Source organism: Gouania willdenowi, chromosome 16 (genome assembly GCF_900634775.1).
Source record: "Gouania willdenowi chromosome 16, fGouWil2.1, whole genome shotgun sequence".
In the NCBI taxonomy this organism is placed as follows: Eukaryota; Metazoa; Chordata; class Actinopteri; order Blenniiformes; family Gobiesocidae; genus Gouania; species Gouania willdenowi.
The window spans coordinates 33,228,358-33,289,305 of record NC_041059.1 but is presented as its reverse complement, the minus strand read 5'-3'; the positions used below and the strand labels follow the sequence as shown (position 1 = coordinate 33,289,305).

Below are 60,948 nucleotides of genomic sequence, written 5' to 3'. Positions count from 1 at the left end.
GATGCACCCCCAACAAAAGGGCATGAAATAGAGGTTAGGACAGAAGTTGGAATTTTCATTGAATGATTTTCAAAGTAAGAGACAGCCAAATGTTATCTTCACTTGGTATAATCTAATTGATGTATTTGCACTGGGCTGCAGCACACACTGAACCTCCTATGTCCTCATGTTTAAACACACATCAGTGTGTGTGTGTACCTTCATTAAAGTAACCACTATCATTGTGTCTCATCTGTGTCTTTTATTTATTTGCCGTCGTAGTTTTTGACATTTTTACATTACAGAACAAAAATTCAAAGTTTAAGGCAAGACATTAAAAATCAGTGACAGAGTGTTTTTACAGTGTTAATTCTGTTATTGTTTAGTTTGAATCAAAGGCTGGGTGGAACTAATTACAGGATATACAAATATACTGAATATAATGAGGAATAGATTTGATGCAATATATAATTACCTTTCGTGGTAACTGAAAGAAATACTGAATGATTATTATTATTATTAATAATAATAATAATAATAATAATAATAATAATGAATCATTTCTTTTTTTATTTTACTTTGTAGATATTATAATTTGGTATCATAGTTTTTCAACTTTACCTAAAAAAAGATTTTGCCTTATTTTGCTCTTAAATGATAATTCTTTAGCAATTTGTTTATTTAAGAAAAAAAAAAAAACATAAGACTGTTTGTGGAAATAAATGTCTTGTTACTGCTCTAATGTTCCGAGTTACTTTAATAATAATAATAATAATAATGATAATGATGAAAATAATAATAATAATAAAAATAATAATAGAATAAAGTATTTTAGAGGTTAACAGTTTGATGACACATTAACCACAGATTTGAAAATGAAGTGATATCGGTGATATTGGCCCTGTATTTACTTGGTATGCAGCAGACGAAAGAAAACGAACCCAGAGATCATCGATCACGGACTCGTGGATTGAGCGTTAGCCGTGTTAGCCTTAGCTGTGATGATCCATGTTTACTTGCGATATCCTCCAGCGACACAGAGATGACTGACTACACCGAGGAGCAGATAAATGAGCTGGAAGCGCTGGAGTCCATCTACCCAGACTCCTTCACAGGTCTGAACGCCGAGGGCGACGAGCACACGTTGTGTGTAGTTAGCTCACAGTTAGCATTTGATTCACCTGTAGACGTACAGGACTGTGTTAAAGTGATGTGAGAACAAACTGGACCCAAACGCTCTGTGCAGAAAAATTGTTATGTGACAAACATAATTTTAATTCTAATCTGTTCCCTCAGGCTTGTGGTGTTACATACGGGTTACTCCAAGACACAGTTTTACATTAAATCATTACAATGGCTGTCCGTACGTTCAATATACCGACATTCTATCCGTACGCAGCGCCCCTATTTGGCCAGTTTAGGTTACGTGACTAAGACTAACCCAAATGTTGCGATATTGGGTTATAACCTAGGCCGTGGCTACGGGTACGTCAAACATATCTGTAGACTCCCATTCTATGGATACGCAGCGCCCCTCATTGGCCAGTTTAGGTCACGTGATAGGTGCACCACGTGACTTAAAGTTCCGTCATTTGTATTTTAGCTCGTAATTTTTTTGAGCTACCCCGCTTACCCTTTTATCTTACCCCTAACCCTAACTGTAACTGTATCCCTAACCCTAACTCTAATTCTAACCCTAACTTTATTTCTAACTCTAACCCTATCTGTAACTGTATCCCTAACCCTAACTCTAGCCCTAAAATCTTTATTTTTGTTGGATATGTATTTTTAAAGGTGTAAGTTGTCGTGTTAAATATGTTAAAATGAAGAAGAAAAAAAAATAATTGTCAAACAAGAGATTCGAACCAACATTAACGAAACCCATGTTGGCGGTGACATACCTGCAGACACTTTCTATAACCTAACCCTAGGACGCTACGTGCTTGTACTTCGGTAACTGTACCAATTGCACCGGGGCTGTCCGTATGGACACTTTCTTAAATAATTTGCATTGGGATTTAAAAAGATTCATGTAATGAAATTACGTTGTAATTTTAACCAATGTATACATGTAGGAAACAAAAAGGTGTTTTTCATTGACTACACATTTCCCAAGTTATAGTAAATAAAAATAAATGTACCAATGTATAAGAAAATAGTAACATTTAAGCTGTAAACAAATATGAGGCAGAAATGTTCTCACCATTACTCACTCTGCCTTACATGAATCTGTACACATATGCATTACATTCAATTACTTAGAGTACAAGACAAGGCAAATGTATTTGTATAGCGCATTTCATACACAAGGCAATTCAGTGTGCTTTACATGATTAAACAGTGACACAGAAAACATCAGTTTAAAAATCAATTAGAACATTAAAATCAGCAGTAAAAAAAGTTGTCATTTGTGCCATGATGGAACATAGAATCCCATTGGTCAGCAGCTCGTTTAGAGGCTAAAACCATTCATGAGCTCCTTCGATCATTGATGGTAGAATGTAGGCGTTTTGAGGGTGGGATATGAAGTGAATTAACTTTTTTGCAAATGAGCGTGGCACAGGTTTAATGCTAAATGGCTCAGTAAAACGTGTCCAACTGGACTTACCCTGGGGTAACCGATTACTCAGCTTTATGCATCACCCTCTGATGAGTTGAACTCTGTGTGTGTGTGTGTGTGTGTGTGTGTGTGTGTGTGTGTGTGTGTGTGTGTGTGTGTGTGTGTGTGTGTGTGTGTGTGTGTGTGTGCGTGTGCGAGCGCAGTGCTCTCAAAGGACCCCACCAGCTTCACCATCAATGTAACATCTGATGTGGGAGAGGACGGAGAAAGTAAGTGCAATGAGCGGCGCTTCTCAAACTTGAGTCTGGGGGTCAGTGAGCCACAGTTTGGTTGTCCATGAAAATATATATGTATATTTTTTAAAACAACTGATTTGTGTTGAATTGTTACAAAATGTATAAATACATGTGGGGACCAATGCAGCAAAAACACAAACATCCTTTCCATGTAGAGTACGAGTGTAAGGTGTGATGGTCTACAATGAATGTAAAATTGTGCAGAAAAGTACTTTAAAAATGTTTTGATAAATGTTCACACATTGGCCCTCATTTTTCAACCGTTCGTACGTTCAGATCTGAGCTTACGAAGTGCGTTCAACGAAATTCACACAAACGTCAATATTAATCAATTCTGACGTGATCGTACGCTACGATCAGATTTCACATCTGGTCTGAGCTCGTGTACGCAAATCTGAGTATGTGGATTTGTGCTGAAGGACATGAAAATCTGAATGAGTCTGAAAATAAAGTATTAAACAAGCCTCAGCTGTCATTTAAGCATAAGCAAACAACATATTTCTGTTTGTCTCTCCACGATCTTTGCCCTGATATGAGGTTGGGTAGCTGTGCAACGTGCTCGCAGGGAGGGGAGGACGTGGGTGCATGGGCTCACGCTCGCCAGCTAACTCATCTAGATGTAAAGAATTGTCTTTATCAAATAGCTGGGATTTACGCTTTTTGTCTGTGGATGAGTAATATTTCATTTAAACCATAATTTGCAGTTAGAGATAATTTATTTCAGCCTGAGTTCGCTCCAATACGAAAACGCTGTTCACTGCCTGTTATTCTCTTCCACAGACTATTTAAAATGAGCACCTTAAATTCCAGTTTTCACACTACTGAAAAGAACATCTATGCTTTTCTTCACCTCAGCTGTGAGAATGCCGATTTTCATCTCGGAAATGTTTATTTCCTTGCAAATGTTTGTTTGACCTTAGTGGGCGAGGCCTCCGAACCAGAAATATTTGAGGGTGTAACATGTTAATGACGATCAAATTCAGCCGCAGCATTTATCAACACCCGAACATTAGTGCGCTGGCATTTGTCAGATATTAATGTTTCATAAGTCCCACGTTAATCCTGTCGTACGACACAATGTGCACTCAGATTTGCACCCGTTTTCACGCAAGGTTGAAAAATGAGGGTGTTTACTGGTAATACATTAAACACATGTTGTATGCAGACTAGAACAGGTACTCTTTAAGTTCATTTCTACTCCAAAGATCTGAAATATTTCAGTCGAAACTTTCAAAGAATAGATCATTCCTTATGAAAATATAATTCCTTGATTAATTGATGAGGGGATCCTTGAAAAAGTTTTTTCCCATAAGGAGTCCCTGGATCCAAAAAGTTTGAGAAGCTTTGCTTTTGAGGAGGGAATTATGTCATCACCGTATAGAACTGTTTGTTAATCAGGTCTTGGTGGCTCTTCTCTGCAGCTGTTGAGGCTACGTTAAAGTTCACCTATGTGGAGAAGTACCCAGATGAGGCCCCACTGTGGGAGATCCACTCACAGGAGAACTTGGAGGACTGTGACATGGAGGAGGTCCTAACGTTACTGGAAATGCAGGTAAAGGTGTAGGATAGAGTGACTGTAGATAGATACTAAGGATGTGATAGGTGCCGATTTCCCTTATTTTGGGGGATCTGCAATCGGCCGATCCTTGCATATGAAACCGATCTTTTCTACCTCCGCAAAGGTCTTAAAGTTGGTCATAAAGTCAGCCACTGTCTCCTTATGCTGTGAACTGACTGACAGACCCACCCACCAGCTCATGTGTGCTTGTGCGTACGCATGCCTCTGCTACATGGAATGATGACAACAACAACACTCGGAGCATGGTTAGTTTAGCATGTCGGCAGTTCGGCAGTATTACACAAAAAAAAAGAGAACAAAGGATCGGAATTTGTAATTCCTGTAATGCCACCTCATTCACCTTTTAAAAAACTGCCACACTGCTCAGGATGCAGCATTTGAAGCTAGTAATCAAGCTAATGCTAAAGCTAGCGAAGCACAGAGCCAGTGGTCTGCTGAGAGCGCTTATCAGTGAAAAGAGCAAAAATACGAGGAGGAAAACCTTCCACTAATGAACAAATGACTGCACTAAGTGTGAAAACAACTAACCTGTGCCATGTTCATTCTGTCATTACCCGTTGATTTATGAAAATGTTTTACATGATACATTTTATTATTTCTGTAGAATGTTTGACTTTTAGCTTTTATCCTGGCTGTTCTTTTTTAGATTGATATTTTAACATTTAAATATCCAAAAAGCTGCTGCATTTTGATATTTTTAGTTTTTGCTCTACAAGAAAACTTAACACTCAGGACAATTTATTGGTGCTTTAAAATGTTTTGTTAATTTGTCCTGTAGATTATTATTATATCACCTACCCAAAACCCTGTGATTTTCTTTATTTTTTAGTTTAGTGCACTTTATTTTTTGGCAAAGAGCTCTAAACAGGTCTGCAAAGGAAGTGATATAATTTAGTATTTTGGACAGCAATGTTCTAAACTTTTAATTCATATTTAAAATAACTACCTCATGTGCAGTTAAAACAACAAGTTTGTATTGCTTCACCGGTATTGTTCAATGTTTTACAATAAAATAAGATAGGAACATTCAAGGTGTATGTTGTCAGTTATACATATATATATATATATAAAAAAAGAATTTGGATCGTCCAAAATCGCTATCAGCAGGTCTGTGATCGGCCAGAAAATTTCAATTGGTGCACTCCTAAAAGATTCTAAACATCTGAATCTAAATGTATTCATTAATAGGCTTTGTGAGGTAATCGGGATGATGCAGGTGCTGTGATGTGTAGCAATGTTAAGGGCTAATAAATAGTAATACACTGAAATTCTGGCCACCAAAAACTTTCAGCCGAAAATGGCCCAAAAGTGCATTTTCGGTTTTTAGCCAAACACTTTCTCATCGAAAAAAGCCGACCAAAACAGGATGTTGTAAAGACGTGAGCAAACACCGGGCCAACTTGTTCACGGACTCACGAAGCGACTGCATTTCCATACATCAGAGCACTAAAGCGTTTTTTGAGCAGAGTTTGAGACAGAGCATGTTAGTGTGATTTATGTCTCTGTGTCACACTGACACTGTAGTTAAGTGTAGTCAGTTAACACAGACCACATAGCAGTCAGACACATGGCTGAGCATCAGCGACAAAAATCTAGTTTCATAGTTTGTCAGTGCGCGTTTCTCAGAGATCCTCTGATCATTATCATGACTGTACTTGGTGGCTATAAATATTATTACTTGGATGGGATTAAACCAGCAGAGATGCTGCTCTTCACCAAGATCTTAAATGCACTTTGTGTTTTAGTGAGAGAGCATGTTTAATTTTACTGTCTTCCACCAGACTACGGTTACTCCACTCCGAAATACCCAGTCATTTGCAGTGCCTGTATATAGACGATATTACAGTAATGCAGTGCCAGAACAGAATTCAAAATAAAAGCAGAGATTTATAAAGGCAGTCGGCAATTTCTCACAAATTCAATCAATCAGCCAGTCTGTTAATTGACTGATGAATTAATTAAGCAATTAGTTAATTAATGAATTAAGCATATAAGGAATTAATTAATTGATTATTTACTGAATTAATATTACCATCTTAATTCTGATCACACAGCCTTAGAAGATGGAGGCAATGGCATCTGTGTGTATAACTGGTCCAACATAAAAATAAACAAAATAGCTGAACACCTTCAATTCAATCACCTCTTCTCCTCTCAGCTATCTCGTGTTTCTAGGTTTAGACAGGCTGATCTTTGGCCTCCAGTGGACGGACGCTGACAAGACTAACACTTTTTGCTGGACCACACCAAGTCGAGAAGGAAAGGAAACAGCGCTTACCTTGCTCTGCTCGGTGAGTGCTGTTCTATTCACCTCCGTAAGGCTGACAGCTCCCAGTCTGCTCGGACTGCCTGGGCTTGGATAATGCCCGACTGACGGTCGAATCCCCTAGCTCATGTCGGCACTGAGCGGCCTTCAATGCACGGAGCCTCCACAGGAGGCTGGTGCGCCAGGGAGTCTTTCCGAGCTGGACACCTTCCTCCCTCCTCACAGTGCTCCCGCTGTAGCGAGTGTAAAAGAGGCGCTGCCCATGGACACTGTGGCTACTCAGGGTTCCAGCTGGGGCTCCCAGCTCAACCTGGCTGCCGTTTCCCCACATGAAGAGGACGTCCTCCTGAACTCTTCTGACCCTCTTGGTTTGGCTCTGGATGAGATGGATGAGGTCTTTATCACCCCGGCTTAGGGCGCGCTTTCCGCTGCCGTCGCAGCCTCTCGGGAGCAAGAGGTAGGCTCCATGCCTGTCTCCCATCTTCCAAGCCTGGACACGGTGGAGGTGTGCAAGCGCGCTGCGGCACGGCTGGCCATTCCGTGGCCTACCATTGTGACTGAAACCACCAGGTCCCATTATGAGGGGAAGAAGCTCCCCTTTTCCAAAGACAGAGACAGATACTCCCTGTCTTCCCTGAGCTGCTTGTGGAGGTGGCGCGTTCCTGGCAAGACCGCCCGTTCAGTGGAAAATTCACGGTGACTAGCGCCTCATTCCTCGATTGTGAGGCGATGGAGAGCCTTGGACTTCTCCAAATGCCGTCGGTAGAGCCTCTTGTTGCGGCGCACCTGCTTCCACCTATCCTCCCCTCTACCAGGGCAAGGCCCTCCGAGGATCGGGAGAGACAGACATGGTTAACGGGATGTTCAGCTGTTGCCCCTTCCTGCATGTCCACAAGGATGCACACATATCTGAGTGATGTGTTCATCACTCCAGCACCCCGGCCAAAGGCCAGGGGCGCAACATCTGAAATTAAATCCTGCTACAATAAGCAGGGTGGTGATGGTGCCCTCTGTTTACACTTGGCTGGGGACTTTAGCCCTCCCGGGTTGGATGCAGCGGGTCCCCCGTCATCACTCTGTCCCATGGCGCGAGCAGTGTGCGCTCGCCCCAGGGGTATGGCTTTGTGTGGCGAGAAAATAGGCTTTTTCTAAGAAAAAATCTGTCAGTGACTTTGAAGCAGTTTTCTTTTTTTGCTTTATTGAAAACTATAACATCTGAACATTGTTTCCTTCAAAATAACAACAACACTGAGACAAGGGTTTTGATGGTAAAATTATTATTATTTTGCTGTTTAACTCAAAGTTGGATGTTTTGCTTACTGTATTTTGTATCTGCTCCCCCCGTCAATCACACCGATATAACTTCCTCTTCCTCCCGACATGCAGAGATGACCTGTTTAGCCCGGTTAGTTGATGGTTTTATCTCAGGATTGCGACATTATTGATAATCCACTCAGGTCCACATATCTTCTGTGTTAGTATGTGGTGCTGTGAGCTGCTAGATACTTCACAATATCACTTCATAGCGCTATAATCTCACTCATTCCTGCTTCTCTCTCCTTAGCTAATGGTAGCATCAGTAGCTAATCTCACATCTAAAGGTGAGAGGGAAGGGAATTAGGATGAGGAAGTCAAGGTAAGAACTGGAATGGGTAGGGAAGAGTTGACGGTTTTGCACTGAGTATGCGAGTTTCTTTTAAGTGCTGTACAAAATAAATGTTTTTTATATTGAATGTTTGGGTTAGATTCCTATACGTCCTGAACCTGTCATTTTGAAGAGGTCTTGGAGATGAATGATTACGCTCTTTTCCTTTTTTTTTTTTTGTTTTGTTTTTTTTACTTGTCTGCACATGCTGTCAAAGGTCACAAAGGTCAACACTGCAAGAAGTGCAATCTTTTTTTAGACAGCAATGCATTGTATTTATTTATTTTTTGTTATTGCAATTAATTAAATTGCATTATTTTATTGCATAATTGCGACCATCAACAGCCCTCCCTGATGAAGGGTAAGAAACACTTTATTAAAGGGAGAATATATAAAGAGAGGGCAGTGTTACACCTGGGTGGGGGGGAGGTGGAGGGGGAAGAGAGAAGGGAGGAGCGATTCAAGGAAGAGAAATGGAAGAGTTGATTACTGTAAAGTGAGATGCAAAGTTGTAGGCATGAGGCTTAACTATAATGGTGGTGGCTGTGGGCAGAGGGAAGGAGTAAATGGTAATACCTGAAACAGATATTTGGGATCAATGTGTCTAAAGTTAAGCCCACTACAAGTTTTATCCCACAGTCCAAGTCATGCTTGTGCATCGTAGACCGATGTATGTGCAAGACCACCGCCACTGTAATCACAAGCGCTGCCCCGGACTCGAGGACGCAACCAGAATAGCAGAAAGAGCGGGGGCCAGCGAGCCCAGCCACCCCCCCCCCCGGCTGTGCAGCCCCCCCAGACGCCCCCAAGACACCAAGCCAAGAGGCAGCCACCGCCCCCCACATACACACCCGAGAAAGCACCTAGAAGCCGAGGAGCCAGCGCACTCCGCCACCGCCCCCAATCCCCCGAGGGGAGGGCCCAGAGAGCCCCCCACCCGAGATCCAAGCAGAGGGACCAAGGCCCACGCCCAGCAGACGGCCAGAGCCGCGACAAACGGGCAGCCGGCGGGCCAGTAGGCCCAGAGCCAGCAGGGACCGGAATAGAAGCAGCACCGGGAGCAGCACGAGGACAACGACCACACCCCCGGCCGCCATTGGCAATGAGGGGATACTGCACACCGCACTGACCCAGCCCCCCAGAGCGCCCCAGGTCACCCTTTTTTGACACCGCCAGCGCGATGCGCCTCAGTTATTGCTAAAGTCCCCCCGCCGCCCCACCCACCCCCAGGGGCCCAACCAGACCACCACACCGGCATGCGGCGGTACTTTGGGGACCACCCAAGCAGGGGCCACCCCACGCCGCACCCACTGGTATGCAAGAGCGCGGCCCGCACCACCCACCCCGGAAGACCCCCACCAGGACCGGCCAAGCCAGATAATGAGATAAAGACACAGTGTAGGCCTCATGGCTCAATACATCAAAGATCATTTACTTAGAAAATGTAAAAGGTTGAAAGTTTCTTTTGATCTCCACTGTAAACACTCATTTATTGTCAAAGTTTAATGCATTACATCATGGGATGTGGAGTTCTGTAGACGTATGTATAGAAGTGTGTTTACTTCATTCGTACTGGGATTTGTTGTGCTTGCCCCAAATAATCTCACAAAGTGACTTTTCAACGCATTTCTGTTGTTTTCACTGAAAGTTGCAGCAAAACAATGGAAGATGTAAAATGTAAAACATATCTTGTATTTATTTATCTGTGAAGCCTACACTCTTTATCTGATTAAAAAAAAAAAGATGGTCCCTATTGCTGCTCAGTGTTCCTGCTGCTTAACAGAAGGTTTTCCTTGCCGCCATGATGAATTCATGTTGGGTGTGGGATACATATGTATGTGTATATATGTATATATGCAAATGTGTGTATCCATAAAATGAAGAGTCCGTCCTTAAGACTGCTCTACTGTAAAGTGCCTTGAGATACCATTGGTTATGATTTGGCGCTATAAAAATAAAGATTGATTGATTGATTGAGTGTTGAATGGCTGTGTGATCTGTGCAGGCAGAAGAGAACTTGGGCATGGTGATGATTTTTACCCTGGTGACAGCTGTCCAGGAGAAGCTCAATGAAATTGTGGACATCATGAAAAACAGGAGAGAAGAAGAAAAGAGGCGGAAGGAGGAGGCGGCGGAGGAGGCGGAAAAAGTAGGATGTGAATTATTTAAAACTTTTTACAAACTACAGTAGGTGAGATATGTTTTAAATCTTAATGTATCGTTCATTGAACTCCTTCCTTGACTTAAATGCCCCCCAGCGCCCCAGTCCACAAACTTCTACTTCTTACCACTATTTGTTTTTATATAAGCAGACACCTTAAAGCAGTGTTTTTCAACCTTTTTTCAACTATGGTACATCTTTTCTTTGAAAAAAAAAAAAAAAACTTTGTAGGCTCTATTAACAATATACAGTCATTCCAATCAAAGTGTCTTGATTCATTTAATATTAATTTGTATTAATATTAAATAAATTTTTGTTCAGAGGTGCCACTTAAGATAGAGTTTAATAGTACATCCAGGGTTGTGAACTCTTGTCAAGACTATCTACTCTCCATAACAAACCATGTTATATTGTATTATTAATCACAGGCAAATTCTGAAAGTATAAGCATTTATATAAACGATTTTGGTGTGCGCGCGCGCGTCCGTGTGTGCGTGCGTGTGTGTGATAGCTATGATATGATCAGTGTGGAGGTGGAACCGTGTGGCTGTAGTTACATTAGACCCAGTTAGAATTTCGAGATCCAGATAGTATCTTGGTTCTGAAGTCTGTGGTTCTTCTCTTGAGGTAGTTCGGACTGGCAAGAGGAGTCTGAAGCAGCAAAGCGTAGTTCTGGACTGTTGGAGTGTGTCTGAAAGGTCCTTTTCTGGGCTTTCACCACGTCCATAAGCTAATTCCAAAGCTGGTTTTCACAGATCGTTCAGAGGCAGCAAGTTTTCCCTGGTTCTGGTTTATGATAGGCCTGGCTGGCCTTTCCTTGTTCTCCGCATGCAGGTTTGGTTCTTGGGGTCTTCACCACGTGTTGACGTGTTGAAAGCTGACTTGGCGTGGACTTATATCAGTTTCAGCTTGCTTTGCTCTCCTGTGTTCATTCTAAAAGGTACAAATAAGAATAAACATACATCGCGTTGGGCATCTTAGTTCCAGCACCAAAATGCAATGATTTGAATTTTATTGTGGTTTAAGTGTTTCTATTGGTCAACGTGTTTGTGGGAGCCATTTAGATTGTTTGGATGTTTCATGTGGGCTTCGGGTTATCATGTAAGTGTGAGTGGAAAAACTTTATGGTGAAGAAATTAGAGAATGACTCATAACCCAGTCATATTATAACCTTCAAAAGAAGATGAAAGCAGAGATAATATTTTTCCGGTTATTCTGACACGTCCTTCCGGAAGGAGACCCAGAGGAAGATCCAGGATCTATTAGAGACCATAGAGCAGGGGTTCCCAAACTTTTCAGCATGCAACACCCACTGGAGGAAGCGGGGGGTCAATTAAAGACGTTACACCCAATCACGCTGATAAGACGCTTGAGTTTTTTCAGCAAAAACATGCCAAATATTGCCAACTATCATCCTGCTTTGTGAATGCTACTTCAGTAAACCAGTGAGCACCGTTAGCATCATATGATATAAGGTAGCATACCAGAATGCTCAGTGTAAAATAACACACCATAGCAGAGGAGCTGATACTGCCTGCAGCATTAGACATGGTCTCTGTCATGCTGGATGAAGTGCTGCAAAAATACAATTTGATTAAGCAACTGACAGCAACACATACTGTTTGTATTTTGCTTATGTACGTTTTGACATGACAAACTATCTGTGTTAGGATCAAATTTTTTGTCGATCAGTACAAATTGTTTTGCTCATTTTTGTTTTGTAGGTTAAAGTGTTTTATACTGTGCTCCTGAGTTAATGTTGTTGGTTAATTTGAAATTATTATTACTAGGGATGTATCGATTAATCGTAAGGCAGTTAAAAATCGATTCATAGGTATCACGGTTCACATCGATATTATGAAAATTTAATCTCAGTACTTTTTTTAAAAGCAGAGGGCGCTATATATTTATCGTTCTCTTGTTTAAAAGTGTTGGCGGCGGGCGGAATCTGCTACTACTTTCTTTCTGGCTGCCTTAAACATGTTCATAAATGATTCCTTACCCCTTTAGCACCGAAAGAATATCTGTAAAAGTCACGTTTTTCTATGAGCTCTGTCTGTTAGTGTGTAGCATCTCTTCTTCACTGCATGAATGTTTGCATGCCAACAGACCCCTGGGTTACCAGCGCCCTCTGCTGGTCCAAACAAATACCTGACGTAAATACAATGCAATGACTGGTTTTTTTCCAATTGTTAAGGCACAAAAAACATTTTTAGTTGCACTTTTAAAAAGAAAAATAACTAAAATGCAATTTGCATTGTTTACTATAGAACCAGAATTTAAATTAATAGGCTTCTTCTTCATTTGTATTATTTCCTTTATTTATTTTATTCAAGATTTATTTTTAGTTAATTTCCATTGTTTTGAATAGTAAAATTGGAAAATAGTACAGTATTTTCTAAGGAATATTTTTCAGTCATCATTTGTTTACAGTTGCATTTTGTAAAATAAATCCTGAGAGAATCGTATCGTGAACCCAGTATCGTGAATCGAATCGTATAGGGAGTTGAGTGAATCGTTACATCCCTAATTATTACAATTATTATTATTTATTAAGTTTATTTCAATTTATTTTTCAGTACCAAATGGTTCAAGTCGGTCAAAATTACCTACAGCACTTGTATATATTTATATATCCATCATTTATATATGTATTGTTAGGGGGCCAAGCCCGCGCGGCCAGGGAACCGTTCCTAGGACCAGCTGTGCTAGGAACCCTATTGTAATCGTAAGGATTTTTATTATTATTATGTTTCCTTGGGTAAAAGTGGTGCAGCAGGCTAAACTGTGCAAGGTAGGGTGGTGCCCTTTGGTGGTTGGGTCCAAAAAAATTCACATATATCCGCCAACAGGTGGCGCTATAACAAAGGTCAACGCGTTTTGGCCAATAACTCCCACACCATTTGTTGCAAATTTAAAACCTTCATATCCAAAGATTCCTTGAATAGCACTGAATCACCTGGGCTAGGCCGTATCTCGAAGTTAATCGCAATTGGTCAAAGTGGGCGTGGCTTATTTCCAGTGTTGGGAACGTTACTTTAAAAAAGTAATTCGTTATAGTTACTCACTACTTGTTCCAAAAAGTAACTGCGTTAGTAACTGAATTACTCTATAATAAAAGTAACTCATTACCAAGGAAAGTAACTATTTGCGTTACTGTTAAAAAAAAAAAAAAAAGTTGCTATATGTCAAATAATTCAGGTTTTTTAGATGCGTGTGTCGTGAGGTGCTTCATTAAATTTGAGTTGCTTACTACGGATGTCGACAAAGTCTTCTTTCCTGGACATAATGTACACTTCACATGTACGTTCTTGCCTTTGACCACAATTATTTTAAATTAGTGTTTGTATTGTCACCTTAAAAATGACAACTTTTCATCAGACTGCTCCACGCTCGCCATCTCTGCTGCTTCATCCAATCTGCTGTGTGTGTGTGTGTGTGTGTGTGTGTGTGTGTGTGTGTGTGTGTGTGTGTGTGTGTGTGTGTGTGTGTGTGTGTGTGTGTGTGTGTGTGTGTGTGTGTGTGTGTGTGTGTGTGTGTGTGTGTGTGTGTGTGTGTGTCGCCTTAGCCAATCATAATCGCTCACCTTGTTTTTAACCCACCTCCTCACTACATTGAGTAAGAAGCCAGGGATGCTTTCGGATAACAGTTTATTTAATCAATGCATGTAACACACCGCATTTAACGTTCAGTAACGATAACGGCGTTGTAACGGCGTAAAAATTAATTAGTTAGATTACCCCGTTACTTAAAAACAAACGCCGTTACCTAACGCTGTTATTTTAAACGACGTTATTCCAAACACTGCTTATTACTACATAACATATAAATCAACAAACCTTTATTTCAGCTGAAGTATTATGTTGAGGGCTGTGAAATTTACAGGGTAACTATAGAAGAGCACACAGATCACCCATACCAAAAAGTGCACCACTAGGTGGCGGTATAATGGGTGCAAATGCATTTTGGCCTGTAACTTTCACACTTTAAATCACATCTTCCAAAACTTCATATCCACCTGTTCACAGCAAATGGCACGTTGGCCTGTGTCCTGACGCTCGCCCGGAGCCCGTCATCCTTTGTGACTTACTTCCACGGGCTCCGCGAAACCTGGGGGCCGACTCGCGCGGGAAGGCTTGGCCCCCTTTCATAACTGCTTGCAGTTCCAGTTATGATTATATTTATTATGTTTCCTTGGGTAGAAGTGGTGCTGCAGGCTAAACCGTGTTAGTTGGGCGGTGCCCTTTGGTGGTTGGGTCCAAAACCCCCAGGGGAGCTTGGACACAAAAATTTACAAATATCCGCCAGCAGGTGGCGCTATAACAAAGGCCAACGCATTTTGGCCAATAACTCCCACACCGTTTGTTGCAAATTTAAAATCTTCATATCCACAAATTCCTTGAATAGCCCTGAATTACCTGGGCTTGGCCACGCCCATTTCCGCCTACACTTTTCTCGGAGCAAAATCGCAAAAACTGGAATACCTACTTTTTCAAAATCCTCCTTGGGGTTTTGTCCAATCAGCATGAAACTTGGCACGTAGAGTCTTCAGTTGGACGTGATATACAGTTATCAAAATGAGTTTGTTCGGGTAAATTATGCACAAATTAATAACAAGTAAAATTTTCTAGCTAGCAATAAAAATACGAACTGGCGCATATCTCGGTCAAAATAAATGCTAGCAACACCAAATCTGAGATCCTTAGTTGTCATGTGACTGTGAAAAAATGCGCCAAATTTGAATGATCTAGGCCGCTAGGCGGTGCTACAAATAACGAATATTTATATCTCTTTAAATGGCACGACCAATTTTTACAAAATTTGGAGGGTATGGCCGAGTCGCGCGGGAAGGCTTGGCGGGAAGGCTTGGCCCCCTTTCAAAACTGCTTGCAGTTCTAGTTATATATATTTTTATATTTATTATGTTTCGCCCGGTAAAAGTGGTACTGCAGGCTAGACCGTAGAAGGTAGGGCGATGTCCTTTGGGGGTTGGGTCCAGATCACCCCGCGTACCTTGGACACAAAAATTCACATATGTCCGCCAGCAGGTGGCGCTATAACAAAGGTCAATGCATTTTGGCCAATAACTCCCACACCGTTTGTTGCAAATTTAAAACCTTCATATCCACAGATTCCTTGAATAGCCCTGAATTACCTGGGCTAGGCCACGCCCATTTCCGCCAAAACTTTTCTCGAAGCAAAATCGCAAAAACTGGAAAACCTACTTTTTCGATGTCCTCCTTGGGGTTTTGTCCAATCGGCATGAAACTTGGCACGTAGAGTCTTCAATTGGACCTGATCTAAAGTTGATAGAATAATTTTGTTAGCTCAAAATATGCGCGAATAATTACTGAGTAAATTTTTCTAGCTAGCTATAAAAATGCATAACTGTTGCATATCTCAGTCAAATAAAATGCTCACACCAAATCTGAGATCCTTGGTTGGCATGTGACTGTAAGGGTATAAGCAAGATTTTAATAAATTACACCACTAGGGGGCGCTGCAATAATGGAATATTTTTATCTCTTAAATGGCAAGACCGATTTTTACCAAATTTGGTGGGTATGATCTTGGGTGCCTCCTGAGGCCATATCTCAAATGTATTCACGATTGGTCAAAGTAGTCATGGCTTATTACATCATAACATATAAATAAACAAACCTTTATATCAGCTGAAGCATTATGGTAAGGGATGTGAAATTTACAGGGTACATATATAAGAGTACACAGATCACCCATACAAAAATGTGCGCCACTAGGTGGCACTATAATGGGTCCAAACGCATTTTGGCTTGTAAATTTCACATTTTAAATCACCTCCCAAAACTTCATATCCATCTGTTCACAGCAAATGGCACGTTGGCCTGACCCCTGACGCTTGTCCCAAGCCCGTCATCCTTTGTGATAAACTTCCATGGGCGAAACCTGTGGGCTGAGTCGCGAGGGAAGGCTTGGCCCCCTTTCATAACTGCTTGCAGTTCTAGTTATTATTATTATTATTATTATTATTATTATAGTGTTTCTGGTTGTCACGGCAAATTTGCGGTTGACCTCATTTGGAGACATGATTTATTGCTCTGGTTGAATGATGGAGTCCAGTCGAAGCATGATGATTTTATAAAAAAAGCATTTATTATAAACTAAATGAAAAAGAGTACAAAAGAAGAAGTGTCCCATCCTGTTGGGAGTAAAGGCGGCCAAGTACTAAGCAGGATGGTTCAAAAGGTCTTGTGTCCGGCTCAGGATATACATGACTGCCCAACAGTTTTCACAGTTTAAGCTTTATACAGATATGAGAAAAAGTCCCAACCCTGAAAGAAAGAAAAGGAGGGGGTCAGATGCTCCCAACAGTGAAAGTGGAGGAAAGGTTGGTGTCATTGTTATCTGTCTTTGATAGTGTGTGTGCGTGTATATCTGCATGTGAGTTTCAGTTTGGCCTTCAGACAGAGACTGTGAGTTGCACTGTGGATACAATACAATCTGTACTGTTTAATCTAACATGACTCAGCTGTTCAAAAGTGCAAAGACTAATGCAGTCATCATATATTAAAACATGACAAATTGTACACATGAACACACATTTGACGATATGATGATGAATATAATAATTGCCATAACATGGTTTTTTTTCTTCTTTGCACAATCCACCAAGATAAATTTCTTGTATTGTTTTTAAACTGTACTTGGCGAATAAAACTGATTCTCATTCTGAAAATTTTAGTAATTTAAATAAGGATTTTTTTTTTTTAATTTTAGGCAAATTGATGCACTTTAAATCTTATGCTATATTTCTATTATATTATTTATAGTCGTGGCGGAGTGGGGGCACGTGAAATATTTTCTTCTTCCTCAGTGGGGCGTAACAGAAAATAATGCACTGGACTAGTCTCAAATACAGTGGAATGTAAATGGCTACGACTGCATCTGTTCAGTCTTTTAAAACAATAAATGACTTTATAAAGCTACTTTTAAAGATGTTTTGATCTGCCACAATATTGTAATTAATTTAAATGAAACAAAATTTTCAGGTGAGAATAAAAAATAAATTAATGAGATTAATTACATGATTACAGAGCATAATTAATTAATTGTTTTTTTTTTTTAGATCTCTTGACAACACAAATATAATTAAATATTAAAAAAAACAATAAATACATTTAGGCAGTTGACTTAATAGCCGTTAAGTATAATTAATTATATAATTTTTGAATAAAGAATATAGGTCTTTAGGGATTTAATGAAAAGTTAAAAGCAGCAAAGTACACATGCAATGCTTAAAGCGAGAAAATATCATCTGTTTTTTTATTGTGTACTTTGCACGCTTCCTTTCGTGGCCCCTTTAACGAAAGAAGCGTGTGTGTCCGGGGCAGGTCTATGGAGAAGCTGTAAGCAATGAGAGTGACTGGCAAATAAATGCGACAGGTGTTATCCCAGGAATATAGTCCCATGTAGTGACTGACATGAAGTAAGCAGGAGCAGGAGTTACTCTCCCTTGTGTCTTCTGACCACAGTCTGGAAACTGGAGCTGGAAGGGGTCTCCTCACCTCTCTGACCTGCAGCTCACTCTCTGTCTGTGTGCTTGTGGGATGGGGAGGGGCTCATGGCAGCGCAATGGCATATTTGCAGACTATAATTAGTTTTCAAAAATGTTTTTTTATACCAAATGGGTGAAATTTAGTAATTTCCCATGACACACCTGACAATCTTTAAGGAATAAATATCAGATGTACTTAAACATCAGTCAATTATTAAAATATTGCACTTCTAACACACAGTTTCGAAAGACTGATGATGACGGACTTTTCTTAGCGGCCCTAAAATTCTCCACTGTGTTGAAAAACTGTCTCCATCACATTTGGATCTCCTACGAGGTTAACTCAGAGTTTAGATCGGACATTGCCACAGTTCTGCCTTTTTGAAGTCCCAACTGCATTTACTCTCTCAGTTTTTGATTTAGTGTGAGGTTTGCTGTCCAGCCGTTTGCTACACTTGCTAAAGCTAACATTAGACAACCTGTTTCACAGTGAAAAATTGTGGAAACGTGTGATAGTGTCCTAAAACATGTGGGGGAGGGTGTAGTTCATGTCATAGAGATACTGTATTTCCATTTCATTTTATTTTATTTATTTATTTATTTTTTTTTTACTTGTCTGCACATGCTGTCAAAGGTCAACACTACAAGAAGTGCAATCTTTTTTTTAGACAGCAATGCATTTTATTTTTTATTTTTTTGTTATTGCAATGAAATAAATTGCATTATTTTATTGCATTATTGTGACCATCACCAGCCCTCCCTAAGGAAGGGTAAGAAACACTTTATTAAAGGGAGAATATAAAAAGAGAGGGCAGTGTTACACCTAGGTGAGGGGATGGAGGGGAGGTGAAGGGGGAAGAGAGCAGGGAGGAGCGATTCAACGAAGAGAAATGGAAGGGTGGGGAAGAGTTGATTACTGTAAAGTGAGATGTGAAGTTGTAGGCGTGAGGCTTAACTATAATGGTGGTGGCTGTGGGCAGAGGGAAGGAGTGAGTGGTAATACCTGAAACAGGTATTTGGGATCAACGTGTCTAAAGTTAAGCCCACTACAAGTTTTATCCCACAGTCCAAGGCATGCTTGTGCATCGTTGACCGATGTATGTGCAAGAAACTCCCACTGTAAACCCAAGCGCTGCCCCGGATTCGAGGACGCAGCCAGAATAGCAGAAAGAGAGGGGCCAGCGAGCCCAGGCAACCCCCCCCCGGCCGAGCAGCCCCCAAGACACCAAGCCAAGAGGCAGCCACCGCCCCCACATACACACCCGAGAAAGCACCTAGAAGCCGAGGAGCCAGCGCACTCCGCCACCGCCCCCAACCCCCAACCCCAAGGCCCCCCACCGACATCCACCCCACCATAAGTGAAGTCCATCATATCGTCTCATATCACATCAGATTTTGCAGGACAATTGATATTTTTGTCTCTCTCACTAGTCATTTACCAAGACATATTGTGAGTAAGTGCAAAATGCAATTTTTGCTTGACTTGGTTTGAAAAGTAAAAAAAAAAGTACACAAATACTGTATTTCCATTTTTGTTTCAGGAAGGTATTGCGGCATTTTTTTGTCGATTTTCGATAATCACAGCAAATGAGAGGCCCTTTATTTTTAGCTGATGGACTAAAATGTCATGACTCTTGCTGTGTGTGTTTTGAAGGTTGCGTTCCAGGGCACGGTGGTGACCATCGAAAACTTCTTGGTGTGGAAAGCAAAGTTTGAGGTGGAGATGGCTGAGCTGAGGAGGAAGAAACAGAAAGAAGAGGAGCAGGCAGGGAAACTCAAACTCACGGGTAAACCTCAAAGGTCCAGACTGAGACTTTGGAATGTGGTACATCCTGTTCACTAAAGACTGACACTTTGTCTTGCAGGTAAACAGCTGTTTGAGACTGACCACAATCTGGACACATCAGACATTCAGTTCCTTGAAGACGGTGAGAAATCATTCCAAATATTTAAATTAGCTTTTTTTTTTTTGCCTGTTAAAAAAGATTTAAGTTATACAGTAAATAACCTTAGGCATGGCACTGGCTGATTTGCTCCAAGAGTTTCTTTTAAATGCTTTTTTGTGTCATTATATAAGCTACCACACAGTCATTTTCACACATGCATATCGATAATGTCTCAGCTAGAATCATTGCAGCTTGTCTAACTCCCAGTTTCAGAATCAGAATCAGAAATGTTTTTAATGGCCATGTACAGTACAAGGAATTTGTCTTGGTAGTTGGTGCACAAAAACAAACAACAAAAAAAAATAAAAAAATAAAGAACAACCCAGCAACAATAATAATAATAATAATGATAAATATAAAGGATGAGGGATAAATAAAGGATAGATAGAGAATAAAGGATAAATAGGATAAATATAAATATATATATATATATATATATATATATATATATATATATATATATACAGTGCAGCAGATAATGTCATCATGGAGGTGGTGATCGGGTGGGGGGGGTTCAGTGGGTGACTGGGGGTGTGTTCATGTGGATAGTGGCAGAGGGAAAGAAGCTGTTTTTGTGTCTGGAGGTTCTGGTCCTGATGGACCGAAACCTCCTTCCAGAAGGGAGAGATTGAAACAGTTTATGACGGGGGTGGGAGGGGTCGGCCACAATCTTTCCTGCACGCCTCAAAATCCTGGAGGCGTACAGGTCCTGAAGGGAGGGCAGATTGCAGCCGATGACCTTACCTGCAGAGTGGATGATACGCTGCAGTCTGGCCTTGTCCTTGGACGTAGCTGCAGCGTACCAGATGGTGATGGAGGAGCAGAGGATGGACTGGATGATGGAGCTGTAGAAGTTCACCATCATCTTTGTTGGCAGACTGAACTTCTTCAGCTGCCGCAGGAAGTACATCCTCTGCTGAGCTTTTTTGATAAGGGAGCTGATGTTCAGCTCCCACTTGAGGTCCTGAGTGATGATGGTCCCCAGGAAGCAGAAGTACTCCACAGAGCTCACTGTAGAGTCTCCCAGGGTGAGGGGGGTGAGGGGGGCTGGGTTCTTCCTGAAGTCTGCTATCATCTCCACTGTCTTTAAAGCGTTGAGCTCCAGGTTGTTCTGGCTGCACCAGGACACCAGCCGGTCTGTCTCCCACCTGTTGTCAGACTCGTCTCCATCAGAGATGAGACCGATGATGGTCGTGTCGTCTGCAAACTTCAGGAGTTTGACCGACTGGTGAGAGGAGGTGCAGCTGTTGGTGTACAGGGAGAAGAGCAGATGAGAAAGAACACAGCCCTGAGGAGATCCAGTGCTGATGGTCCGGGGAGCAGAGATGGTTTTTCCCAGCTTCACGTGCTGCTTCCTGTCAGACAGGAAGTCTGTGATCCACTTGCAGGTGGAGTCTGGCACGTTCAGCTGGGAAAGCTTGTCCTGAAGGAGAGCTGGGATTATAGTGTTGAAAGCAGAGCTGAAGTCCACAAACAGGATCCTGGCGTAGGAGCCTGGGGAGTCCAGGTGCTGGAGGATGAAGTGGAGAGCCAGGTTTACAGCATTGTCTACAGACCTGTTGGATCTATAGGCAAACTGCAGGGGGTCCAGGTGGGGGTCGGTGATGTCCTTGATGTGGGAGAGCATGAGGCGTTCAAAGGACTTCATGACCACAGATGTCAGAGCGACGGGTCTGTAGTTATTAAGTCCTTTGATCCTCAGCTTTTTGGGAACAGGAACGATGGTGGAGGCCTTAAAACAGGCTGGTACGGTGCATGTCTCCAGTGAGGTGTTAAAAATGTCTGTGAACACTGGAGACAGCTGATCAGCACAGTGCTTTAAGTTGGAAGGAGAGACAGAGTCCGGTCCACAAGCCTTACGGGGGTTTTGTCTCCTGAAAAGTCTATTTACATCTCTCTCTTTGATGGAGAAAGGTGTCTCTGTGGGAGGGGGGGAGGATAGGGGAGAGAGCCTCTGTAAGCAGCTGTGGTGAGACTGTAGCTTTGATGTGGGGGGTGAAGGTGTTGGAGTGAGGCTGGTCAGAGGTGTGAGGGGGGTTGGAGTCAGGTCTGTCCCATTGTCTGTCAAATCTACAATAGAAGTTATTCAGACTGTTGGCCAGGCAGAGGTCGTTAGCAGCAGCAGGGGCTCTGGGCTTGTAGTTTGTAATTTGCCTGAGCCCTCTCCAGACGGAAGCCGAGTCATTCGCAGAGAACTGATGTTGTAGCTTCTCTGAGTACAAACGATTGGCTTTTCTCACCTCCTTTCCAAACCTGTACTTTGACTCTCTGTACCTGGCTCTGTCTCCACTCCTGAAAGCGACCTCTTTGTCTTCCCTCAGCCCTCTGAGCTTAGCTGTGAACCAGGGTTTGTCATTGTTATAACTCACCCTGGTCTTTGATGGAATGCAGCTGTCCTCACAGAAGCTGATGTAGGACGTCACAGCGTCTGTAAACTCATCCAGAGAACTGTTCGCAGACCTGAAAACATCCCAGTCAGTACAGACCAAACACTCCTGGAGTTTCTTTACTGCTTCACTGGTCCACTGTTTAGATTCCTTCACCACAGGTTTACAGAGCTTCAGCCTCTGTCTGTATGAAGGAATCAGGTGGACCATCAAACGGTCCGATAGGCCCAGTGCAGCACGGGAAACGGCGTGATAAGCACTGCTTAGTGTGGTGTAACAGTGATCCAGTGTCTTCTCCTCTCTGGTCGGACATTCAATTAATTGTCTATATTTGGGGAGCTGGTGTGAGAGGTCCCCTTTATTAAAGTCACCAAGCACAATGATAAAAGTGTCCGGGTAGGTCCGCTCCATGCACAGGATCTGGTTGGCGAGTGTGCGCTGTGCCTCGCGCACATCAGCTGACGGTGGGATGTACACACCAACCAGGATGAATGAAGCGAACTCACGGGGAGAATAGAAGGGTTTGCTGTTGATAATAAAGGTTTCCAGGTGAGGAGAGCAGTGCTGAAGGATCACTGTCACGTCGTTACACCAGTTGCTGTTCACATAAAAGCAAATTCCTCCACCTTTCCTCTTCCCGGTGCGCTCCGCGTCTCGGTCCGCTCTGTGAAGTTGGAAGCCGGCCAACTGCAGCGCAGAGTCCGGTACCGCTCCACACAGCCACGTTTCCGTGAAGCACAGAACAGAAGATGAGGAGAAGTCTCTGTTTCTACCCAACAGCAGCTGGAGTTCATCCACTTTGTTACACAGTGAGCGCACGTTAGAGAGGAATATCCCCGGTATTGGTGTGCGTCGGCCGCGCTGGCGGAGGCGCACAAGCACACCAGCTCTTTTTCCTCTCCTCCGGCGCTTCACTGCGTGAGCAAAGGTGAGCGCACATTTGAGTAAAATGTCCAGTAAATCCACAGAGGAAGCGATGAAAGTGGGAAATAAATCTTTGGGGATTGTTGCCCTGATGTTCAAGAGCTCTTTTCTGGAATAAGAGCAGCCAGTTGCGGATTTTACAACAAAAACAAGGCAAAAAAGTGCGCACCAACACACCACAGCAGCCATCCGCGGCGCCATCTTGAGATTCCCACGGCTGATAGAACACACATGGGAAACTGTCGGCCCCAGGGCCATATGTGGTCATATTTTGAGCAGCCCCCAAAGTAGCTGTACTAAAGACTCCAAAAACACACCTAAGTACAGAAAAATACACAAAATGACATCAAAAGTACTCCAAAAACACACAAGATGAATACAAAAATATTCAATACAAAAATGAAAACACACTTAACGGCAACTAAAATACATAGAATAGCAGAAATAAATACAAAAAAACAACAAAAATGCACAAAATCAGAGAAAAATATCTAAAATGGCAACAAACACAAAATGTCAACAAAAATACAAACTTTGTTGCTTCCTGTGTTAATGCTCAGATTGGTAATTATTCTAATGCTGACATTAATGTTGATCATGTGACCCTCAGATCAGATACAATCACATTTTTGTGGTTCCGCTCCATGTGATAACAGTTGCCCGTCTCCGTGCTAGAACATATCAGTAATTAACATTAAACACAGACTAATGGGCTCATCCTGGGCTAGTGAGGGACCTTACGTCCATGGATATTTTTGTTTTTATTTTATTTTTATTGAAACAGCTCAACATAGAATCTCCATATAAAGTACATAATAATGGCTGAGTCCTTTTTCTTTTTGCCAACATCATCCCGAAAAAGATGGCATTCTTCCTCATATTTTTCCCGTTAAGTCAAAAACCAGACCAGTGTCTATTCATAAACATCAACAAAGTCATGGCCAGGATTCACATGTCAGTCACTAGCATACATCATGATCAGTTAAACCATCAGACCTTTAGAAAATCAAAACTTTCTTTTATTTTTCAATAAAAAACAAAACAATAACAATAGCAACAACAACCAAAAAACAAATTAAAATGTACATACCTTATTAACTTCTGTAGCAATGGAACCAGGATGTTCCTTTTTCTATTCCCTTTTTTTTTTTTTTCTCTCTCCGGAAACCCACCACGTGGAGCACAGCAACACCCCCCACTCCCCAGGCACAGCGGGGCACCAGCCACACCCCCCAGCTGTCATGGGGTGACCCCCGCCGCATGCCGGCCCCAAGCGGCCTCCCCCACTGCAACAGGGAGCAACTGCACAGCAGAGAAACTAGCCCCGGCAGCAGGACCAGCAGAGGCCCGCACGGCCCCATGATATAACGCTGTCCACCGAGAGGTGGCCCCAGCCCCACGGAGGCCTCCCCAGATGCTGTTTTTGGCTGTGTGCTATTCTCCCCCTGTACTTAAGTCAGTTGCTGCGCGCCTCCATCCCAGTTACGCACTGTGGGTGGAACAGCCCTGAAATGTGGGTGTTCCCATTCAAATCTGGCTTTACGCGCATTCTCCGGTGTGCGTAAGTCCTTTTCCTCTTACGCACTTCTAAGTGCAGCGCCCCGATAAGGTGAAACATTATATTGCACCAGAAATATGGACTTAGTTACATTTGAAGGACTTGTGCATCGCGCAGCAGCAGCTGTGATCATTCAGCTGCTGCTTGGGGATTAATTAAAACTCTGACAGATGCAGACTTCTGTCCACGTTGGTCACAGTGATTCAACTATTTTATTATTATGGAAGCCAATAGTTTTGTTTCACTGCAAGCATCCCTCTGTATTAAAGCAGGACACTGTGCGGCCGAGTCATTTCCTCATATCTCAGCGCATCTAACTCGGTCACGCTTTACAGCGATGATGATGGTGATGATGGAGAGATATTTTAACTGTGACTCAGTCACACTGCAATAATCTGATCAATGATTTGATCAAATCAACCTGTTATATTGTTTATCAATGAAGGTGTTTCAAATTAAAAGTGAATTTTATCATTTTCACGGATTTCAATGACATTTACAGGCGATGGGAAAACTCCATATTCCGTGATTTCTAGACAGCCCAAAAAAATGACATCACCGCCTCCTTTCCTTCAGCCCGCCTTCATTCACACATTTGCGCTTTTGGTCTACCTCACGGGCGGCGGGGGTGTCAGCAGCCTGTACTGGAGGATACTCATACGAGAGATGCGCGTAACTGCAGTCGCGCTAAAAAACGCTTAAGTCCAGATGGGAGAATAGACCCATAAGTAAGTATATTTCTTGGAAGAAGACAATGTCTGCATTTAATCTTGATACCTAGTCAAATATCATAATCTTTTTAGCCTGCAAGCGAATGCCACGCACATTCCAGGATGTTACTGTAAACTGAGACATTGGAAAGGAGAGGTGTAGTCCAAAAAGATGTCAGCAGGACCGAGAATATGTGAGCATTTGTGCACAGTCATGTTGTGAGGAACTTGGATGTAAGAAAGAAAAAAAGGAGAAATACTTCTGTGATAACACCACAGGTTAGGGGGCTGGAGCGAAAAGGTTAGTGAAAAGCACAAACATACAAACAGCAACCAGTATCAAAAGAATAAGACAAGCAAGGGGTTATTGTATGAGGTGTAGGAGGGGCGTGGTGTTGTGGATGTTAATTGGATGTGATAGGAAAAAAAGGAAAGGGGTTGGAGAAGAAAGTTGACATGTGGGTAGAGAGTGTCCTGTGAGACTGTACGTGCCTAAACATGTTTACCAACATCTCTACAAATATATATACACATACATGCATATCCACATATGCATATAGTATACATACATATATATTTATATGCATATACAGTATATACAGTATATTATGTATTTATATATATTTTTGTCATTTTTAATTAGCTAATTTTAATATATTTTTCCTTTTTAATTATTATTGTTTTTTATCTTTTTTTAATAGTGTGAGATATGAATTTAAATGGGGAATTTTTTTTTTATTGTTTATTTATTTTTTACCCTTTAAATAATGCTACCGTAACTTCACCATAAAAATGTTTTGTTTTTCTTAGTAGAGCCAGGGGGTGATGATCCCTAAACAGTTGGCCGTCTACATAAAGCTTATCTACGACCATTGTTCAATCTCTGCCTTTTTGTCGGTTTTCCTTAAACATAGGATACAGGATTTTCCGACGTTTGTTTATGTCTCGAGAAAGTTGATCATTCGTGCCAAACTGTGTGCTTTTAAGTTCTCGCCGTTTTTCTATTAACCTGGATTTTCTGTTCAAAGTGCTCAAATTTGGCAATGATGGGGCGTGGGTCGTTACCACTACGTGGTCCGAGTCAATGAACATAGTGAAAAGTGATTTTTTTTTTTTTAGGATTAGATATTATTTCATTAAGATTGGTCAATTTTTAGATTTTTGAAACTGATCCAGAATGAGTTTCAATTAATCAATCTTTGGTGTAAATTTTGTCAAAATCCGTAAGCGACTTTGACGTAATCCTGCCAACAGACAAATAAATAAACGCCTGTGAAAATAGAAGCTCATTGGTGAAGGGTAAAAATAAAAAGCATTTTAGTGCAGAGTCCGAGGGTAATAACATCGTTGAGGAACTTATGTTTGATTCATTGTTGTATAAGGCCTACACTCTGTCTTTATCTTATGAAAAATTATCATTTCTAGCAGCTTTAAAGCTTTGAACACTGGACTCTTAAGTAAGGGTGTGTGATCTGACGATATTAGATCGTTAAGGATTACAACATGACGATGATCTCCCAAATCACGGAGATCATAGAACCGTCTGTAGTTCACATTTTAACCCTTGCAGTGCCGTGTCTGTGTCATATGTCTGTGGTCCATACACAGCACATCCAATGGTTTTTTTTCTCTGCCAAATCACACCATTTGCTAGTCAGCATGTCAGCATTACAGACATTACAGATTATTAAGCGCTTAAACGGGACAGAAGTACGCTCCGCTAGTCAAGTCAAAAGTGATACAAAATGTTGATATTGAGCTGCTAGTGATTAATAAAAGGATCTTTGTGGCATTTTTCTCCACTGACTTTTACCCATTATTGTTTTTCTTGTAAAACTATTGAAAAAAATAAAATAAATGGAGTTTATATCACCTATTGCCATTTTGAGGAAAAATATAGAGATATGAATATTGGTCCATATCACCCAGACCTAATGTAACCAAAGCAGTAACGTTTTATCTTTAAGGATATAATTGTCCAAACTGTGAAATGAGGCATTCAAACTCTGCTTAAAGTAGGATTTTATTAATATGAGTGTGTTACCTCAATAACAAATATAAATCACTCGACTGATATGCTGCCTTGTTATGCAGCAAGTGTTGCTAATGCCACAAGTAGGTGATTTGGTTTATTTTATTGGTAAATAACTTTAAGATAGTCAAAATTATTTGAATGAAAAAAATTGTGATCGTGATTTCACAAAGAAAAAATCGTGATATGATATTTTTCCCATATCGCCCACCCCTACTCTTAAGTATGTGAGCTTTACAGTAATTATGATATTGATGTTTCTCTGGTTCTGGAAATTTTTTTTTTTTGTTTAAGCAGACTTTACATTGCTTTCTAATCCTGCAGCTGGAAACAACGTTGAAGTTGACGAGTCCCTCTTCCAGGACATTGAAGACTTGGATTTGGATGAGAATGACCCGGACTTTGACCTTTTAGAAATGGGCAGTGATGAGGACTGAGTCAGAAGCAGCTCATACCTAGTGAGGATTGAAAGGAACACCCTCTAGATGCTCATCAGGGACAATAAGAAGATCTGTTTTCATGGTTTGGATTGTGGCCAATTCTACTCGCCTCTCCCTGCGTCTCCTGTTTATGAGGTCCATGTTTGTCCTGAAGAGGGCAGCAGAGCGGCGTTGCTGGCCAAAGATATTAGATGATCCACAAGTCTATTACTTTTCATGTAAAGCAGAACCATTGATGGCCAGATGCACTTTTGACAATAAAGAATACAAATATTTCTTGTGGAATTTCTGGAAATTATGAGAAATCATTTCAGGAAAACTGTCAGTCATGTTATAAAGGCATTCGGAAATTGTAATCCTCCAAATATTGTGGAGTTTAATTGAATTAGTGTATTTAGAAGGGTTGAGATACCTACAACTGAATGGTTTGATAATGTACACAATAATTCATGTTTTTTTTGTCTTATCAACTTTCTCCTGCGGGCCAAATTGGATGGCCCCCGGGCCTTGACTTTGACACATATGAGCTAAAGTTAAGCAGCTAAGACCATGATAAGTACTTTTTTTTTACCCTTTGGAGCTAATGCACTACATACACATATTTACACGAAGGTTCCCTTTCTTTTAATTACATCTCATACATACACTAAGCACACATTCACACAGGGGTTATGGAATGGAGAGGTACCATAACAGGGTGTTGGGTGGGTTCACACACTCAAGCCTGTTGGGTGGGGGCCCGGCCCTTCTGTTGATGGCTGGGCCACGGCTTAGAACACAAATACAGCAGTTGGGTGGGGTGGTGGGTCTTTGGGAGGTGTTGCCGGGCCATGTCAGCCCAAGGTGTGGGGGTGCCTCTCCTCCTCTGGTGTGGCTGGGTGCTGGCCTCGTTTTGAGGCAGGTGGATCTGTCTGCAGGCCGATGGGTGGATCCGGGCGCCCTTGGCTAGGGGCTGCTGCACCACACCAGGGTCCGACGACCTTGGCTTGCTGGCTGGGCCGGTCTTGGCAAGGGTCTTTTGAAGCGGGCGTCGTGAGTCGTGCCCTTGCATGCCTGCGGGTGTGGCGTGGAGCGGCCCCCCTTTGGGCGGTACCCTGTGGGGCTGGGGTCTGCGCCGCATACCAGTGTGACGGTCTGGCTGGAGCCCCTTGGGGAGGGCTGATTTTGACAATAACTAATGCTCATCGTGCTAGCGACATCGATGATGAGTTATTTGGGGGGCTCAACCAGTGCTACTGGGTGCAGCGTCCCCTTGGTGCCCTGGGCGGTCGGGGATGCAGCCGTCATCCTTGGTGGGCGCTGGCGGGGTGCCACGGGGTGGGGGTAATGCTGGGTGAAATATCAATATTTAAATTTATATCGATATATTTATAAGCACAATATCACACGGGACAACATCGTTTATATCAATATTGTTCATTTTGCATTAAAATAGCAATACATTTATTTTCATTGGCCACAAGTCCGCACCTATTTCTCTTCTCCCATCTCCATGTCTCATACACACAACCACTGTGCCCTACAAAAAAATGAGTGAAAGCTGTGGCTTACCATATTGCTAAAGACATGGTCCCCATAATAAGAAAGTCTACGACATGCACAATACACAAGTCACATCCGCATGTGTGTTTGATGTGCTTTAACACGTTATCACGTTTGCGTCCAACCCCCATAACACTCCATAACACTCACATAAGTTTACGGACCTGCACTCGCGTAGATGCCTGCATGCCTAAGTGCTAAGCAATTTTTTGTAAGGTGCTTGATAGTGAAGCGCACCTGACCACTGTAGCTTCACTCACGCCACACTTCCACTACACCTAAGAGAGGGTGAATGGAGGAAGGAGTGGAAAACCACTGTTACAGAGTTCTGCTTATCAGACTTTTGGTATGAGAACATGAATCATCAAACATCAAAACCTCTACTACCATCTAGATAATCATCATTTACATCAAGGACATCATTCATATTCATTGACTCAAGTCTAGTGTCTCTGTCGGTGATCGGAGTTACCAAAAGCCAGAAGAATAGTGGAACCATGGTTGGAACCACCCCACTTGATTGGCGGCATCATGAGTGAAGAACCTCAAGTGTTTTCCTCAATCACAAGCAGAAGGGCTTGTGACTGTATCATCTTGCAGCCAGGTGTGAGGTTGTTCACCCTCCACCTAGCTATAAGCCTTCCATTGGTGTGGCTTATAAACAAAGCAAAGGAAGAACAAAAGTCCCACTTCGGCGGGGTCCTCAGGGCTTGATCTAGTCTCTTGTTCTAGAGCGTTTTTTCAACAGACCGTGTGTCTCGTGAAAAAGGATCAGCTCCAGTGATCCCACAAGGCAAAGGAACGCTTTTTTGTGCACCGCACCTGAGAAGCCAGCTTAGACGGTGTAGTTGTTATTACACCGCCCCACTCAGTGGCCTTGTTGGTTCCCCCTTCATTGTTCGTTAAGCCTCCATGTCAGCATCAGCTGGTGTCGGCAGTCATCTGCTTGGATCCATGTCACCCGCTCCGCAACCTTCACTGCCGTGTAGGTCGTCAGCTGTACGCGGAAAGAGCCGATCCACCTCCGGTCGGTCCACCTCTCACGTTGTAGACGATCACAAAATCACTAGGCCAAACATCATGCAGATGATCGGTCGTTGTCAGAGGAAGGGCAGTCTCCACACACCTGGCAACCTCTCTTGGGATCGATTGGTACCTGAACAGAAGAAAAGAAGAAAAAAAACCCAAAACAAAACAATAAAAAATAAAAATAAATAGAATTAGGTAAGATCAAATAAAACAAAATTAAAGAGAAAGGGCATTAGGGTTAGTTAACTAATTGAATTGTTAGTATGGCTTTGGCAACTCAGGTTTAGCTTCCAGGAAGGCAGAGACAGGTCAGAGGTCAGGATATGAGAACTTTTCAGGTCCTAAAAGGTGCTGCTGCACCAACACACAATGTTTAGGAGTGGGTTAGTGAGCTTTTAGCCAGCCTAGGTCAAAGCTATCTGTAGCCCATTCACATGCGTGAGTGGGCAAATGGGAGGCTGAAAGAAAGGCGGGAAGTATTAATTTGGTTCTCCTTTCCTGGAGCAAGGAGAAGCGTAGCTGGAGTTGAAGTGATTCTCAAACTGTGGTACGTCTACTACTAGTGGTACATTAATACCTGGTGAGAAGTAACAATATGAGAACCACTGTTTACAAGGGCATGCAAGTCGGACGGAGAAGTGTGGCGTGTGAGTACATGTCTTCCCAAGATGAATGCAAACAATTGGGAGACATGGATATGTGAAAAACAAGATTAACCAAATAAATAAATAAATATTTATTTATTTCAATTTTTTTTTTTTTTTTTGCTAGCTCTTATTTATGAAGGAGAAATCTTATTCTATCCTTTATTTATGACTGAAGGAGAAATCATGTTCTTGACACTCCACACCTAATAACAAAACCTAATTATTTTTATAGAGCTGAATTAGTCAGTTCATTTATTTTATTATTGTCCCTCATAATTGTTATTTGAAACTTAATTTCCTTAATTTTGAAACTAAGTTGGTGGCAAAAGTGTCTCCTGTTTTGTGTCTGCACCAGAGTTAAGCAACATTATTGGCCCTTTTCAGGTTAGACAGAATTAAAGTTAAGTTGAGTCAAACAATCATATTGTCTTTTGCTGTCTGTTTTTATCCTATCCGTAGGAGTGATGAGCCACAGCTGTTTGGAGAGCTTCCTTAAATGCTCAGTAGTTACTTAACTTTAAACTATCTCTTATTTACATCAATCAGTTATTAAGAATTTCAGGGAGATCCTATTTAAATCTCAAGTGACCCAGATTGGGCCACCAACCAATGTTGAGAACACTTAATTTCACCGTTAAAAATGTCTAAACCTACTGAAAGTGTTGGCCTCGCACGCTAAGTGCTGGTGGGAGAATAATAATAATACTAATGAATTTTATTTATAATGCACTTTACATTTCAAATAAAATCTCAAAGTGCTACATAGTAAGACAGGATAAAAATACAATACAATACAACAATAAAAGCAGGACAAGTTAAAATTAGCTATAGGAAGGTCTTTAGTCCTTTTTCAAAAGCATCCACCGTCTGTGGAGACCTAAGGTGGTCAGGAAGTTCGTTCCACAGACGAGGAGCGGCAGCGAAATCCCTGTCCCCCATGGTCATGAGCCGCGTCCTGGGCGTGAGCAGACGGTGCTGTTGGCCTGACCGGGTCCTGGTTGAGGTGTGTGGTGTGAGGAGGTCAGTGAGGTAGGTGGGGGCATCACCGTGCAGACAGTGGTGGGTGTGCAGGAGGACCTTGTACTCTATGCTGGCAGAGATGGGGAGCCAGTGGAGAGTGCGGAGTAATGGGGGTGATGTGATCGTATTTCCGCACCCTCATCAGGACCCTGGCAGCGCTGTTTTGGACATATTGGAGTGTTTGGATGTTCCTGCCAGGGATCCCGATGAGGAGTGCGTTACAGTAGTCCAACCTGGAGGAGACAAACGCATGGACGAGCCTCTCTGCAGCTGAAAGGGAGAGGAAAGGACGGAGTTTTGAGATGTTACGGAGGTGAAAGAAAGAGGTTTCGCATATGTGGGTGACATGGTTGTCGAAGGAGAGGTGGGGGTCAAACTTCACCCCAAGATTGGTAATGGAGGGAGAGAGGGGAAAGAAGAAGAAAGGGGTTGGAGGGTTTTGAGGTAAATAATTTTCCTATGATAAGAGACAAACGCAGAGGGACGCTGACCCCTCCCTTTTTTACATAAGAATACATTTGGATTCTTAAAACCATATGATAAAAATCATATCATTTTGGATGTGTCTCTGTTTTTGTCTCTCTTGTTCCCACCTGCTTTTGTGTCCTCCAGCCTTCTCGACCTCCTCCTCCACAGCCTCAAAGCCAGGGTCATGCTATATGCTCCTTTTTGGAAGATTGAAGATGTAACCAGTTTCGCTTTGAATTGGAAGTCTCTGGAATAGATATTACGTTAGAACATCCACAATATGTCATATTGTCATTGTCACGTGTCTATTTCAATTTGTTTCCCCTTTGCTTCTCAGTTGGAGTTATATGACAATACTTCCCTGTAATTCCCATCCGTCATCAAAAGAAGCAGTGACCCGGCATAACGTGTCATCATTCAGTCATTCATGCGCCGCATATGTTCATGCCTCAATTTTCACATCCATGCATTCACAAGGTTTTTCTGTGCAGTGTCTAAGTAGAGTACAGGCCTCATCTGAACCACCAGCGGCGATAGCCACCACCTCCTCTCTCGGGGTCATAATGAGCTCTTATTGCCCCCCATGCTTGGCAACCTTAGCGGTGATCAATCGCTTTTCACTGGCCAGTGCTTCGGAACGCCGTCCGAATCTATCCCAAACTCAGGCTACACGACCGTATAGGACACTAAAAGTCTCTTCCGGGAGCCCAAGAACCACTCAACCAGAAAGTGAAACACAAATCTGGGAGTCTAAGAAGTTGCCGAATCTAATCCGGGAGTCTTCTTCAAACACAACCTACGACTGTATTAAGACACTAAAAGTCTCTCGCGGGAGCCCGTGACCCACTCGACCAGAAAGTAAAACTTACTTCTAGGAGTCTAAGAAGTCACTAAATCTAATCCGGGGAGCTTCTTCCCGTTGCTTCCACCGAGAATTCTACCTAATCTGAATTCTGTGGGCTATTCTGTACGATCGCAAGGCACCACACCGTTGGCAGATTTGTTCAGGGCACGTCATGAGTAAAAACCCGATAAGAACACCGTGAGAAGACCCGTCAGAGATGCAGAATGCCACGTAAAGACCGTCAAAGGGCAGCTAAGCCGTGCGTAAAGCTGTGCCAACACAGCCGTGGTGTGTCTCAACGAAGCGTGTCTCCTCTAGCAGCCCCCACTCTTAGGCATGCTTAAGTACAATATTAATATCATAAACTGAGAAATTTGCTCAGAATTATATACGGTTGCCAAACATGTACCAAATAAGGTGGACCGCAATCCCCTGGCAAGACAGTCTGACGCATGTGGAGCGAGTCAAGGATGGTGTCCGGGAGAGAGAAGCATTCCCCAGGAATTGTCCCGCAATTAGGAAAGGTAAGACCTCCAAAGAGCGGTTCCCCTTGCATTGTTCATTTGCCCCCCTCCCCTTTTTTTTTTTTTTTTTTTTTTTTTTGCACATTAAAACCAGGACTCCTAGTTTTAAAAAGTAAATGCCTATGTACTCCCAGTAGTGTTGTAGTAGTCGAGACCGGTCTTGGTCTCGAAACCAAATTTTAAAGGTCTCGGTCTCGTCTCGGACTCAGGAGCATTTTGACTCGGTCTTGTCTCGGACTCGGGCTGCCCGGACTCTGGATTTTCCCTCAAGACCGTTCGAGACCAGCACTAATTCCTGCTATTTTTAAACTTTTTTACAATGTGATAGGAGAAGAACGGGATAAAACAATCCTTTATTCATTCCTTAATCCACCCCGTATAATGACCGCAACCTTCCTGTGTGTGTGTGTGTGTGTGTGTGTGTGTGTGTGTGTGTGTGTGTGTGTGTGTGTGTGTGTGTGTGTGTGTGTGTGTGTGTGTGTGTGTGTGTGTGTGTGTGTGTGTGTGTGTGTGTGTGTGTGTGTGTGTGTGTGTGTGTGTGTGTGTGTGCGCGCGTGCGGGCGTGCGGGCGTGCGTGCGTGTGTGTGGCACGAACCAGCCTGGCGCACAGAGCAGCCAAAAAGAAAACATTAAAGCCACACAAACAAAGGGAAAATCTAATACCACTCACATGTTAAAGAAAAAATACATAAATAAAATAAAACTCACTGAAAGCTGGTTTCATGGTCTGTTTTTACATCGTACCGAGATTGTATGTGCCTATATATGCGGAGTACAAAAAAGTTCTTCCTTCCTGTAGGAAGGGCAAGCGCCTAGCAACTAACGGAAAGCCTTCTGACCACCAACTTTTTTACAGATATGAAGAGCCCCACCCTAAGATGAGAAGAAAAGAGAGGGTGAAGGGAGGAAGGAGTGGAAAATCACTGTTACAGAGTTCTGCTTATCAGACTTTTGGTATGAGACCTTGAGCAGAGACTGTTTGTTGCTGGCACTGTGAATACAGCACAATCTGTCTGTACTGTGGGTAATATAATCTAACATGACTAAGCAAAGGAGCAACGTATCTGTTCAAAAGTACAATGATATAATGCAGTCATTGTGTATAAACACATTACAAATTGTACACATGAACACACATTTGATGATATGATGATTAATATAATAATTACCATAATTATCCCCACTTTTGGTCACCATCAACGACCAAATCAAGAAACAAAATTATTATATTCCAGTAGAATAATCTTGGATCCACCTTTGCTGTCTGTCAGGGTTAAACACTAGCATCATTATTGTCACACATTGGATATATTCTTCTTTTGTGAGACAAAGACACATCAAAGAGAGAGAGCAAGAAACATGTGGAAATAAGCATAATCATTATTATCAATGGCATGAATCATCAAACATCAAAACCTCTACTACCATCTAGATAATCAAAAATCATCAAGGACATCATCCATATTAAATTAAAAGACAATATGTAATTAAAAAAAAATGTAAATGTGTAACTTAAAAACAAGCAATCTGAAAAACAGTAAATATGCAACGTGTTGACTTGTGAAGGAACTGTAAGGATACTTGTTCTGGCTCTGCCATTAGTCTTGTTATGTGCACTGCCTCTTTATGAGAAACAGGAAGTGAGTGTCCTAACTATGCTGCGCAGAGATGGTGATGTAATGTGATCCAGATCGTGTAGACGGTTGTTGTGTTCTGTAGCTGTGTTTGAGTTCATAAAGGCCTTCCCTGTGAGTATTGCAGTAAAAACAATGTTTACATAGCAGGATGAGCTGCATTGCCCGTGTGCCTAGCCTAGTTAACCAATCAAAGCAGAAAGTTGCCCTATATAGGTGGGCATCTTGCTGCACGTTGACTCTTTGGCTCTGACACTCCGTTCACTTCCTGGTGGTCCTTCACCGGATCTCTGCATTCTGTTGCTCTACCAGCACAGCGCGACGCGTTCAAACACTGGTGGTGCTGTGCTGATGATCCGCTCACTGGCTGCCTCCTATCCCATGGTGGCGGTGTCTGACTTAATTAGAAACACATTTATAAACCTTGTGTTCATCCTCACCTTTTGTGAGATAGGTCCTGCTCGCCACAATCTGGTGTCGACAGGACATTCATTATAGAAGCAGAGACGACGGTTCAGCGAGGCACCGTGCTGCCTTGGGCGGGGTGGGGCTGGTGACTGGGACCCGCTGTCCTCCGGGCTGTGCTGGCGTCAGTGTTTTGGGGGTGGCCTCCCTGGGGGGAGGGGGGGTGGCTTTGCTGGCAGCATTGGTGTGGGGTTGCGGTGCCTGGCTGGGGGTGCTTGGGTTCGCCTGCCTATCGGTCCGTGGCTGGCGAAGTGGCCCTGCTTGGGCAATTGGTGGTGTCCTCTCTCTTCGGGGGGCCGGGGCCGCACCCCTGTGGAGGGTGCTATGTCATGGTGTTGTGCGGGCCTGTGCTGGCCCTGGTGTGGGCGCTGGCCTCTCTCCTGCTCGGCCGCCACCTGCTTTGGCGGGGCAGGCCGCTCTGGGGCGGCGGGGGTCGCCTCCTGGACTGCTGGAGGATGTGGCTTGTGCCTGGCTCCGCCTGGGGGGGTCCCGCGTGCTCCGTATGGCCGGCATGGTTCGGGGGGGGTGCCGCGAGGGGTTTCCGGTTGTGCTGCTCGGCGCATCCCTGGGGCCCGCAGTGCCGTGTGCCTATCTGCGCCATCTACCCTCTCCGGTGTCCCACCATGCGGACGGGCCGGGCTCATACCAGACAGGTCTCCTACATGGACACTTCACATCACTCACTCCCAGCTGGTCTGGCTCACCCACTTGTTGCACCACACTCACATACCCAACCCTTGGGGGGCTGGATGGTGGGGCTGGGGGTGGAGGGGGCCGCCGCCTGTGCTACTAAGCAGTGGCGCGGGGGCGGCACTCCCACCTCTGGCTGCCCTACTAATCCCTCCAATTTTAATTACACCTCAACACAGCACCCCCCGGAGGGTGGGACCACCACTTCCACCCTCTGGAGCTATTGCACCACATACACATATATACACATAGGTTGGATGGGGAGCACCGCTCCCCTCCATCCACCCTTTTTTTAATAGCACTTCATACATTCACTAAACACATACATTCACTCAGGGGATAGGGAAGTGCCTCTCCATTCCCCAATGGAGAGGCATCATTACAGGGTGGTGGGTAGCTTCACACATTTGGGCCTGTCGGGTGGGGCCCCGGCTCCTCTGTTGATGGCTGGGCCGCCGTGTAGAGATCGGGAGAGTGCGGTTGGGCGTGGCGGGGCGGTGGGCCTCTGGGGGGCGTGGAGGGGTGTTGCTGGGGGCTCTCTTTGCGGAGTCTCTCTGGGCAGTGCCGGCCTGGTGGGGCGTGGGGGTGCCCCTTCCCTACGGGTGGGGCTTAGTGCTTGTCTCGTCTCCTGGTTTCCTTGGGGATGCGCCTGGTGACGTTTGGGTCTGGGGGCGGCCTGCCGTGCCGGTGTAGGGGGTGGGCGCGCTGTGGGGTGCTGGCATCTACGCCGGGGTTGGGGTGGGGTTGCTTGGCGCTCCGGGATGGTGCTCTTTGCCGGGGGGCGGCTCTAGCTGTTCCGGTGGTTGAGGTCGATATGGGCCGCTAGGTAGGGGCCATCTGGGGCTGTGCGGTCTTGCTGGGTTGTGGCCGGTTCGTGGGCTGGGGTGGGTGGGCGTCCCCCACGGGGGTTTGGCCCGGGGACTCGCCCTTGGGGGTCCCCAGGCTAGGGCTCATCGTGCGGGCGGCATCAAGGAAAGGAGATCTGGCACGCTCTGGGGTGCTCGGTCGGTGCGCCTGGGGACCGGCAGGGTGACTTGCAGCATCCCCTTGGTGCCCTCGGCAACTATGGGCGTAGTTGTCGTCCCTGATCTCGGTGCTGCTTCCGTTCCGGGTCCTTCTGGCCTGGGGTCCGGTCCCTGCTGGCTCTGGGCCCACCGGCTGCACATTCGGCGTGGCTCTAGCCGTCTGCATTGCGTGGGCCTTGGCTCCTCTGCTGGGGTCTCGGGCGGGGGGGCTCTCTGGGCCCTCCCCTCAGGGGGGTGGGTGCTTGGGTGTGGGTGGGTGGGCGGGGCGGGGGGCCTTGGGGTTAGGGTTGCTGGCGGGATGCGCTGGGTGCTCAGCTGCTTGGGGCTTCCTCAGATGTGTGTGTGGGGGGTGGTGGCTGCCTCTCGGCCTGGGATCTTGGGGGTGTCTGGGGGGCTGCTCGGCCGTGGGGGGGTGGCCTGGGGCTCCCTGGCCCCCGCTCTTTCTACTGGCCTGGCTGCATCTGCGGGCCCGGGGCACTTCCTGGGACTGGAGACTTACAGTGGGGGTCCTGGTGGTGGTGTCCTCTTTCGTGTGCTGTGTAACCTCTGGGTTTGGTCTTTTCATCACCTTGTGTCTGTGTGTGAGTGTCATTAATTTTGGGGATCCTATTCCCTCCCGCTGGGAAGCTCTCGCCCTTTTTGGGGGTCCCCTTCCATCACAGTCCTGCTATATATTGATATTGAATGTTTTTAGTTTTTCAGAAAAGAATAAAATATATTTTTGTACCAGGAACAGTGTCTCAAGCTCCATTTTGCAAACCAACAAAATATCCCAGGGTGGCGTTGTCTGACTTATTAATTAGAACCACATTTATAAACCTTGTGTTCATCCTCACCTTTTGTGAGGTAGGTCCCGCTCGCCACATTTAGATAAATATTATATGTTAGAAATGGAACATTTATGTAGTTTGTCAATGTTTTAAGGAACTATTTACAAGTCTTTTCTTTCAATGCATTATTTTCGTTCAATACGATCTAAGGAGACAGTCTGAGTTATATTAAGCTTTAATTCATAATTGCTGCATAATTTGTGTACTGATGTACTTATACAGTGTCTGTTTATTACAGTTTCATGCCAGCCATATAAAAAACGAGTCCAACTCATCCTGACGTCTGTGACTTCTTGTGTGGGGGTGTTTAACTAACTGGATAGTGGAAATGGTTCCATGAGGCCAGAACAGTGAAAATGGACACCTCTCAACAAACTACTGACCCCCAGGCTGCATTGTTATACACTGTTTTCAGACCAGCACTACAAACGCAGCATTATCAGGTCAGCGTAAAGACACAGTTGTAGGAGGATGAGTTATTAATAATGGGTTATATAAGTGAGAATATTAATTATGATTATTAATATTACTTCAACTTTTGCGGGGTGCCACTTCTGTTAACAGGAGAATTATGTCTAAGTTTTAAGACTAAACCCATTAATTTGAAACCAGGGAAAAGTGAATTTGAACAGCAATCTACACCATAATCACAGCTTTAATGAATCAGAGGAATCAAAGATTACGTTTAACCTTTTATTACATAATTCAACAATTAACACAGTCAAAATATCAATTGAAATGGGATAATTAAATCATGATAAAATGCATTTCTAGGCTAATAAAAGTGAGAATTATATGTAATGAAGTGAAATCACTATTCTAGGAGAATGCTAGTCTACTAAGTATTGAATAAAAATGCAGGATACATATTCGAATAATAAGATAATAAAATCAAAGAATAAAATCATAGAGAGAGCTCATAAAACAAAGAAGGGAAAACAGACGGGAGAACGAACAAACATGAATGCGATGAACTGTGTGTGGAACATGTTGTGAGTGTATCTAAGTGTGCAATTATGGAAGTATGGATGTGAGCTATAGTGGATCAAGTTTGCGGATCAGAGTTCGTTCAGGTACCTTGAAGATGATGTCAGGGTTGGACCTGGAGGTGCTGGGTTGAAGAAATGCAGCGGGACGTGCCGCTGTTGATTTCAACAGCGTATAGCCCCTACAGCCAATCCAGGCAGTTCTGGCCTTCGCAGCTGGGTTAGAAAACGGCTCGTGGCTTACAGTGGGTTACGAGCCGGGCTTCTTTCAGCTGTTACGCACGCCACGAGATGCTGGATTCGTCTGAACCAAGCAAGCTGTTGTTTCCAAAAATCTAACTGTTTCAACTAAAAATAAAATGAAATAAATAAAAAGATGGGGAAGGGAAACACGTTGAGCATGAATTTTGGGCGGTTTTCTTCCTTTTAAAAGATTATCTTTGAGACTCGCCTCCCAAGAAGGAAGCTTCGTTGATTGGTTTAAAGTCGCCAGCATCTCAGCTGGCTGCCTTGACAATGACAAACAGGAGGGATGATTCCTAGATTTACACAATCCATAATATTAATAAAAGTTCAGCATATTCAAATAATCTTTTCGACATCATATCTTGAAATATCATGTATTACGAAAGAGTTTGATACCAAACACGACTGGAAAATATCCTAGTGTTACTTTAGGAACCGGTTATTGAATTTTACTTGTAATTACTCATAAACATAAATGTCAAAAATCATGTTATGCCTCTTACTACCATATAGTAAATATGGTTGCAATAGATACCTTAAACTAACTTTTGTGATGTTTTCTGGTATTTTAAGCACTTTTTAAATGATGAAACATTTAAAATAGCATTCCGTGGGTATAAAATTATCTGAAAAGAGTGGAATAGGCCAGACAATATTTGCAATTTCAATTTCTGCAGAAACCATTCCAATAATGTTTTCAATTGTAACTTTTCAAACATAATATAGTTTCTTTGTTCTCACTTCTTCACTTGGACACATCTCAGAGAAGGCCTGGGAAGTGTCACTGTGTGACAGCTCACCACAGGGGTCAGGGGTCAGTGGGACAGTTCTGTGATCTTACAGCATCTCAAAGGTATCTGATTGTAAAGGAGGGAGAAGACGGATGGTCTTCCCCCGTGTGGAGTCGTAAAAAGAGTTGGACTGGACACTTCAAAGTGTTGGGCCAGTCTTTTTGGCTCCGTTATTGGGTTCAAAGGCTGCATAGTGGGGTTTGGTATGCACCTCAAAGTTGCTGGGGCAGTTATTTTGTAAACAGTTTGTGATAAAGAAACAGGCTCCTTGGTTAATTCCTGTTAGGCAGAGGGTCTTTAGGCTTGATGTGGTTTGGTTCCCTACACAGTAGATCAACACAAACAATGGAGAAGGCCGGATCTACAGCTTTGCGGGTAAGCAGATCTTCCGCCACAAGTATAACATTTGCAGCTGCCACAGCATGTGCAAAAGCAGAAGCTGCCCATGCCAGAGCTGCATTTGCAAAGAGAGAAATAGAAATGAAACTAGAGAAAGAAGGTGAAGCGCAAGCTGCTGCTGCCAAAGCAGCAGTAATGGAGGCGCTGCTGCAAGTTTGGAAACAACAGTGGAGCACTCACTTCATATGACTCCAATGCAAAGTGCCCATGAGCAGTGAGCCCAGCATCGAGCCCAGCGACAAAGAACTAAATGAAAGGATACACACAGTACAAATTAAGGAACCAGATATGCAACAGGAAACTGTGCCCACAGTCTCAAAGGACTATCATTTCCAAAGGCCCCCTGAAAACAGTGCCCATAAGGTTTTTTTGTATACAACGCCCTCTACTGTCCGCACCCAGCATTACTCACCTGCTCAATACCATTCTAGTGACACTAATGAACTTGCATAATATCTAGTGAGAAGCCAGTTAGCGTCCGAGCTTACCAAATTTGATGACAAGCTGGAAAACAATTTAGCTTGGAAATCATTATTCATTAATGATACTGGGAGTCTTGATCTTAAAGCTGGGGAAGAAATTGACGTCCTGATTAAATTACTGGGCCCAGAGTCAGTCAAACATGCACGTCACATCAAAGCAGTGAATTTAAGTAAGCCATTAGTTGCATTACAACAAATCTGGGACAGGCTAGGAGGGACCTATGGTTCACCAAAGGCCACAGAGGGTGCTCTCTTCACAAAACTTGACCAGTTCCCCAGAATAGGGCCAAAGGACCACCAAAAACTAAGAGAGCTAAGTGAATTACTGTTGGAAAACCATTCAGCAATGCAAGAAGGATATTTGCATGGACTGTCCTATCTTGATACAGCAAGAGGCATTGCTCCAATCGTGGAAAAGCTGCCTTATGGACTACAGGACAGATGGATGATGGAAGTTTCATGCTACAAACAGGATTATAAAGTAACTTTTCCTCCCTTTACTTTTTTCTGCAGTTTATTCAAACACAAGCAATTGCACGCAACGACCCAAGCCTTAATATCCAGTCACTATTCATCAGTGAAATAAAAAAGGAGAGAACCACAATAACAATCGCAGAACAGTTTCAGTGCATAAAACAAACGTACCAGCCACACTTACTAATGGACCAGACAAATGGTGTCCTGTGCATAATAGACCGCATGCACTACAACAATGCAGAGGTTTTAAGGAAAAACCACTTCAAGAAAAGAAAAGACTGTTAAAGCAATACAAAATCGGTTTCAAGTGCTGTACATCTAACAGAAATGTGGCTAGTAACTGTGAAGCAGCAGTTAAATGGACGTGGTGACGTATCGATCATTTCCTGTTTACGCTCTACTACTGTGTTCTGCTAACGCTAATCAAACTTGTTGTCATTGATATTTTAGCCTTGAAAACACTTGTTTTATTTTTTACCGTACAGTTAAACGTACGAAGGTTAAGTAAAAAGCAATCTTGCCTCTTATAGGCAGTGTAATCTCCTTTAAACTTCCTTTTGTCCTTAGCTTAGCTTAGCTTAGCTTAAATTGAGCACCTATGGCTTCTCTCTCCTCCCCTCCGCTCTCCTGCCCGGTGTGTCAGATGTTTAGTTACTCCTTGTCCTCCTTTAGGGACAATGGTAGTTGCAAAAAGTGTAGCGTACTGTTAGATATGGAGGCGAGGATCAACAATCTGGAGAAGCGGTTCCGCACCCCTGATACCAAAACCGAAGCTAGCAAGCAGGACCTAGCCGGTGCGGACCGTGCTAGCTCTAGCTTAGCTTCCCCCCCGGCCAGCAATGATTGGGTTACTGTCCGTGGTAAGCATAGTCGAAGGTCAAAAAGCCGCTCGGGACACCACCATGTTCACGTCTCAAACAGGTTCTAAATTTATCTCATACCGAATCAAAAACCTGCCAGCCAGTCTTATTTGTGATAATTTACCATCCTCCAGGCCCTTATTCTGAATTTCTATCAGAATTCTCTGAGTTTATATCAAACTTAGTCCTCAGTTCTGATAAAATACTGATAGTAGGAGATTTTAATATCTATGTTGACAAAGATAGTGATAGCCTGAGCTCAGCCTTTATGTTCCTAATAGACTCAGTTGGCTTTTTTCAAACTATTAATGAAGCTACTTATCGTTTAAATCATACTCTTGATCTTGTTCTAACATATGGCCTTGATATTAATGAACTAAAAGTCTACCCTGAAAATCCTCTGCGATCAGATCACTTTTTAATATCTTTTAACATTATCCTAGAGGATCTCGCACTGTGCAATAAAATAGTTACGAGTAGAAATCTGTCCAATAGTGCTGTGGCTAAATTTAAAGAGGCCATTCCTGCTGCCTTAAACTCAGTGCACCATCCAATAAATAACTATGATATTAATTATAACCCCTCTCAACTGGATCTGCTTGTCGATAGCTCTGCTAGTCTACTAAAATCCACCTTGGACTCAATTGCCCCATTGAGGGAAAAAACTATTAAACGTCAGAAGAAAGCTCCGTGGTTTAGCTCTGAAACTCACACACTCAAACAAACAACCCGTAAATTAGAGAGAATGTGGCGCTCCAATAAAACAGAGGAGTCACGAATACTCTCGCAAGAAAGCCATAGTAAATACATGACAGCCTTACGACATAGTCGATCTACATACTACTCCTCACTAATTGTAGAAAATAAAAATAATCCGAGGTACCTTTTCAGCACTGTCGCCAGGCTAACACAAAGTCAGAGCTCTATTGAGCCCATGATTCCTCTAGCCCTCAGCTGTGAGGACTTTATGACATTTTTTAACGATAAAATTCACAAGATTAGAGATAAAATTAGCCACTCCCTACCTTCACCTGGGCCTGCTGTACCATTAAATGTAAATAGGCCTAACCTAAACTGTTTCACACATATAGGACTTCAGGAACTTAACTCTATTATTTCATCCTCCAAACCATCGACCTGCCTTTCAGATCTGATCCCAACTAAGCTGTTTAAAGAAGTTGTTCCCCTGGTCTGCCCATCTTTGTTGGAGACAATAAATATACCCCTATCAATAGGCTACGTGCCACAGTCCTTTAAAGTAGCTGTAATCAAACCCCTTCTCAAAAAACCTACTGTTGATTCCAGCACTTTAGCAAACTACAGGCCTATATCTAATCTTCCTTTTATTTCAAAGATTCTTGAGAAAGTTGTGCTGGCTCAGCTCTGTGACTTCCTTCAAAACAACAACCTGTTCAAGGACTTCCAGTCAGGTTTTAGAGTTCAACACAGCACAGAGACTGCTTTAGTTAAAGTAACTAATAATCTACTCTGGGCTTCAGATGAAGGACGACTCTCAGTGCTGGTTTTATTAGATCTTAGTGCAGCTTTTGACACTATAGATCACTATATTCTACTAGAGAGATTAGAGGAATTACTTGGAATCACAGGGACTGCCCCTAAACTGGTTTAAGTCCTACCTATCTGATAGGTACCAGTTTGTACACGTGAATAATAAGTCTTCTGTGTACACTAAAGTAAGCTACGGGGTTCCTCAGGGCTCTGTGCTAGGTCCAATCCTCTTCTGTATCTACATGATCCCCCTTGGTAATGTTATGAGAAAATACTCTGTTAACTTTCACTGCTATGCTGATGATACCCAACTGTATGTATCAATGAAGCCAGGTGAGACAAATCAGCTATCTAAACTTGAAGCCTGTCTAAAGGACATTAGGACCTGGATGGACCAAAATTTTCTTCTTCTTAACTCATACAAGACTGAGGTCATTGTACTGGGCCCACGACACCTTAGAGAAACCTATGCTAGCCTAACTGCCCTAGATGGCATTACTCTGGCACGAAGCACAACTGTTAGAAACCTTGGGGTTCTATTTGATCAGGATTTATCCTTCAACTCTCACATAAAACAAACTTCAAGAACTGCCTTCTTTCATCTCCGTAACATTGCTAAAATCAGATCTATCCTGTCTCAGGGCGATGCCGAAAAGATAGTCCATGCTTTTGTTACCTCTCGACTGGATTATTGTAATTCTCTTTTAGCAGGCTGCCCGAGCAAGTCGCTTAAGACACTTCAGCTGGTTCAAAATGCTGCAGCACGTGTACTGACTAAAACTAGGAGAAGAGATCACATTACTCCTGTATTAGCCTCTCTGCATTGGCTTCCCATAAAATATAGAATAGAATTCAAGATTTTTCTTCTTACTTATAAAGCCCTAAATGGACAGGCACCAGTCTATCTCAAGGAGCTTGTAGTGCCATACAATCTCCCCAGAACACTACGCTCTCAAAATGCTGGACTACTCGTTGTTCCATTTGTCTCTAGAAGTAGTATAGGAGGAAGAGCTTTCAGTTATCAGGCCCCACTTCTCTGGAACCATCTACCAACCACGGTTCGGGGGGCAGACACCCTCTCTACCTTTAAGGTTAGGCTCAAAACATTCCTCTTTGGTAAAGCTTTTAGTTAGGAACCAGCTCATAGCTCATAGTTAAGATGCAATAGGCATAGACTGCCGGTGGGGGGGTCTGGCATGCTCGGTTGGAGAGAGGTTGAAGAGGGCGTTAAGAGAGAAGTCATTTAGGTTAGAGAGAGACCGGAGAGGGTCCCATTCCTCTCTCAAACACTCCCTCTATGTCTGCGTCTTCCCTTGTGTGTTTGCTCCTGTACTCCTTCTGGCTTTTGTCTTGCAGGTCCGTGGGATCCTCAGTGTGGAGTTACAGAGTCTCAACAACTCTGTCTCCACCCTTTCCTCTGCACACACCCAACACAGCATAATGTGGATGGCTGTTCATCATAGGAATGTGATCCACACAAGGTTCCTGCTGCTTAACAGAAGGTTTTCCTTGCCGCCATGATGAATTCATGTTGGGTGTGGGATACATATGTATGTGTATATACGTATATATGCATATGTGTGTATCCATAAAATGAAGAGTCCGTCCTTAAGACTGCTCTACTGTAAAGTGTCTTGAGATACCATTGGTTATGATTTAGCGCTATACAAAAAAAAGATTGATTGATTGATTGAAATGTTCTGAATGTGACTCTGACAAGCATCCTACTGCCCTGCATCTGGATACACCTTCCCTCCTTCCCAAGTCCTCCTTACCTCCAGCAGATTATGGCGTGGAGCAAGAAGATGGCAGGAGGAAACAGTTGTTACAAGTTGCACTGAGGTATGTGGGTAGGGATTTTCTGGAAAGTCATGTTCTTAAATATGTCTGGTCAGTGTTTACCCAGCTAATGACTGCAGCAAAAGCAAAATAATATACGCCATGCTGGACGACCAGAGTAACTTGTCATTGGCGCTCTGAGTTTTTTGATATGTTCAAAGTTAACAGATTTGCAGCGCCATACACCCTGCAGACCTGTTCTGGAGAAAGGAAATTCCCACTCTAGCTTCACAAGGTCATCCTCACCTTGAATGTATTGCACACAAAATACTACCTCGAGATGACAGTGCTGAGATTTTGCTATTACTCGCAAGGGACATATAGTTCGCAGTCAAATCAGTGGCCCACACAATGCGCCATATGTACAGGGACTGGATCTAGGCTGGGTGATAGTTGGAGATGTATGCTTGGGCATCGCTCATAAGACTTCAGAGGTCACCAGTCTAAAGACTCACGTTAGCAAACGGTAGACCCACTAATTTTCCTCCTTGTGAACACTTCACTGTCAAGTCAGAGACTAGTCTTCCAGAGTGACAGCTATCTTTCAGTAGCACAAAAATGAAACAAAATGCAGGCAATGTAAGCTTGGGAATGGATGTTTTCTGTCAGACTAAAAATGACAACAAGCTTGCGCCTTCAATGGAAGATCTGTTATTCCTCAAGATTATGGACAATGAGTTCACACAAGATAATTCAAAGAGCTGGGTGGCCCCACTATCTTTTTGTGAGTCAAGGAAAATATTGCCAAACAACCGACAGTATGTTGTTAGTCGCCTGAAGTCACTGCAATGCACACTCAGGGCCTAACTTAAACAACAGTCTATTGTGTGTACTAGTGAGGTTTAGGAAGCATAAAGTTGCAATAACTGCAGACATTCAGCAGATGTTTTACTGCTTTCTGGTACGAGAGGACTGTGTAGCGTTCTGTGATTATACAGACTGTAGGAATGTTTTGAGATTTGTGTGGTACAAAGACGGTGTCACGGCAAATTTGCGGTTGACCTCATTTGGAGACATGATTTATTGCTCTGGTTGAGTGATGGAGTCCAGGCGAGGCATTGATGATTTTATAAAAAAGGTTTATTATAAAACTAAATAAAAAGGAGTACAAGATGGACAAAATTAGTGACCGCCCCGGGCGGACGTCCGATGATCGAGTGGCCCACAGTTCTAACTCATCACGTATATTCCCCCTCAGTCCCCCTCCCTCCTCCCCCCAGGAGATAAATAGGACAGGGTGGAGGTGAAAGAAGAGGGTGAAAAGAGACAGTTTCTTCTTTAGGTCAAAACAACCAGTTCTCTGGTATCTCCTGATTGTCGTGAGTGTTGGGGGTGTGTGCGTGTATGGTGTTTGTGTGTATGAATGGATGTGTATTGGGTGTGTATGTGTGACTGTGAGTGTGTGTAGGCATGTGAGTGTGTGACGTCTCTGTGTCTGAGGGATAAGATGTGTTTTGGGAAGCTGACCTCGAGAAGAGAGCAGAAAACATGAGACAGCAGAAATGAAAAGTCTCATCTTAAAGCCTTAAAAAGAATAAGGTCTATGAGTAAATATGTTAATAAACATAACTAACAATTTTTGCCCTGACAGACCTTATTCTGCCGCCCGGGGCAGTCACTAATTTTGTCCATCTTTGTACTCCTTTTTATTTAGTTTTATAATAAACCTTTTTTTTTATAAAATCATCAATGCCTCGCCTGGACTCCATCATTCAACCAGAGCAATAAATCATGTCTCCAAACGAGGTCAACCGCAAATTTGCCGTGACAAATTGGCGATCACGAACAGGATCCATCTTCTACTCTGGGGGGCTTCTGCCGTGGACCAGCACCGGAGAGTGGACGCACTTAAAACCCCAAAGCCAGTTTTTTTTATGGCATGGGACTTCCGAGTCTGCCCCACGGTGGTCTGCCCCTCGGACAGAGACTGGACCACGAACCATCGGTTGATCCTCAAACACCAATTCGGACTATTAAGGTAAAGCTGCCTTTTTATATATATATATATATAAATTTTCATTTACATATATATATTCGCTCTGTGTTGATAGAAAGGCAACCAGTCGAGCACTGTATTGATTTTCATCATTCTGGAGGTTCTCTCCTCCTTCAGCTGTTCTGTGTTTTGGCGCAGTGAAGAGACTGCCATGAGAGAGGGTCAAATGGTTGAAGTTCTTTGCTTTTTATTATTATAAGTTCCCTATATTTTTCTTCGGGCTCGGATATTTTTGTTCAGGCATTTAGTACGGCTGGTCATTATTTACTTTGGTTTTGTTCAGGCACCTCCACGGACAGCCTGTGAGGTCCTGACCATAGGATAGACAAGCAACCAAAGTTTCCAAAACACCCCGGTACCATGTACTGAGTTCACCTCTGTACCGATATCAAAATAGATTTAAACCCCAACCTTAACCTAAAGTGTAGTGAAGACTACAGGGAGTAAAACACTAATAATGGGAATCAAACAGATGAAGAATCCAATAAACAAATAATATATGCATCCGCATATACAATCTTGGTATGATGTGAACTCAGATCATGCTTTTGGTGAGTTTTACTTCTTTTTTATCTTTTTTAAAAATTTTGTTTAAATGTGTGAATGGAATCAGATTTCTCCCTTTGGTTGTTTGGCTTTAATGCTTTCATTTTGGACGAGAGTCGGCTGCTGTTTTTTCTGTGCGCTTTGGTTTTTTTTTCTCAGCTGAACGTGCGGACCTGTGGCACAGGGAGGCACACCCACACACACACACACACACACACACACACAGAGAGAGAGAGAGGGAGGCACACACACACACACACACACACACACACACACACAGAGAGAGAGAGAGAGAGAGAGAGAGGGAGGCACACACACACACACACACACACACACAGAGAGAGAGAGACACAACGTTGTGGTTTCTCACCTTTCCCTCTGCCTACAGAATAGTGCTAAGCCATTACAACACAGACACTATTTTTATTTTTATTTTAAATTTCATTTGATTTCATGTTTGATATATCTGGGGTCCATTCTAAAATGACTATGAGCAACACACACTCAAACACACACACAGATGAATACAGTATTTCATTTTATTTTATTTTAATATTACTGTTATCATCATTCTCATTTTTTATTATTTTATTGTTAGTTTCTGTTGGCTTTGCGGTTGTCCCTGAAGAAATGACATCTTCAATGAAAGCTCTTAATGAATGAAATCACCTTCAACCCTTATGCTAATGAAATGTCAGCATCAATCAAAGGACCAAGCTTCAGAAGGAAATCGACTATCAAAGGACTCAACTCTCCCATTCAGCAAAGCAATGCTGCAACAAAATAACTCGCTCAGTCCCAAGTCAACTCTTTATCGCCTATGGAATGGGCCGCATGCCAATGCTGGGATTAACACATCCTGCCCCATCATCAAAGACTGAGAACCTGTGGGCATCAGAGTTGGTTGGACACTCCCCCACCAATGAGTTGCGGGTTAAACGCCACGATTACTGCCTGAATGATGGGCAGCAACTGCAGACTGATCACACGTCTGCTGGAACATCTTCACCAAAAAAGACACTGTTTCAAAAGCCACAAGGATACCAAGCCATAAGAAGTCCACCACAACCTTTGGTGGTAGTGCTATATCACTTTAGCCTTGAACTTTGGCATGGGGGGGGACAACTAGCAAATAGCCAACAAGCTTCTCCTTCGATAGGACAATACTAACCCCTCTATCTTCTGACTGTACGCTAGATTATTTTGTTTTCATTTATTCTCTCACACACTTTGAGATACACTTAAAATAAGGTGTGCTCTAAGCAGACAGACCAGACATACAGTCACACACTCAACTATGAGCTGAAGCACAGGACCACCATAACTTCACACAGAACCCTTCTGTTTGCCACATGAGACCATGTGTGCCCATCATTTATCTTTGCTCATTTATTTACACTGCTTTTGTGTTACTAATGGGTTTGTTTTTGTTTGCTTTTCTTTCCTTTTATTTTCTCGTTGAAGGGAGACCCCCACAATGCAAGATATGGTTACATCCGTTGAAGAAAGAGCCCTCTGTTGCCTCAGCTTTTGGAGCTGAAGTTTTTATTTTTTATTCTTTTATTGGCCATGATTTTTTTGAGCTCACATTTTTTTTTTTTTCTCCTTTGTTATTTCTGAACGATTCTTCTTTTACTCTTTTGTTTTTACTCAATTTCAGGAAAATTGAGACAGAGATTGAGGACTGCAGCCTCAACCAAGTTTACATTTTGACATTTTTGACCGATACCCTCGTAAACAATCTGTACCTTACCCTTTTGAAGCTGCTTGCGACAGACAGCCTAGTTCAACATTCATCGTTTTCATTTTGCGCGCCTCCTCCTTACCGCGTCGGACTGTCTTGCCGGCCCAAAGCCACTCGACAGCAGGGGGGTACCAAATTTTTCCTGAGAAAACTGTCCCATTAGTTGCTATGAGTACATAGACAATTACTCTTCAAACAAGAAGTCCTGGTTTAATGTGCAGAAAAATGATAAACCTTGCTAGGGGAAGCGCTCTTTGGGGGGTCTTTTTTTTCTGATAGGCGGAACAATTCCTGGGGAATGCTTCTCTCTCCTGGACACCATCCTTGACTCGCTGAACATGCGTCATACTGTCTTGCCAGGGGATGGCGGCCCACCTGATCTGATACATGCTTGGTAACCGAATATCATTCTGAACAAATTTTCCAGTCTATGTTCCCTTAGAGTGAGGGTTGTTAGAGGCTGGCTCCGGTCCAGTTAAAGTTGAATAATATTAGAGGTGCCCAAAAGTCCTGGCAGTTGTGCAAAGTTTTCCCCCGGTTGCAGAACGAGGTTGAGTTAAATTCCCAAGCTCTTAATTTTCAAGAGTGGTGGTTGAGGTTCCTGCTGATTCAGAGGTTTTTCTTAAATTTCTGGAATTAATGGTGGTTGAGTTAAATTCCCAAGCTCTTAATTTTCAAGAGTGGTGGTTGAGGTTCCTGCTGATTCAGAGGTTTTTCTTAAATTTCTGGAATTAATGGTGGTTGAGTTAAATTCCCAAGCTCTTAATTTTCAAGAGTGGTGGTTGAGGTTCCTGCTGATTCAGAGGTTTTTCTTAAATTTCTGGAATTGATGGTGGTTGAGTTAAATTTCCAAGCTCCTAATTTTCAAGAGTGGTGGTTGAGGTTCCTGCTGATTCCGAGGTTTTTCTTAAATTTCTGGAAACTAACAGCGGTCGAGTTTTCCCCCGGGTGCGGACCGGGGTTGAGTTTGGTTATTAGTGCACGGCCGTGCCATTCCTGCCTGATCAGCAGATAGCAGACTGTCAGTACTACCATGGGCAATAATCTAAGTGTAGACTCCGCCAAGGTGGAAGTAAAAAGGAGAGTACCTCTTATTAATCAGATGATACCAGTGAAAATGGTAAAATGGTAAATGGACTTGATTTATATAGCGCTTTATCCCCACACTGAAGCAGTCTCAAAGCGCTTTACATAACAGCTCATTCACCCAATCACTCTCACATTCACACACCAGTGGGACAGGACTGCCATGCACTGGGAGCAACTTAGGGTTCAGTGCCTTGCCCAAGGACACTTCGACACATAGTCAGGTACTGGGATCGAACCCCCAACCTCTCGATCAGAAGACGACCCACTACCACCTGAGCCACGGTCGCCCCACTCGCCCCGGCTCTGAGGTAATCATCTACTGCTTTTTTATTTGCTGGCTCAACTGGAAAGCTAAGTAGCAAGCTAGCTAGCTACAAGTAGCAAGCTAACTAGCAGAAGAATGGCTCTTTCCACAACAGAATACAGCAGTCTTCTCCAAAAGATTACTGAACTGGAGACTACAGTGCGAGGAATACAAGTAAACATTGAGGTTAATGGACACTGTGGATATGATAATGATACGACTGTGCCGCTGTTTCAAAACAGCGGAGTGGATAAAGCTAACTCGCTACCAGCCCGTGCTAACAAAGCTATCAGGCCTAGGGAGGATCCTGTTCCCGTTGATAAGCCAACAGGTGCGAGTCCTCTTTGGAATACCCTGGGAGCTAAGCCTAAGAAAAAGTCATATCCACTTCAAAGGCTAACGGGCCGAGCAAAGCGCCCTGATATCAATAATGAGACGGACTGGCCTGCACTGGCTTCACAGACTGCAGCCTCAACATCGACTCCCTTGTCTGCCCAGGCACAAAAGTGGACATCTGCTAAAGGCAGGAGTATCACCAAGTCACAAACCCAGTTTCATGTAGAACTGGGTAATCGATTCGCCCCACTGCTGAATGACCAAGGATCTGGCTCTAATGAGGTTAACACACAACCTTCTGGAACTGCGAAGACTGAAAGTGCTTCAGGAAAACAAAAGCGACATGGTAGGCCAAAGCAACAACCTCACACACTGATAGTGGGAGACGTTTCTGTTAAAGATGCTCAGAAGATGTTTAGCAGCAACGTGAAAGTGATCTGCTTACCTAATGACACAGTATCAGACCTGGCTGACAAAATCTTGCATATCGTTGCAGATTACCCACATTTGAAAAATGTTGTGATTCATTTTGGGTTAAATGATTTAGCCAAGGAGGAGTCTGAGGTGTTAAAGCAGGATTTCACCCATCTGCTAAAAACTGTGAGCTGTTTACTGCCTAAAGTGTTCATCAGTGGCCCGATACCTCCAGTCCGCAAAGGAGATCTGAAATTCTCAAGGATTTACTCTTTGAATAAATTTCTGTCTTCAGCTTGTGCTGCCCTTTCACTAAATTTTATAGAAAATTTTCCTATTTTTGGGAACGTCGTCATCTTTTTAGAGCAGATGGACTGTGTCTAAACAAGGCTGGAGTAAAACTCTTCACATCCAACTTGTTTTACTTCACCAGTCACACTGCTATCAGTTCTGATAAAGACAGAGGACAACATGTACCATCGGAGAACAAAACAACAAGGAAAGAACATGGAGTCGATGAGCTTCCAGCAAGAAATAAAAATCGCCAAAATGAAGAGGTCAACCCAACCCCCACATCTCAGGACCCACCTGCTTCACCCCAAAATTCACCTACTTCCACCTCATCCAGCTTCTCTCCTACCCCTGCCTTCTTGGATTTAACTGCCCAGATGAACGAGCTGGTTCTGGCTGGCACAAGACTGACACCCCACCCTTTACCCCACCATGGTCAATCTGCACCACCCATCCCTCCTCGACGATACCAGGCTCAGGATCACTCTTCTCCTCAGGCCAGCTGTGTTCATCTTAGAGCGACACAGGTCTGATGTGTGCTGGGTCCGGACTGCAATAGCTCTATTTTTAGGAACAACCAGAAAAAGTCAGGGCCCTATGGAGTTAATGCAGCTTCTTTAATTCCTGTGGTGACAGGTAACACAGGTAAAATTGTGAAATTAAAGAAAAGCAAAAAGCTTTATAGAGATAAAAATTTGACTCCTATAACATGTCATCCAAAAAGTCCACCAGTGTCTCCAGTAAAGTCTTTAAAATTAGCTCTTCTTAATGTTAGATCTCTTGTTAACAAGTCACTAATAATTAATGATTTTATTTTGACACATCACTTGGACTTTTTATTTCTTAATGAAACATGGTTGAATGATGGTATCAGTAATACTATTCTCAATGAAAGTGCACCACAAGACTTTATTTATTTAAATAAGTGTCGTACTTTCAGGAAAGGTGGTGGAGTTGCTGCCATTTTTAAATCAATATTTCAGTGCAAAGAAATAATATTTGGGGATTTTATCTCCTTTGAATATATGTCATTCTTACTGAAGGGTGATTCAAGAGTTCTGTTTTTAGTCGTTTATAGACCCCCAAAATATTCTGGAGAATTCATGGATGAGTTTGCTGAACTGCTGTCAGTTGTATGCACTGAATACAACTTTTTAATAATAACAGGTGACTTAAATATTCATGTAGACAATAACATGGACAATACTGCCAAAGAACTGTATGCTTTAATGGATACTTTTGGTCTTACACAACATGTGACTGGTCCGACACACACTCAAGGTCACACTTTGGATCTGGTTATCTCTAAAGGTGTTGATATCTCTGCTGTTGATGTAAGAGACTTAGCTCTATCTGATCATTTCTGTGTCTTTTTTGACCTAGAGACTGTAACATCTGTTCCCCCTAGTTATGTGTGTTTAAAGAAAAGGTACATAAATGAGAACACAAGTGCACAGTTTATGGAAGCCATAGCAATGACACCAACATTGAGTGCTGAGACAGTTGATGATCTTCTGGATGAGTATAATAGAAACGTCTGTAATGTCATAGATGTGGTGGCTCCAATCAAAACTAAGAGAAAACCAAACACACAGAAAACACCTTGGAGGAGGACTGAGATAATGCAGAATTAGAAATCTGACTGTAGAAGAGCTGAGCGTAAATGGAGATCAACAAAACTCCAAATTCATCTAGAACTGTACAAAATAAGTCTGCGAAAATTCAATGATGGCTTGTTCAAAGCAAGGCAGCAATACTTTTCTGAAATTATTGCCAAAAATGTCAACAACTCTCGCACGTTGTTTTCTGTAATTGAAAAGCTCACAACCCCTCCAGATCAGATAGCCCCTGAATTACTGTCAGCTGGAAAATGCAATGAATTTGCTGTATATTTCAATGAAAAAATACAATCAATAAGGTCAAACATCAGAACAAACCAGCAAAATCACAAAAAGCTTGAACAGCTTCAACCACTGAGGGATGAGTCAACTACAATGTCAGAGTTTATTACAGTGAACCCAAAAACAATAGAGGAGACTGTTCAGCAGCTGAATCCATCAACGTGTTGCCTTGACACAATACCCTCAAACTTCTTTAAAACTGTTGTAAAGTCAATTGTCACTGATCTGTGTCAGATAATTAACTGCTCATTCCAATCAGGCACCGTACCAAAATCCCTGAAAGTAGCTGCTGTGAAACCGCTGTTAAAAAAGAGAACACTGGATGCCTCTATACTGGCTAACTATAGACCAATCAGCAACCTTCCATTCATGGCCAAGATCATTGAGAAGGTGGTCTTCAACCAACTGAGTCAATTCTTAACATTCAACAAAATATTTGATAAATTTCAGTCAGGTTTTCGTTCTCATCACAGCACAGAAACTGCTCTTATCAAAGTGATCAATGACATAAGGTTGAACACTGATTCAGGAAAAGTATCTGTTCTCATTCTGTTGGATCTAAGTGCTGCATTTGACACTGTAGATCATACAATTTTGTTGCACAGATTGCAAACATGGGTTGGACTAAATGGAAAAGTAATGCAATGGTTTAAGTCATACTTGTAGGAGCGAAGCTATTTTGTAAGCATTGGAAACTTTGAATCTGACAGATTACCAATGTCCTGTGGGGTTCCTCAGGGATCTGTTCTTGGACCCCTTCTGTTTAGCCTTTACATGCTTCCTTTAGGACAAATTTTACAGAACTGTAAGGTTGATTATCAGAGCTACGCAGATGACACACAACTATATCTATCACTGAACCCAGATGACCATGGTCCCATTGAGGTGTTGTGTGACTGTTTAGAAAAAATAAACTGCTGGATGAGTGAAAACTTCCTTCAACTAAACCATGACAAGACGGAGGTGATTGTCTTTGGTAACAAGGAAAAGAGGACTGCTGTCAGCAATTATCTTGAGTCTCGATCTTTAAAAGCTAAAGACCAAGTCAAAAACCTTGGTGTTCTGATTGACTCAGATCTTACATTCAGCAGTCAGATCAAATCTATCACAAAAACAGCCTTCTACCACCTAAAGAACATCTCCAGAGTGAAAGGTTTAATGGCTCAGAAAGATCAGGAGAAACTGGTACATGCTTTTATCTCCAGCAGACTGGACTATTGTAATGGTCTTCTGACAGGAATCCCCCAAAAGAGCATCAAACAGCTACAGCTGGTTCAGAACGCTGCAGCTCGGGTCTTAACCAGAACAAAGAGGTCAGAGCACATTACTCCAGTTTTAAAGTCTTTACACTGGCTCCCAGTCAGCCTCAGAATAGACTTTAAAGTTCTGCTGCTGGTGTATAAATCTGTGAATGGGTTTGGTCCAGAATACATCAGTGACATGTTAGTTAGGTATGAACCCAGCAGGTCTCTCAGATCTATGGACACAGATCAGATAGTGGAGCCCAGAGTTCACAGTAAACATGGTGATGCTGCTTTTAGTTGTTGTGCTGCAAAGAAGTGGAACAAACTGCCAGCGGAGCTGAAGTCAGCATCCAATGTGAACATTTTTAAATCAAAGTTAAAGGCACTTTTTTTTCTCTACTGCATATGATTGAGAGAGAGACTTTTTGTCATGTTGTTGATGTAATGATGATTTTACTGATGATTTTAATTGATTTTACTGATGATTTTAAATGTTCTTATTGATTTTAAACAATTGAATGTTTTATCATGTAAAGCACATTGAGTTGCCTTGAGTATGAAATGCGCTATATAAATAAATTTGCCTTGCCTTGCCTTGCCATCAGAGTAAAATTATTACAAAAGTCAAAGTAACACCTGACAAATCAGCATTTCTTGATTTCCGTTATGTTAAAACCATTTTCTGTCGGCCTATAATATAAAATATAAACGTCTCAGGCCCTAAACCTGATTTAGACAGACCTATAGATTATAAATCATAAACTTTTCAGTGCTAAAATGATGAAATAAGGCCTATCAGGTGAGAATAATTCAAACGTGTCTTACCGTTAGCCATGCGCAGGGCCATGGTTCACTTTTCTGGTCTCGTCTTCTTATAAGTCCTTTTTTGAAGTTCTGGTCCTGGTCTGAAGTTCTTCTTCTGGTCGTGTAGAGGTCTTCTGATGACTTTTCTCAGTGTTTTGTAGAGTTTTTCTCTCCTTTCTCAGCTCACAGATGCTCAAATGTGCTCACAGATGCTAACAGCTCTCCCCTCAACGTCTCTCGCTGCTCGCTTAGAACGTTAACGTTCAGCAGGTGAATTTAAATGCCGCATCCCAAATCGTTTCCATGGCGACGACGTCACGCAACTTTACGTAAAAACTTAAAAAAAAAACTTTTCAAGAAACACTGTCTATTTTTGTTTTTATTTGTAAAAAATGCATACATAATGACGATCTTAACGTTTTATATGAACCATAAAAATAAAAATATTTACGTAAGGTGAAACGTTCAGTTTTACGACGCACGTGACCACTTTTCACGTTCTGTCTGTTGCGTAAAAGTCATAGCAATCTCCCGGTTTCCCACGGACTCTGAACGCACCACCGACCTGCCAAAATTAAAAATAAATTAATAAAAGAAACAAAAATAAAAAAGTTTAATATGTATACAATAAATTATTAAATAAATACAAGTTAAAAAAAAGTATGTAAATTATATTTGTATTTTCTTTTTTATTTCCACTTTTATTTATCAATCTATTTCATTGAATTTTTCAACAATATTTTTTTTGTTTTGAATGGTTTTTTTTTTTGCATGCAAAATCAATGATGTATTTATATTTGAAATTATATTTTTACTTTTGTATTTTTCCCCACTTATATTTATTTATTTGTATTTAATCTAAAATTTTCCCTTTTTATTTTTGTTTACGTGTATTTATTATATATATATATATATATATATATATATATATATTTATTTATTTATTTCGGCACGTTTGTTCCCCCGCATTTTCAACTGACCCCAGGTGTGGTTGCTTGGAGTTTAAATGGAGTTGCCTGAATTGTCTCGTAATTGATGAACAAAAAATAAAACAATAATGAATAAAAGAATATTCACAAAATAAAATCTTATACAATTTTATTCTATAATTTCACTTTGTCAAATGTAAATCTTGTTATTATTATTATTATTAATAATAATAATAATAATAATAATAATAATAATAATAATAATAACAGCTCTTCATCATTCTGTGAATAATAGGGATTTGGTTGGTTTGATGAGGTTTAGTCAGTTTAGTCCCATTGGTGTGTGAATGTGAATGGGTGAATGAGCTGATATGTAAAGTACTTTGAGAATTTCATGGTAGGGATAAAGCTCTATATGAATCAAGTCAATTTGTCATTTAATAAATAAACACAAACACAAATGTTATGTTGGTTCATTAAACACCACATATGTATTTAATTATACAAAAATACTATTTTTATTTTTTTTCATATCATTACTTTTTATTTAACTGTTAATTGTTGTGCGTGTATTTTTTGTGAACTTTCAGTGTGTGCATCTAAACAACATGTTTGGATAATAAATAAAACCAATAAGCTGATTTTCATCAAGATATTATACTATTACACATATACTATGTGTTTTAATTAGATAACCTGTTTAATTTGACTCTCTTTCAACATTATTTAATGTAAGAGTGGGGTCAGGTTTAACTTTTTATTTTATATTTTGCATTTTTGGAATGTCAGTGCTAAAAAATGATATTTTCATGTTTTTAAGTGATTTACTTTTTGAAGCAATAATATTATAGTATACAATAGCAATGTTTTAATGAAAGTGATTAGTACACATTCAGAGCCAAAAATGCAATACGATGAATATTTTGCCTAATAATTTTTTTCGGTGTTTCGGTTTCAGCCAAAAAAATTCATTTCAGTGCATCCTAATGTTAACTCCAGCATCATGTTTCATTTAAATCCTAAAAAAAGAAACAATATCACAGTACAATGTGAAAGATCTCTGCCTGCTGTTAAAATTTATTCTGTATTATTTTATCTGCACTGTGCTGTAAGTTAGCGGGTCAGAAAATGAATGGATGTGTTGTAAGTTATAACCATCCAGTCTTTTTAAAACTCTTCTTTTTAGGTTTAATGACAAAAACAAATCATGTTTTAGTAAAATATAAATATTTCTGGCAGAAGGCTGCAGGATAAGTGCCAACATAGCTCTAAAGGTGTCATAATTATAGAAAACGACACTTAATGACAGCCTTCACGACACCTTATTCATGCTAATGACAGACATTGACAGAGTAATGTCAGCCTTATGTACAAGACTTCAAGTGCTACCCTCCAGTGCCTACCCAAGAGTGAATTGATATTTTGATTTTTTAAATGTTTTTTTTAATTTATAATATAATTATAAATTATTTATTTTTCCATTTCCGATAGCCCACAGTACCTATAAGTTTGAAAGTGTCAGCATTTTTTGCTTTTCATAGCCTAAATGACATCACTATTTCCTGGTACGGCACAGTCTCAGGAGGCCACGCCCTCTCCCAAAAGCACATTGCTGCTCTGCCTCTGGCCCCATAGCGTGTTTTTATGTGTTTGCTCATGCGCAGTCATTTCCCCAAGAAGACAACCATTTACGTAAACAGGCAGCTTTCTACACTGCCTTTGGACGTAACCATGCTATGCTAAATGCTATACATATGTTCAGAGTGCATTAGTGAATTGATACAGCTTGGCCGCTGCTCCACCCTCTAGCTCGTGGGCTGAATATAATACTACCGGCAGGGTGACAGTGGTAGAGACAATAGAGAAACTTTCTTTTGAGGAAAAACGACAGCTTTTAAAAGATGGGAGAGCAACACCTGAGTCGTATTCCATAAAACGGGTCATGTTTAATGAACTGCAGCTTATCCGTGTTCTCTGCACCCACAGCTCTTAGGGCAGCGTGCGGCGCTTGACTCTGCTTCTGAAACGCCAATGAAAAAAGCACAGCTGACTGTCATCTTTGTGTCAGTCCCTCACCGCTACGATAGCAGCCAGTATGTCCTCTTCCAGCTGGTGTTGAGGCTGTGCCGGCCACACGGCATGTACTCTGATGGAAGCATACCATCGGCTTCTTCCACCAAACCCTGGTAGTCTTTATCTACCACCAGAGGCGAAGTGGCCAGAGCCGTGCGCACCTGCGGGGGGAGCTGGCGTAGAAACGAGGTATCACCTGATCCCAGCAACGCAAGCATATTTTCCATCAGCTCTGTGGGTTTACTGTCACCCATACCGTTGAGTTACAGCAGGCGATCCGCTCGTTCCATGTCGGACAGCTGGAACAGACGTAGGAGCTGATGTTTGAGAGCTGAGTATTTGCTGTGGGTCTCGCAGCAATCCCATCACTCGACAGGTGGTCAACGAATCCAAGGCTGCAACGATGTGGTAATATTTTGTGTCGTCTGCAGTGATTCCTCGGAGCTGAAACTGGGCTTCAACGTGTTGAAACCACGACATGTTGCCAAAACTCTGATAACTTGACCGTAGCGGCAAACATTGCGGCCCTGTCTCCTTGTGCGCCTTCTGCTGACATGTTCAAATATCAGCATCACCAATGTAGAAGCCGTGAAAAAGGAGTATGTTGAGTCAGCTTTCTTTATTGCTTCACACACAGCCTTACAGTTAACCTGTCAAAACATTCCGCTGTATCACCACACTTCCTCCTTTAACACATCACCTGTTGTCAACAGAGATGGCAAAAGTACCCAGATTCCTTACTTGAGTAGAAGTAAAATACCTATGTAAAAAAAAAGACGAGTAAAAGTAAAAAGTATTGATCCAAATATCTACTCAAGTAAAAGTAAAAAGTAAAGGCTCTGAAATGTACTCAAAAGTACTTTTAAAAGTGAAAAGTATTTCTGTTTGCATGATTCACTGGCTGCAAAGCTATTAAACACAGGATAATTTATGGAATCTGATTTAGCAATGTT

General features: G+C 42.4%; 2 protein-coding genes across 3 annotated transcripts; both read left to right on the top strand.

The window, feature by feature from the left end:
- Positions 1–895: 895 nt before the first annotated feature.
- Positions 896–28,302, top strand: rwdd1 (RWD domain containing 1). 2 transcript variants are annotated; one of them, XM_028471371.1, is made up of 7 exons: positions 898–1,094; positions 2,743–2,808; positions 4,257–4,387; positions 10,331–10,474; positions 19,675–19,807; positions 19,886–19,948; positions 27,902–28,302. In XM_028471371.1, the coding sequence occupies exons 1-7, from the start codon at positions 1,022–1,024 to the stop codon at positions 28,012–28,014; spliced, it is 723 nt and encodes a 240-aa protein (XP_028327172.1). In that variant the 5' UTR covers positions 898–1,021; the 3' UTR covers positions 28,015–28,302. The 2 variants fall into 2 exon arrangements, with proteins under 2 accessions (XP_028327173.1, XP_028327172.1); XM_028471372.1 differs by lacking the exon at positions 10,331–10,474 and having other exon boundaries at positions 896–1,094.
- Positions 28,303–44,727: 16,425 nt separating this feature from the next.
- LOC114477608 (uncharacterized) lies at positions 44,728–45,618 on the top strand (the record flags this gene model as incomplete). Its single annotated transcript, XM_028470027.1, has 1 exon — positions 44,728–45,618. A coding segment is annotated over one exon (891 nt), but the record flags the coding sequence as incomplete, so codon positions are not given.
- Positions 45,619–60,948: the final 15,330 nt, after the last annotated feature.

Coding starts and splice junctions, on each gene's coding strand:
- rwdd1 (XM_028471371.1), top strand. CDS start 1,022: ATGACTGACTACACCGAGGAGCAGATAAATGAGCTGGAAGCGCTGGAG. Junction 4,388..10,330: donor TAACGTTACTGGAAATGCAG/GTAAAGGTGTAG, acceptor TGATCTGTGCAG/GCAGAAGAGAACTTGGGCAT. Junction 19,808..19,885: donor AGGGAAACTCAAACTCACGG/GTAAACCTCAAA, acceptor TTTGTCTTGCAG/GTAAACAGCTGTTTGAGACT.